Source organism: Beta vulgaris, chromosome 6 (genome assembly GCF_026745355.1).
Source record: "Beta vulgaris subsp. vulgaris cultivar EL10 chromosome 6, EL10.2, whole genome shotgun sequence".
Lineage (NCBI taxonomy): Eukaryota > Viridiplantae > Streptophyta > Magnoliopsida > Caryophyllales > Amaranthaceae > Beta > Beta vulgaris.
Window position 1 is genome coordinate 50,728,842 of NC_079207.1, and position 72,089 is coordinate 50,800,930.

Genomic DNA, 72,089 nt, shown 5'->3' on the forward strand with positions numbered 1-72,089 from the left:
ACTCTATAAGCTTTGCTACTAGAAGAGTATCCTAGAAATACAACTTCATCACTTCTAGCATCAAATTTTCCAAGATTTTGTTTCCCGTTATTATGAACAAAACATTTACATCCAAATGTTCTGAAATATGTAATATTGGGTTTTTACCAAAATATAGCTCATAAGGAGTTTAATTTAACAAAGGTCTCAACATGGCACGATTTATAATATGACAAACAATATTCACAACTTCAACCCAAAAGTTCATAGGTTGACCACTAACTATCAACATAGTTCTAGCCATTTCTTCTAATGTTCTATTCTTCCTTTCAACAACACCATTTTGTTGAGGTGTCCTAGGGGCGGAGAAATTGTGATCCAACGCCATGATCCCTACTAAAGTCATCAAACTTAAAGTTCTTAATTTCTTGCCATGGTCGGATCTAAGGTGTAACAAATTTTGACCATTCAAATTTTGAACTTTCTTTGCAAAGACGAGGAACTCATCATAAGTCTCGTCCTTGCTAGAAAGAAAAATAACCCATGTAAATCTAGAGAAGTCATCTGCAATAACCAACACATATTTCTTACCACTCCTACTCTGAGTCCTCATTGGTCCACACAATATCATATGAATCAACTCTAATGGTCTTGTGGTACTCACCACATTCTTAGACTTAAAGGAGGATCTAACATGCTTTCGTTTAGCACACGCATCACAAACACGATCTATATGAAACTTATTGAAGGTAGACCTAAAACTAGTTCTTTAGATCGAATATTGTCAAGCAAAGAAAAACTAGCATGTCCAAGACGCATATGCCATAAAAGAGGATCATCATCAATAACACTAAGGCATGTAAACTTATTTTTGGGAACAAGGTTAAGATCCACAACATATGTGTTCCCTTTCCTTGTTCCTTCTAAAACGACATCCCTTGTGCTTTTGTTGACGATCAAACATTTTTCACTATTAAATTTGACAAAGTTCCCCTTATCACATAATTGGGAAATACTTAACAAATTATGCTTCAAACCATTAACTAGAAAAACATTATCTATGGAATATGACGATGACTTACCAACTTTTCTCATGGCAACTATGTTGCCTTTCATGTTGTCACCAAAAGTCACACTTGCACCATCACAAGCTGAGAGTGAGAGAAATCTTGGTTTTATCTCTAGTCATATGCTTAGAACAACCACTGTCTGGGTACCATGTGTTGTTCCCCCTCACTCTAGCCTGCAAGACAACTATTGTTAGAGTTAGGAACCCAATCTTTCTTGGGTTCCTTTCCTTCAAGAACAATAGATTTTTTTTCCAAGTTAATTTACTTGTTTCCAAGTTTTCGTTAAAGCGACCAATTCTAATAGGGCATGAGTTCCTATAATGACCAGTGTTCCCACAAAACATACAAACTTTATCACTTGGTAAATCAACTCTCTTTTTAGGTTTTTAAATTTCTTTTTGTGATTAAACCAAGACCTTCAGTTCGTTTGGTTTGAGGGTTCTTAATCCAATTTGGAATAGGTAGGAATTTCTTCTTGTTCTTACTTAAGTTTAGTTCCCCTTCAATTTCCTTGTTTTCTTTTTCCAAAAACAAAACATGATTTTTCAATTTATTTATTTCAGATTTGGAACTTTGTAAGGGAACTGACTTAATGTCAAAGGAAGTCACTTCAGGAACAAACTCCTTTAATTGAGATACTCAAGGCTTAACAAGTAGTTCTCATTTTTAAGATTTTCGAAATCCTCTTTTAATTTAGATTTTTATCAAACAACTAAAAAATCTTGTTCAATATCAGTTCGAATACTTTTAAGCCAAGAATATGTTCCTTTGCAACTACTAAAGCATGTTGACAATGTTTCAACTTAATAGACTCATCTTTGCAATCATTTACATCATCAACAATAATCTCAAATAATTTCTCTTTACTTAAAGAATTAAGACGAGTTTTGATAGTGTCTAAACTTGCCTCAAGAGATTCAATCTCTTCATCAGATTCAGAATTGTCAAGAGCCATGAGACAAAAGTTTGTCGTCTCCTCATTAGATTGAGGTTCATCTTCTTCTTCGGAGTCAGAATCTCCCCATGCAGCAATCATAGCTTTCTTCATATCAGATTGGTATAGCTCTTTGTATCCTTGTTCCTATTTTGCTTCTTCCCTTCCTTTGCCTTTCTTGTTCCCATTGGGGACTACCCTTGATAAATGATCGAAACTGCCACATTTATGACAAACAAGCTTGTTAGAGTATTTCTTATTTTCACCTTTGTAGTCTCCATTCTTCATGTTCCTAAACATCCTTTTGAATTTTCGGACCATGAGAGTGGATTCTTCTTCGTCAGTTTCGAGTCATCACTTTCATCGGCTTTTAAGGCAATCGATTTTTGCTTGGACATATCTCCATTCTCATTGTCCATTTGCAGCTCGTGAGTCATAAGGGAACCAGCAAGTTGTTCCAGATTGAACTTCGTAAAGTCCTTAGTTTCTTATAAGGCAGTAACCTTAGCCATCCATCGATCCCTAGGAAGGCTCTTTAGGACCTTTGGTACCTGTTCCTCAGAAGTAATTACTTTTCCAAGAGATGTTAGCTCATGTTAGCTTATTAATAATATTAGTAAAACGTGTAAACATGTCTTGAATAGATTCTTTTGGTTTCATTTGAAAGAGTTCATATTGATTCATCAAAAGATCTATTTTCGATCTCTGAACCTCACTCGTACCTTCATGAGTGACTTCAAGGAGATCCCAGATTTGTTTTGCGGTTTTGCATCCCATGACACGATTGTGTTCAGGAGGTCCAAGACCACAATGAAGCAAATCTATAGCAAGAGCATTGATTTCCATTTTTTTCAAAATCTTCTTTATCGAGATCAGACATGAATTTAGGAATTACCTCGTTCTTGTCATTATTGATTGTGACTTCAAAATCGCCTACCTCTACGATTCTCCATACCTGGTAATTGTCGGCTTTGATGAAGATCTCCATTCTGTTCTTCCAGTAGGTATAGAACTTACCATTGAACATTGGTGACCTTTGTGTAGAGTATCCTTCTTCCAGTTTCTCTCTAGTATTCATATTTTCCAAGATCTTGAACTCAACAGGGTATCCTGTGTTTTTAGAGTTCCCGCTTTGATACCAATTGTTGTAAAATATGAGCACTATAAGGGAGGGTGAATTTGTAACTGCCCGCATTTCCGAGCTGCTAGCTAATCACACTTAAGATTCACTAATCACAGTCAACACTTAATAAACCTCGAATTATATATTTACTCGCAGCGGAAACATAATCTATAAAACGATCCTGGACCTGTGGGTCAGGGCCCACAACAAATTATCTCCAAAACCAATAACAGATTACATAATACCTCAAACCATATAGCATACTATAAAATACTTTACTCGATTCCCAAACAAAGAATATTTTAAACTTGAATAAATATTTGAATGCCTCTAGCTACAACATGAGAATCATTAATGTAATTACAACTTAACAACCAAACTCTTCCTTTTATATCCATTTCAAGCTTCCAACACGAACCTGCAATTACAAAGGAGAATACAAAACAAAAACAAAAACTAATAAAATGAGCGAAAAACTCAGTAACTTTACTTCAACCCGTCAAAACGGTTTGGTTCGTAGACGTTTTGCCTATTAGAAACTTACTTGATAATTGTTCGGAAAAATAATTCATTATTTAAAATATTCGCCGGCATAGCTTAATCACATTACAGAAATCACTGGCAAGTACAGACAGAAACTTAACTTAATATAACATAACACAATATTCGACCTTATCTGGTCTTAACTCATAACTCATATCTGAATCATTTCCCTCCACATGTACCTTGCCTACTATTCATCTTAGTTCATAAGCTAAGCCAGCTAAAACCATTTCGAAATCATTTCCTCATTATCATAATCAAATCATATCCAAGAAACACAATTATTTTCGAATAATACCAATAACAGAACAAAATCATATTATATATCAATCAATATAATTCCATACCCAACACACGTAAATGCATCTATAACCATGAACACAACTATAAACGATATACAATATTTAAAACACAACATACACGGGCATTTTAAATATAGTTGCTGAACATAAAGGTTACCTCGACCATAAACTAATTCTCAATTAATAACCTCCAAGATCATAGATACTCAATCACCAACTCTGGCTTGAACTCCACAATAATTCACCTCAATAACAATAGCATAATTAACAACAATTCTCAAACTAATCTTATCTTCAATTACCATCCTTCAAATAGATATTAATCAACTTAAACCTTATGAGCTAATTATGATTTTCTAAATGATACCAACAATTCTCAACAACCTAAGCTATTCTAATAAAACCTTTTAAATACAAATCCCTCTTTGAACTTATTCCAATATCATAACTAAGACCATTTGCTCAATCAATCACCAAAATCTCCACTTTGAAATTTTCAATTTGATTAAGCAATTCATACCATGATAAATCATTAGCAAGAAATCACATATTATATCTTAAAATCATAATGGAAATATGATATATACATAATTCTATCTGGGTTTTGATAAATAAAATTAGTTTGACAAGCTTAGCTTAGCTCATAAATTGACTCATGACCTTTTCACATAAAAGAGGATGACAAATTCATTTCATACCTTCACTAGAGCGTGGATGACTGAAATTAGAGTGAAAGGAATGAGGAATGAGCAGTGACGTACAACCCAGAGTAGCAACAAGTGAATGAAAACAATGATATAGCAACCATAGGCAGAAGAACAGAACTGCAGTTGTAGCTAATGAGGAGAACAAGAGGAGATAACGGCAGCACGCAACATAACAGCTCATCCGACTTTTAGAGACCATATCTCTTAGCTCCGAACTCCGGATTGAGTGATTTTTGGGTCTCAATTCAATAACTCAAAAAGATCTACAACTTTGATGAAGAATTAAAGAGAAAATTTGGGTTTCATGTTGGAGAAAATTGCAGTAACATACTGACGGAAACAGAGGAGAGAGAATAATGAGTATTGAGGTTTCAACGTCACCAAGAAATTTCTTTTGGGTTTGTTCCTAAGAAAGAATGAGAAATTTAGCTAATTATAGTTCATAGAGTTTAGAGATTATTGGTTTGAAAATTTGACAACAAAATGAGAATGTGGCAACTGCCACATAAGCCACGAAAGAGATGAGATAAATATTTGTTTTCTTTTCTTTCTTTTTTTATTTTTCAAAAACTTAAAAATACCTCATTCCATAAAACTCCCAATAATGTAAGTACCTTTAAATAATAATTCTCTGGTAATTTCTCATTGATATTAAAGCTTAGTTAGACTAATAAACATACTTGACTTTGCCTAAAACATGCTTTAAAAACATGGGCTATTACAGAATTATAGTGAGAGAATAAGTTATACTTTTTGCGGAATTAAAAGATAGTTAAGGAACACACAATGGGAACACGAGAGATTTTAGCGAGGAAAAACTTCCTAGACCCAATAAGAAGAAACAACCTAGACCACAAGGGATTTTAACTCAAACTTTCCACTATAATAGGCCAATCGACTCTGTTTACAAACCTATTACTTTTCTCTAGAGCCACAACTTAAGTTCCTAAACTCAAGTTCCTAACAACAGTTTCCACAACTATCGTTCCTCTCAAACTTCACTTGAAGTTCCTTTCTCTCGCTTCACTCAAAGCTTCTCACACTTACAAGAGTTCACTCAAACCCTTTACCCAAAAATACAATTTGTAAGACAATGGTAGAGTAAAAACTCGAATAAAGTAAGTATGAATTCTCTTACAGCGCTGACTCTTAAGATAACTAAGGATATTTAGCTAAGTCAGACACACATTGGTGTGACTACCAAAAGTCAGACACAAAAATAATCTAAGGTTTAGGCGCCTATTTATAGAGTATTTAGGCAAGACATAAACTATCCACTACTTAAGTCCATTATCCCATGATGTTCATAACTTAATTAATTAATTAGTTTATATTAAATATTTCTTGAGAAATAAATAACGCACTCACCCCACTACTTAATATAAACATAAGAAGCAGTAAAACATTACGTGATTTGTAAATGCTTGGGGAATAATTAATCTAATTAAATTAATTAAGACTTGGGAAGAAATTAATTAAGCCCACTAACCACTAACTAAAAACGTGTAGCAGTAGTGTGTTTAGGTGTGATTTCTGGTTACTTGGGGAGTAATTAAAATATTTATTTCAATACTTTTTAGGAAAATATCTTTATCAATAAGTTAATTAAAACCGAAAATCATTTTTGTATTTAAAAAGGAAATCTTTTTATAACCCTAAATTATATTTTATTTTGAAAACAAAATCTTTTGGTTTGATTGAAATATAAAAGATAAGATTTAAAAGGTTTGATATTGATCCTAATTAAATCAGAAAATTATTTTAAATCTTTTCCTAACAAACTAATAACAAACTCCCTAAAATAGTGGATCTAGTCAAAATTAACCTAGTACTCCTAACTAACCAGTTGGGCACACACATAATGTTAAGTGCACCACATAAGAAATAGTAGGGATTCCTTAAGACGTTTCTAAGTCTGTTCCTTAACCTTGTTCCTAATTGTGCCAGTGTTTATTCCTTTCATGGGAACAAAACCAAATTATGTTTGAGAATTCAACACAAAATAAATTGAGCATTCACTCAACCTTAACAAGAAGATATTATATACACCCTAATGTATTTTAATCTTCACTTCAAGCTTTATACTTCATCATTCGAACATATTCACTTCGATCTTTGATTAATTCTCCATTTTAATCTTTGATCAAGTATTCTCTTTGCTCGAGAATGAATTACCTAGCAACACCATAAATAAAATACAATATGTCTTTTGTGGTTAAGTCATCCTTAAAACTCAAGGGTCAACAGTTATGTTTTCATGCCTTGAGAATCATACACATGCATTCTATCATGCACATGCGTTCAATCACAACAATACCACATACATACATGTGCAAAAGGTAGGCTAGATTTACAAAAAGTGAAGTGTGGGAAAGAGAAATGGATCAAGAAATCTCTAGAGTAGTTTCAAACAAGATGTCTATCATGTTTGAAGTGAAGGAAGAATTTGACTCAAATTTATCAAAAAGGGTAATATATATTATCCATGATTAGACGATAACTTGCACTTGCAAAATCTTTGAAGAAACAGGTCAGATCACTTTTGATACCTTTTGCATTTGAAAGTTTAACTTTTTGTATGAAAAAACATAACTAATACCTAAAGGTTATTAGTTATTAATTTATTCGCAACAGTTAATTAACATGATGTGAAAGTTATGCTATCGGAATTGTCATGTTTTCATGCCTTGAGAATCATACACATGTATTTTCATCATGCACATGCGTTCAATCACAACAATATCACGTACATACATGTGCAAAAGGTGGACTAGATTTGCAAAAAGTGAAGTGTGGAAAAGAGAAATGGATCGAGAAATCTCTAGAGTAGTTTCAAACAAGGTAGCTCATGGAGATATGAAATCGCAAAAAAGTTCTACAATCTTATTCTCAAAAGTCAAGATAATGAACATACAAGAAAGGTATTGCAAGAAGTTACGTAAATACGCTGCAAGTGTAAACAAAGTCATAACTATAAAGCCAATTGTAGAAGAACAATGCTCTTCAAGTACAATTACATTGGTTATTTATGACTCGAATCGTGCAAAAACGAAGGGGAGGAAGTACAAGGAAGAAAAGCCATCTTGAGAAAACTAATATAAATAAATTCCAAGAACCAAATTAAATTTGGTATAATTACTCCATATGCTAAGTTGTTTTAAGCTCTTCTTCAATTTGTTTTTGTATTTCACATTTTAGATTTGTTAAAAGGTTATTTCTTTGTTTATATTGAAAACTAGAAAAATGCTCAATAGATCTTAAATAATTATAGAACAACACTAGCTAATGTAATGGATATGTTAAAAAAAATGTATATCTATATATAGATTACCAGCTCTATAGTATTCTGATAAAATATTAACTAATTTGCCAAAAATATTATCATGAGAATTTGTTAAATACAGTCCTTTTCGAAAAACATATGTCTCCTGGACTCCAATAGGTCTCACATTAAGACTAACGTGAAACTGTCTTTTCCAAGAATTTGCGTTTTCACTTTGTATATGGTTCACAATCAGATTTAACTCAATTCAAATATTTAAGATTGTTGTGAAATCAATTAAGAAAGTTTCTCCTAGATTCATACTTGCAAGGTTATTTGGTGATAACCAACAAGGTTTTACATTAAGGTTTTAATTTATGGAACGCTGTTTTCGAGAGACTAAGGTTTCTCCTCCATGGTAAACTAGCGATTGCGTATGGTTTAAGCTACTAATTTCTAGCTTATCATGGGTCGAAAGAAGAAAGTTCAGACGCCTAATCCTCCTATAATGCGCCAATCTCAGCTTTTAAATGAAAAGCAAGGATCTTTGATGGTAGAAAAAGATGTCACTGAAAGTCCACAAACTCCACTACAAGGAATTGTTGTAGATGCACTGAAGCAACTTTTTGAACAACAACGAGTAGCTCAACGACAGAAGGCGATGGTTGAGAAGGTGAATGCAGCAATGACGACAGTTGTATCTAATCCGGTTAATATTGATGATGTTGTGACTGTAAAAGGATGAGGATGAACAGGAACAACATGCTGATGTTCCTCCTGCGAAAACATGGTCTTCAATTGTTGCTGGGAGGAAACTCGTAGCTAAAGGTATGTCCCTAAAGTTTGTTGCTCCTAGCATTGATAATGGGCAATCTATTGCTAAAATTGATAAGTCTGAAGTAGAAAAGATGTTGGATGTGTGGGCAAATGCCATAGTTCTGTATGTTATTGGCCAAACACCATCCATAGGTGTTATCATAAGGTTTATTAACATGGAATGGAATCATGTTGGTAAGCCTAAGGTGTTTCTTCATGAAAATGGATATTTTTTGATAAAGTTTGCTTCTATAGAAGACAGGAATGAGAGACTATGTATGTTGGACCCTATTCATATAATAATAGGCCTATGATAGTGAAAGCTTGGACACCTAAATTTAACTAGGATTAATAATGAGAGTAGTGCCATTGTGGGTTAGATTTTCTAATCTGCCTTTGAACTGCTGCGGGCCAGAGACACTGAGTAACATAGGCAATATGATTGGAGTCCTTCTGTTTGCTGATGAATGTACAACTAGGTAAATGAGAGTTTTGTTTGCTAGACTCCTTATTGAAGTTAATGTTACCAAGGAGCTTCCTAAGAGTATTCATATTGAAGATTATTCTGGCAATATCATTACACAGTCAGTTCATTATGACTGGATTCCTTCTTTTTGACAAAAATGTTAGAATGCAGGCCATGACTGTGCTAAGAAAAAGCAACCAGCTAGGAATGAAGCAATCAAGATTACTCAAAAATGGGTGCCTAAACAGCCTCTGTTGTTGATAATCAAGCAAAAGATGTTATTGCTGAAGTGAATATTGGTACAGAACATCCTCCACAGCAACAGGTAGATGCTGAGGTGACAATTGTTCAGCAAGTAGAGAATGACAGTAACTCTCAACAAGTGGGAGTGAGGGATATTGAATGGTCAGTGGTTCCCACTAAGAAAGGCAAAGAACAGCAACCTGCTATTAGTGGCCCATGAACTTTTGTGCATACTGTGGATGAAGGAGGATCAAGCTCCTTCCACATCACTCCAACATGATTGTCAGTGCATGGAATGTGTGAGAGGGTTGAATAGCCCCTCAACCATAGTAGAAGTTAAGAAGTTTTTAAGTCATAATAAAGTGAACCTATTTAGTTTATTAGAGACAAAAGTGAAACTTGATAATAAAGTTAGAATTAGAAGGAACTTTAGAGGGAGTTGGCTTTGGGATGACAACTATGACTACTCCAGTAGGGGTAGAATTTAGGTGTGTTGGAATTCTGATTGTGTGTCTTGGCAAACTATTGAGAAGGCTAATCAATTCATACATGGTGAGCTAACTAACAAGTCTACAACTGGTGTCCTGTTCATTATTTTGTATATGGGCTTCATTCAGTGGAAACTAGAAAGCCTTTATGGGTGAATTTGATTAGACTTAATCACAATCACAAGTGAGTGGTGTGTTCTTGGTGACTTTAATGCAAGGCTTAATGAGGAGTATAGGTTTCAAGGTAGACCTATATCTACTTATGAGACTCAGGGCTTCACACATTGCTTGGACACTAGTGATTTATCAGAGCTTCGGAGCAATGGGCATTTCTTCTCTTGGACTAATAAAAGTCAGGGTGATGCAAAGTAGAATTGACAGATGTTTAGTTAATTCTCACTGGATGGTTACATATACAGGGGTTATAGTGGACTATCTTAATCCTGGTATTTATGATCATAGCTCTATTCTCCTGAATGCTCCCCCTCTATCACTCAGAGAGGAAGGCCATTTAAATTCTTCAATTATATGGTAAATCACGATGATTTTGAATAAATTATTGTTGACTCTTGGATTGATGGTACGCGAAGAATGACTATGCAGCTGATCTGGGAAAACATAAAAACCATCAAAGGGAAGCTTAAAGGAGTGCATAAGCAGTGTTATGCTAATTTGGAGTCTAAAATTGCTCAAATCAGAGAGCAATTGAATGTAATTCAGACCAGCATTACTACTAACACAACTGAAGAGCTTTTTTGTACAAGAAGTTGATTATGTAAGTCAATTGAAGAAGTTCTTGTTCATTAAAGAAAGTGCATACAGGCAAAAATCTAGAATTCAATGGCTCAATCTGGGTGATAGCAATAGCCATTTCTTCTTTCAAGCCATGAAAGACAGATATGCTAGGAATAATATGGATGTTCTTTATAATGAACAAGGGGTTAAGCTCACTACTCCCTTTGACATTCCAGCAAAAGTTATGCAATTCTATATACTAGTTTACTGGGGACTGCTGCTCAGGATCTCCTAGGGGTTGACATTGCTATTGTAAGAGCAGGGGCTCAAGTGCAGCATGTTGATGTTTACCATCTTATACAACCAATCACTCATTGTGAGATTGATTTGGCTCTTCATAACATTGATGATCTTAAGGCTCCAGGGATTGATGGTTTTAACAGCATGTTTTTCAAGAGAAGCTAGCATGTAATCAAGTGGAAGGTGTATAAGGCTATTCGGAAGTTTTTTGAAGAAGGTACTTTACCTTCTCCTGTTAACTGCACTTTGGTAACTTTAGTACCAAAAATTGCTCATCCTAACTCTATTAAAGATTTTAGGCCAATTGCTTGTTGCACTGTGCTATATAAGCTAATTGCTAAAATCTTAACTATGAGATTGCAGACAGTTGTTGGCACTGTAGTGGACTTAGCTCAAGCTAGGTTTATCCCTAATATAACTAACTTTGACAACATCCTGCTTGCTGCTGAGTTAATTAATGGCTACTCGACTAAGCATATTAGCCCTAGATGTATGATTAAAATTGACTTAAGGAAAGCTTATGACTCAGTTGAGTGGCCTTTTCTTTAAGTTATGCTAACTGAACTTGGTTTTCCTCATAAGTTTATGAATTGGATTATGATTTGTGTTACTCAGTTACTTATTCAGTGCTTATTAATGGAGCTCCTACTCCTCCTTTCAATGCTCCAGAACGGCCTTAGGCAGGGAGACCCTCTCTCTCCCTTCCTTTTTACCATTTGTATGGAATATCTCTCTAGATTCTTGGGGCATTTGAAAACAATACCTGACTTTAATTTTCACCCTAGATGTGAAAAAGTGGGTGTTACTCACCTTATGTTTGCAGATGATCTATTGATGTTTGCTAGAGCTGATCAAAGTTCTATTCATCTCATTTATGGTGCTTTCAAAAAGTTCTCAAAGGCTTCAGGTTTGGAAGCAAATTTAGACAAGAGCAATGTCTATTTTGCAAGGGTCCCTCCTGATGACATATGCACTTTACAACAGTGCTTGCAAATGCCTGCTGGCACTCTTCCCTTCAAATACCTGGGAGTTCCTTTGGCTTCCAGGAAATTATTCTATGTAAAAGTTGGACTGCCAAGAAGCTCTCCTATGTAGGGAGAGCTCAACTTGTTAGCACAGTGCTTCAAACTGGTGTCAAATACTCATCCTTCCTAAGAAACTCTTAAGGGAGATTCTGGCTATCTGTAGATATTACCTGTGGACTGGACTTAATACCATGTCTAGGAAAAACCCTATTGCTTGGGATACACTTTGCAGGAGGAAAGCTAGTGGAGGTCTTAATTTTAAGGACCTCATTATGTGGAACAAGGCTGCAAAAGCTACACATTCTTGGGCTTTAGCCAATAAGCAAGACAGATTGTGGATCAGATGGATTCATGCTTACTATGTCAAGCGCAATGATGTGTGGCAGTGGCCCATACCTCAAAGGCTCTCATGGACAATGAAGAAGATCTTAACAACCAGAGAAATTGTCACTGATGTTAACAGCCTACAACAGTATGTCCATAACAGTAAATTTTCAATCAAACATCTCTACTGGCACTTGAAAGGCGATTCTCCAATTATGTCTTGGAGAAGAGTTATTTCCAAAAGCAAAGCTAGCCCAAAAGCTTTGTTTATCACTTGGCTTATGCTTCATGGAAGACTTACTACAAAGGATAGGTTGGCTCAATGGAGGATTGGTGACAATCATAATTGTGTGTTGTGCACTGACAATAGAGAAACTCAATATCATCTATTCTTTGCTTGCAACTACAACAGAGAGGTTATGTTTGCAGCAAACTGGTGTTAACAGATCTAGACACCAGGCTACATAGGTGGAGATAGCTGCAAAAATTCAACAGGAAAACAGGTGCCACTGGACAGCTTTATAACATGATGTTTGTGGAATGTGTGTATTACATTTGGATCCAAAGAAATAGGAAGATCTTTGATAATAAAATTACTCCAGCTTATCAACTGTTTAAGAACATTGTTTTTAGTGTAACTTGTCGTTGTAACCACTCTCTTCATGAGAGACTGGTCCTAAGATAACAATTTTATTCTTAGTAATCTGTGAATGTTAGCTAGTGTCTCTGAGCCTGTTCAGAGATGTTGAGAGGGTTTCTTGTCTTAGTGGTCTTCTCCCCAAACCCTTCCTAAAAGGTTGGGGGGGTTCGTTAACATTTCTAAGCTTGATTCCTATGTTGAGTTAGGTTGTATTTTTAAATTTTTTTTTTTTTTTTTGTTATCAATAACAACTTTGAATTGTAAAAAAAAAAAAAAATTAAGATCATAACATTTTATGATTTTTACATACAAATAGTGACATAATAGTTAAGTTCAAACTTTGTAAATTTCATGCTCAATTAATTTTGATGAAGTTTCAATTAAAAAAAAAAAACATTACTTTCATCCGCAAATGATGGAACAATTCCAGGATTTTCAATAAAAAAAACAAAAATTACAGCAGATTGATTACGAAGGAAAATAGTGTTGGATCTGGCAAAAGGAGGGGAGTCCGAATCTTCTTGAGTTTTAAAGAAACTCTACAAGGTAGAGTTATAATTAAGACATACATTTTAAATCAAGGCCTCATCTTGGTAGAAGGTAAAAAGATTTAGGGGTGAATTTTGATGAAATAAAATAGGAGAGATTTTAGAGAGAAAATATATGAGCCATTAATTTTTTATTCAACGGTTGATATTCCTCAAACTCTACCTTGTAAAGTTATTTTACAACTCTAAAGGATCCAAATACAAAAGGGAGAGGAATACTAACGTCCAATCAGCATCAATTACTAGTGCACTGGACATATTCACTACATACAAATTATATGACTCGAGGTAAAACATATTCCATGATTCATCTTAAGATGGTGACGTTCCAACATAGAATTTCAAAAGGGGTATGGGGATTATATTGATTACCTTAGAGCCCACAACCAAAAGGAATTAGGGCGAAAGGGATGAGGGAAGAAATCTAGAAGTTCTGTCTAAAACACTGCGTAGCACATAAGAGCGTCTTGAACATGAGGCTAACTGCTATCCTAGATGATATTCGGATGAAATAGATGCACATCACTTTTGAAGGCTCAATCATCAGCCTCGACAGTTTCGTTCTCGATGTTAGCTCCTTTGAGGTGCAGGTGTTTCTCCCGCTTCTGAAAATCCGTCAAGCCTTTCCCACTCCCAGTCACACCAACCTTGCCATGTGGATCATCTGGGGACTTGAAAATGCTGTCTTTTTTGCGCCCTGAGAAAAAACCAACCTGGTGGGTGGCATCAAAGTGCACCAAATTAATAGTCTTTAAAACACTATTCACAGGTAAACTGTTGATTATATGTTGCCAAAAATAGACTACATGATTTTTTTTAAAATCGGGTAATTTTGTCTCGAAGGAATCCCATCGTATCCTATTTGGAAGATCATGTAATCACGTAAGATTCTACTGGAAAGAAATAGTTCTAGTACCAGCCAAGAATTTAATCAAATGTAATGAAGCACAACAGAGAAAGACAAGCAAGAGGCAAGCATTCAACTTAGTGTAGATATGCAGAAAGTTAAGGAATTGTCAAATCTCAGAATCAATGTAAGCAGTAGCCTAGATCACAAGCAACCACAACAAACATATAACTTATAAACGGTACCTTTTTTGCGCGGCCTTTTGTAGTTTGAAACTGCTGCCAAGCATTTTGTCTTTTGTTCTGTGTCACCTCTAGTTGCTCAAATCGCACTTTCGACTTAAATGCATGTATCTTCTTACGTTTTGCTGCTTTCTGCACAGATCAGCACAAAAGTTATTATAATCATGGGAGATGATCAATGCAAATGCAATTGAGGAGGTGACACCCCAATCATTACATACATGTAATGCAAGATAAACACCAACACGAGTAAACAGACGGAAAGGAAAGGGTAAGTAGAGTTGCATTCACGACCAAATCTTTCCAACTTTAGAAGAAGTTGATTAGTTAGAAGGGAAAGACAATTGGATCCCTCCATTTCCCATTTCTCAGTCAATATCCAACTACGTAAAATGAGATCCATCATTCTATCTCTCTTCCTCTCACATTAAATCCTCACATCCAACCATATTCAGTGACAAGTCGGCCACTTAGCCTCATACTTGGATGGAATCCTTGAGTGACGTAATAAGCAGTATGTAATTCGATACAACAACATGAATGCGGGTTGCTACCTACTACCAAGCAGGACCAATAAGTTTACTAATTGAAGTCCAAACACTAACAAGATACATTAATAGCGAGGGAGAAAGGCTTGGATAAGAGAGAAAGTTACAGAAAAGAGAGATTATTCTCACGGAAACTTATATAAAACAAATACATATACCTCCTCTGTTTTTGACTCGTTCAACACTTTGATATTTGCACCATTCATATACTAACTTCAAACCGAAAAAAACTTTACTCGTACATAAAACAAATTCTAATATGAAGAAAATATTGTTTGAACTAAACTCATTGTACATTTACAAAATATGAAGTTTCAATTTTTTTTCACAAAAACATAATTAGAGATATTAAGGGTCAAATTTGTTCGTTGACAAGCGTCAAGTCAAAGCATTGCAACTAATGAACAGGAAGTATATTGAACCTACAAGAGTTTTTCATAAAAAAAGAATGAACCTGTAGTTCAAATAAGATGAACCATCCCCTTTGTGTAACATAAGGAGAGAGACTAAAAGTAAATGGTCCCCTCCATTTCTCTCCCCCCTCTCGCTACAGCCTGAAATAGCATGAAACATTCTGGTGTATTAGCATCACTCGGACGAGCGAAATCTATATGCTTTTAAGCTCCAAACTTTCCAGCTATGCCTCATTTGCATATCTAAGGTTTTCAATTTAAACCCTAGATATGAAATACCCTTGGATTTTTTCTAGCACAAATGACCAATCGCATGGGTCTTAACTCTTAAGAAACAAAGAAGGTAGGTTTGCAAAATTAATACATTAGGTCGTGATCATCAGCAATATGGTTTGCATTTGCTTCGTGTTTCAGGACCCACAAGTTGGGTTGGCAAGATCAATACATTGGGTCGAGATCATCAGCAATATGTTTTGCATTTGCTTCGTGTCTCAGGACTCAAAAGTTGGTTTCATTGTTCAAGGTGTCCAACCAACAATCCTGGCAACACCAAACTACTAGATCCTTGACCAAGAGAAGTTGCCGATATTCCATCCCCACCTTCTCTAATGAGGAATACAGCTTATTCCAGCCGACTTGGGCCCATTCCATCCAGCCACCACCCTAAGGATGTTTTTTTCGACGCGAAGTGATTTTCCATGAAAACTATTTTTCAAGAGAAAACAGAATTCTAGATTGATTTTCCTTTGTTTGGCGACACGTAAAGTATGAAAGATAAGTGGGAGGAGCAGGGAATCAAAACTCTCCCGTTCCGTTACAGAACGGCCGTTCTGTAACGGATTTTGGGTTTGTCGTTCCGCGAAATCCCGTTACGGAACGCCATAATAAAATTCACGTACTTCTCGCCGCGTTGTCCGTTCCGAAACGCGAACTCACCGCGTTAGAACGATTTTATCCCCGTTACATCCGTTCTTTTCAAACATTGGCCAATTTTTTTTTATGATTTAATTACATAGTTGAGGAACATGTTATTCTATTAGATTTGATTATATTATGTTCTAATAATGCTTCATAAACTAAAAAAATGCAAATAAGGTTAAAACATATTAATGTGAATTTTAAAAAAAAAAAATCACGCCGCGTCGGCCGCGAAACGTTCTATTTCGCCGTTACAAGCCGTTCCCGCGACAACGCGACCATTCCCGCGAATGCAACCGCGAGCGCATTTTTTTTCCTTGGGGAGGAGAGAGAAGATACAGCTAACTAAATATAGTGGAATAATGGAGAATGTGTGAGATCTTCATGGTATGGTTAAAGAGATAGGAATGAGTGTTTTTTGTCAAATGAGATGGATGGAGCCTTTGATAATGACCAAAAGTGTGGCTTCCCTTGCCTCGCGAGGGAAAGTTATTTTCCCCTCTTTGAAAAGAAAGCTCTAACCCATATATTCCCCTATCAAAGCGATCCAGACCAAACAAAGGCAAGTATGAGACAGCACTTTCCTCTGTTACACCTCCACTGAGGCATGTTTATTCCAGGCGTAAAAGGAGGGGGAAAGAAATCTAGAAGCTTCTGTTTTGGTGAGCTGGCCTATGATTGGCAATCATAGCAACATCAGCTAATTTGTCCTTATTAGTATGTAAGCTTTTTGTCTTTCAGTGAGAATAATTCCGTTGACAGGGATTTTCTAGGGCAGCCTATAGGAGTAAGCCTTTAGATAGGGAATGGAAGGGAAGAGAGAGGCATCCAGAAATTGAGAGTTATCTGAGTAATGTATGGAGAGTTTCCAGCCTCTCGAATTGCTGTGAGAATTATCTGGTTACACTTATCATTAATATTAACCCTCTTCTTCTGCATCTATTTCTTCTTCTTTCTTATTTTTCTTTCTTTCTTTTACTTGCTGAAATCTGAATATAAAGTTGTGATCTTTATTTACCTTGGGTTGTTAATACCAAGTGCAGAACTTCCAAGTTCATAACATCCTCCTGATTAAAACACACCCTAAATGAAATTGTTGTAGCTTAGTACATGTCTTGAGCCCAACCGGATTGCCCCACATTTGGGTACTGTGCATCAGGTCAACCGGCCCAAGCCTCCCATTCAGTTCACATATACTAGACGTGGAAGGAAGCAAAGGAAGAGGCACATCAACGTAAGTTGGTTAGGAGATCTTTTAGCATTTTTCGTTTGGGCGAAAAAAGAAAGGGTACATGAGGGAATTTACTGGAAGTTAGGTATGATGTCATTAAGAGGATATAAATAAAGAGGAGGGAGAAGGTATGCAGAAGATATAATTGTCAAATTTTCTCTTTATCCATATCCGGAGTTGCCAGGCACTCATAGCTCTGGCGTCATAATGCTTGATTGTTGATCTAATTGCTTTAATATACAAGCATCTATCTATCTTCCTGTATCCCATAATCAAATTTCTTTCAATCTCTCTCATATGTTCTTTAACAGTGGGAGCAGGGGTCACCTAGAAGTAAATCTATAGAAGAACACAGCAGCAACTAGCTATGCTACCAGAAAAGAAACTCTCACCACATCTTCAGGGTCTTCAGGATTTACACGAAGTTTTGCTGGTAAACTTCGTGACTGGAAGTCACCAGCTGCTGCTTGAGCAATTTTCCGTTTCAAGGCCTGTTTAGTAGCCTCAGCTTCCTTCTCAGCTTGCAATAACGCATCAACTGCTGCATCATCATCCTGAACTGATCGTACATTGGCAGGATCAACCTGAAAATCAAATCAACAAATCAAGAGGTGTCACTAGCACAACATAGTCCTCCAGGTGCAATTTCCAATATAAATTTCATATTAAATGTTCCGTTTCCCTGTTGATTCACATCAACCCTATCAAGGAGTGCAAGTAACAAAAAGAATTTTCATCAGCACCGTTAACTTATTGGGAATAGAGAATAATGGCAATATACAAATTCATCAAATAATTAAGACAGCAAAAGTAACATACTCCCTTCGTCTGTTTTTAGCTTACTTACTTGACTTTGGGAGAGAACCGAGGAAGTACAAAAGTATGGGAAAGAAATTAGAAGGTGGAGAAGGAAACTGAAAAGTGTGAGAGAAACTAAACAATGAGTTAAAATATTAAAAAGTGAATGACATGGGTGGAAAAGAGGAGAAAATAGATGGGACATGTTATCAAGAGTAGAAATAGCAACAATGTTTAGATTAAAAAGAAACAGACCAAAAGGAAAGTGTGTAGATTAAAAAAAAACATACAGAGTACTAAAGATTGAACCAGGACAGCCAGGCCGAAGCATGCACGACCCGACACAGCAGGGTATTGAATGTACTGGGCCATATACTATGCCTAGGCCATATTGTTGGATGGGAAAGCATGACGCGCATGAACTCCGGCACGGCAAAATATCAATCTACTAAGCATGCGACCTAGCAGGTTGACCCCACAGGCAGTGCCATACCTGGGCCTCAATTTTGTGTATGGCCAGCATAGCACAAGCATGACCCAGCATGCGGTGCCTGCCCAAGCCTTCGACACCCACCACGAGCATAGCCAGGTGCCATCTTTAAGACATACCACAATCAAAAGCAGAATAATAACAATTCTGGGAAAGAGTTTCTCAAAGCAGTATTGACTTCATCTTCTAAATCTAGAGTCCGTTTCTTGTTTTGATTTTTGCTGCACGATCGGAACACAAGATGCCAACTGGCAACAACAAGGTTTGAAGAGGTACAGAAAGCTGGGGAAGAAACTTTAGAAAGAAAAAAATGTGTCATCAAACAGTTCTCGTATTTAAATTTGAGTTTGAGATACTTTTGGAAACAATTTCTCTTTCGAGTTTTGCAGAAGCAGAAAAACAAATATAAACAAGAGGAGATTTTGAAGTAGAGGAAGAATTATAGAGCAAAAGCAGAAAAAGATCAGACAACGCAGACAAGGTCAAGCAGAGTATGTTGTGTCACCAACATACATACTGCGTACAGTCACACATAATGAACTTGGCTTTTTACGGCCTGATTCTAAAAGACAGCAAAACAACATCATGAACAATTAAGAATCAAGAATTATGAGATATATATAGCAAACAGGGAAATACCGCAGAAATCTTCACAGATGGGAGCCTCAAAGTATAAGCTATAGATCTAATTGTGGCCTGTAAGAGTCAACAATTTACCTTCAAATACATCATTAACATTTGTTTAATATCTAATACTCCCTCCGTCCCTAAATAGAGTGCCCATTTTTCTATTTATGTTTGTCCCAAATAGATTTTTCATTTCCTTATTTGGTATGGGTCCACCAATTAAAATACTACTTCCTCCGTTTCTAAATAAGTGCAACATAGAGAAGTGGCACACAGACCAATGTTCCTAGAGAGAGAAAGTTGGGGACCACACTAAAAAAGAGTTTAGGCCACTTAAGTGAATAAAATATCTACCCTAATTATCCAATAATTTTATATACCAACACCTTTCACTTGCCATACACCACAACAACACCACCACTGACCATCGCCACCGCCACCGCCGCCGCCACCACCACCACCAGCAGATAATTTCTTTCCCTCTCTGCCACCTCTGCCCACCGGAAAACACCCCATTTTCCCTCCCCCACTCCCGAAACCAACACCTCCCCTTCGAAACCACCCCCGAAATCACCACCATCTCCTTCGAAACCACCCCCAAAACCACCAACATCCTTTTCGAAACCACCCCCGAAATCACCACCATCCCCTTCGAAACCACCAAAACCACCAACATCCCCTTCGAAAACACCCATAATATTTACTAACCACCACCAGATCTAACACTACCGTCGAAGTGTTGAAATCAAACGCCGAATTTGGGGAAAGGTGAGGGAAGGAGAGGAGTTGGAGGAAAAGAAGGAGAGAGGAGGATAGTTGAAATTTCTAGAAAATAGAAGGCAATACCTGTAGGGTGGTGGTGTCGGTTGTGTGGTGTTGGTTTGGGGGTGGTGTCGGCGGGGTTGTGACGTCGGCCAGGTTGATGCTGGTGGTGTTGATTTAGTGGGTTGAGTTGACAAGAGTGGGAGTGGGTTAAGGAGAGAGAGAGGTGATGGGTTAAGTTGAGGAGAGAGAGGGTGGTGGGGTGGCTGAGATGAGTGAGGGGTTGGGTCACTTGGGTGGGTTGATTAATTAGTTATATTTAGGTTGGTAAATGATAAGTTGATTATGTTGTTGGAGAATTAAGTAATGGCAATTCTGTAAATAAAAAGAAAAAATCTTTCCAATTTAAGCTATGTTGCACTTATTATGACATTTCCTAAAATGGGAAATGTGGCACTTATTTAGAAACGGAGGAAGTATTAGTTTGCTTTCAACTTTTATAATATCACACACTTTACCATATGGCCCACATTCTCTTTCCTTAATAAACAATTCATAAGAATAATAATTATTAAGAAGAAATCATGTGTAGGACCAAATTAGACTTTACATATTATAAGAATCGACTTATGATTGATGGAGAAAGTTTTGCTAATTACTTCAAACGATCTGCAATTATAAGCAGAAGTTCGGAAATAAAAGTTAATGACCTGAAAAAGTATCTATTCACTTAACTTTTGAACTCTAGTATTAAACCAACATGAACTTGATATATTCACGTTCGACAAAGCTCAAAAGCTCGGATGTAACTGGAGTGCCTAGAGCTCAGCCGAGCAACCCCATGGTTGAGTTCAAATTGTTATCACTGTTAGATGTAGGCGCCAGAGGAGCTGTGAGGCCTCATTTTTTTTTCCTCTTTACTATAGGTGGATATTAAAATCAAGATATTATTTAGTTCATTCAACATCAGGAATGCAATATTATTGACTTTTTCCACTTGATGACACAAATTTCCTTGGGCTTATCTCTCTTTTAAAGCTTCGTTATAAATTTAACAGAAAAATTGATATGGATGCAAAGGCACTTGTTATCCATGAACCTATTGACTTGATCATGGAAACTCTAAGGTTTGAAATCAAGAGTAAGAATCAAGTCTTGGCTTGTATGGTGACATGGAGCATGGAAGGAGGTGTGGGATGGAGTGAAGAGGAGTCCTAGTTCTGTTATGATTACTTCTTGCTTGCTACATAGAATCCTAGTTCTGTTAGGATTGGTATGTTATTATATATATCTAGTAGATAGATTTTATATTTATATAGGATAAACATGTGCTTGTACATGTTATCTTTAGGCGTCTAGTTTTACTAATTAGATTAGGATAAATCTTTTATGTTTTCCTAGTTGGTTTGGCATAAGTTGTACCTTATAAATAGGGGCCGTGACTTTCATCAATAATATAGTTTTATTTTGTGTTTTATACATCTTCTTGATTGTTTGCTTGAGAGCTTGTTAATCAAACCATTAATAACTTTTAGGGATTGTTAAGTTTTTAGTGTTAAACATCTTAATTTTAGGAGTGATTTTAAGAGTGTTTAGATTCTTGTATTCAAGTTTCAAGAGTGATCTTGAATCAAGAAATATCCCCTTGTTCGACTATTATCATTGATCTTATTCGAGTTCTTGGAGTTAATTTCTTCAAGATTCTTATTCAACTTGATTATTAAGCTTATTAGTTTAGTAATCATATCAAGTGGTATCAGAGCTTTGAAGCTTATTGATTCGACTATCATGAAGCTTTAAAGGGCATCCATGGTCAACAAAAGCTCAATCATAGACATGCTAAGTGGGTGGAGTTTCTCCAATCATTCACAATTTCTTCAAAATACAAAGAAGGTAAGGCAAATGTGGTGGCAGATGCATTATGTAGACGTTCCTACTTATTGACAATTGTGGATGCACAACTTGGTGGTTACACACTGTGCTACTTGTCAAAAGGCTAAGAGTACCTTTCACAACCCCGGCCCGAATGATGTGGAGGCACTGTGCTAAAATTTGGACTCCCTCTTGTCAATTATGGACTCTAACTTCTCTCACTTTGTAAATGTAATAAATCAGAAATTAACATACACCAACATCAACAAGCAAGAGTTAGAATTTCAAATGAGTAATGAATAAAATTAAATTAAGCAAAATACCATTACCTAAATATCTGAATTTTTAGATTCAAATTTAGAGAGCATAAACATCAATCCTCGTAAGTCCAGGATCATTACAGATAGCACGGGCAAGCTCACTTAAAACGACACTTTAAAATCATTTTGACTCAAAACCCATTTGAAAAACATAATCATTCAATGTCAAAAGGATACCATCAATACTCGATTTGAAAGACCCGTCTAAATCATTCTGAAGCAAAGACACCACATTTTTCAATTTCACAAAATTAATCTTCGAAACTCCTTCCCTACTAACCCTCTCTCTCCCCCCCCCCCCTCCTTTCTAATTGATCATTTGAGCTAAAACCAACTATGTGGGCATCATTATTTTCATCATTCCCATCAAATTCAAGTGTCAATCTAAATTCTTTGGAAGAAAAAACATCATGGGTGTCAACAAAACCCGCACCATTTTCCAGTTCTACCTCTTCATAAGTAGAAAAACTTACTTTTTCTCGTTGATGTGAATTTTGTATCTTCTTAGTACTTCATAGCGTGTAAGCAGTAAGCCTAGTATTACAGATTTCTCATTTTTGGTTGACAGAATAAGTTAAGTGGTTGAGAAAAGTGAGGAGAAAGTGCATCTGTTAAGGAGAAAAGTACAGAGAGAGATAAAAACTAAGGAGAGAAATCTGGGTAGTGTGCAAATAAAGTGTAATGTGCAATCAGTGGCTCTATTATGTGGTATCCTGTATTTTGGGCTGCACTAGTTTAATTTTTTTTTTAAGTTTGAGGTCTTTGTAATTATGAGGCCAGTCCCACTTTGGACCAAGCCGGGCCTGACCTTTCATAAGGGTCTCTATACACCTAGCATGGATTTCATAGTAAGGTTGCCTCGAACTCAAAGAGGGAAGGATGTCATAATGGTGGTTGTATATCGTTTCTCTAAAATGGGTCACTTTGTTCTTATGCACAAGGCTGATGATGCAACACATGTAGCTGACTTATACTTTAGAGAGATCATTAAAGTGGGAGACCAAGGAGCATTGTATCTGATAGGGATTCTAAATTCCTAAGTCACTTTTGGAGGTGTTTGTGGCGCATGGTTGGTACTAAGCTACTCTTTAGTACTAGTCACCATCCTCAAACAAATGGCCAAGCTGAGGTTACCAATCGCACTTTGGGGGCTTTACTAAGAGGTTTGGTGAGTAAGACATAAAAGGATTGGGATATCAAGCTTGCTCATGCAGAATTTGCTTATAATAGAGCACATTCATCTACTACATCTCATTCACCATTCGAGGTAGTATATGGTATTAATCCTTTACTTCCTATTGATTTTGTTGCTATGCCTAAACATGACATACATACGGATGCAAAGAAGAGATTGGAAGCATTCAACAAGACTTTGAGCAAGTGAAGGCTAGGATTGAGAAGATGAACATCCAATACAAGACAAGGGCTAACAAAGGGCGCAAACAACATAGGTTCAAGGCGCAAATTTGTAGGTGGTCTAGAGACCACGTAGAGCATCATGCTCTCTGTGCAAAACGCACACAACAATTTTTAAAACACCTGATTTTTTTCAACCTAAAATATATGTTCTTTACTATTATACTATGTTTTTTTTCAAGTATTTTTTTTTACCTAGAAAATATGTTCTTTAAAAAAAATTATGATTACCTATTTTTTTTTTGTGAATGAAAATTATACAAGTCTTAATATTGAAATTCATGTTCTTTTTTAGTACTCATGTTCTTTTATAGTTGGAGATTAAACACCATACAAATTACAAAAGAACATGTGTATATAATACTCGAGAAACAAAATACTATTATAAATATAAAAATAAGCATGAAAAGAACATTAAGGTATAAAACAAAGAACACCATATTATTGTAAAAGAACATAAGCATATAAGACTTTGTAGCTTTCAATTATTTTGTTTTATTTTTCCACTTCTCTACCTGTCATTTTCATTACTTGTTTTTTTAGTCCTTTGTTGAAGAATGCATATCGAGCATTTTTTTTTGTTTCTGAATTACATATTTACATATGCATATGTTCCGTAATTCTTTTTATGGTGTTTTTTGTTTGATATTTTCATGTTCTTTTTATGTTTATTTTCATTTTGTTGTGATTTTTTTATAATATTTTGTATCTCAAGTCTTATATGCTTATGTTCTTTTATAATTAGTATGATGTTCTTTGTTTGGTACCTTCATGTTCTTTTGTATGTTTTTATTCATTTTTGTGATTTTTAAAAAAATTTTATAATTTTTTTTCTTAAGTCTTATATGCTTATGTTCTTTTACAAAAGGAATTTTTGTGGAGTTATACATTTTTTAAAAAAAAATTTATTTCCTTTTCTTCAAATTGCGTTTGATGTTGAAGGTTATGCGTTTTGGAGTAGGACCACGTAGAGGAAGGTGGTCTCTAGTCCACCATCCACGCTTTGGGTTCAAGGTTGGTGATCTTGTGTGGATACATTTGAGGAAAGAAAGGTTCCTTAGCAAGAGGAAGAATAAGCTCACGCCTCGAGCAGACGATCCATTTGAGGTAATTGGAGTCATTGGGGATAGTGCTTACAAAATAGACTTGCCACATGAGTTTGGGAATGAGAGTGCTACTTTCAATGTGGGTGATCTATCTCCTTACTACGATGATGAGAATTTGAGGGCAAATTCTTTTGTGGAGGGGGAGAATGATATGGATGCAAAGGCACTTGTTATCCATGAACCTATTGACTTGATCATGGAAACTCTAAGGTTTGAAATCAAGAGTAAGAATCAAGTCTTGGCTTGTATGGTGACATGGAGCATGGAAGGAGGCGTGGGATGGAGTGAAGAGGAGTCCTAGTTCTGTTATGATTACTTCTTGCTTGCTACATAGAATCCTAGTTCTGTTAGGATTGGTATGTTATTATATATATCTAGTAGATAGATTTTATATTTATATAGGATAAACATGTGCTTGTACATGTTATCTTTAGGCGTCTAGTTTTACTAATTAGATTAGGATAAATCTTTTATGTTTTCCTAGTTGGTTTGGCATAAGTTGTACCTTATAAATAGGGGCCGTGACTTTCATCAATAATAAAGTTTTATTTTGTGTTTTATACATCTTCTTGATTGTTTGCTTGAGAGCTTGTTAATCAAACCATTGATAAATTTTCAGGATTGCTAAGTTTTTAGTGTTAAACATCTTAATTTTAGGAGTGATTTTAAGAGTGTTTAGATTCTTGTATTCAAGTTTCAAGAGTGATCTTGAATCAAGAAATATCCCCTTGTTCGACTATTATCATTGATCTTATTCGAGTTCTTGGAGTTAATTTCTGCAAGATTCTTATTCAACTTGATTATTAAGCCTATTGGTTTAGTAATCATATCAAAAATATTCGAAGAACAAGCTCCCAAAGTACATTTTAGGGTCAATAAGGCCGGAACAAATTGACCCTATGATACACCACCAACATGTAAAATATTCTCCCTAGTAGCAATTGATGGTTTAAACCATATGTCTGGTAAAGATAATGTCCATCATAGTCTAGATATGCAATCTCCAATATAAATGGCGATTCGGAAAGCAATGAATCCCATAATGATGACAATTGACAGAGATATGTAATAGATTGGCCTAGGGGGAAGGGGCACTTTTGGTAATGTGTGTTAGTTCGTTATGGGTTAACGTGAGGAATAAGGAACTAAGTTAGTTAGAGGAGAAAGTCGGAAGATCCTCTATAAATAGAGAGTAGGGAGAAAGAAGCCATGTTAGAAAATTCTAGTGAGAAATTAGTAGTGTTAGCTTGGGAGAGTATCATTCCTCTCCAAAGAGTGGCTAGGTTGTACTCGATGATTTAATCATCAATTCAATCATATCTTTGCTTGTTTTCCTTAATCATCTTTATCACTTCCATAATCACTATTTTATGCCATTAATCTAGTGTTTATCACAATGGTATCAAAGTCGTACGTTCCTTTGTGGCCCAGCTGCAACGCCAAACTCGACATTTGTAGGAGCTATGGTTCGACGACAAACATTTAAGGACAAAAAGGAAGAGCTCATTATGAGGTTGGACAAGATGTTCAAGAGACATTCTAAATACATGGAAGAAACCATGAATATGTGGAAGGAGGAGGAGATGCGCATAACCTCCATTTTTATATTGGGGAAAAGAAAGAGGTGGAGGAAAGGTGCTCCGAACTCGCGGCCAAAGTAGCACCTCCATACCTACTGTTGAAGTTATTAGCAGTCCAGGAGACAAAAAGTCAGGTGCCCTGGTGATAGGCAAAGATGATGACCACGTGGCGGGGGGAAAGTATGGTGATACGATTGAAACACTACTATAGAGAAAGAAGGTGACTCAACGACGACTGAGGTCAATGGGTCGTATGGTGCTGCACGAGTGAAAGGAGTTAACCACCATCAGTTAGGAGGAAATTTTCGAATCAGACCGGAGAATTATATAAAGGTGAAGAAGACTTCTCCGCCCATAGTAAGCCTGGTTATTTTGGAGGTGGTTTTACGGGCAGTGGTCAAGGATCCTTTGGTGATGAGGTGGATGGTGGAAAATGTGGCTTCGTTGACCACGACAGGAGAAGAAGAGATTATGGAGCCTATGTGGGATCCGGATATGGAGGTGGTCCAGATGGGATCACTTGTAGAGCTTTTGAGCTTTTGGCGGCCTGCTGGAGGTGATCTTGGAAGGAATGACAAAGTTTATGGTGGCATCACCGGTCAATATGTGAAGACAAAACAAAGGTGGTGGAAATTGAGAAGAAAATTGTCGATGGTGGCCACCATGCGTGGTGGAGAAGACAAAACAAAGCAGATTTTTCAGACTTTTCCTTTGCATTACATTAGAGCCTCTGTTACCTTGAGAAAAAAGTGATTCTAGAAGCCCCTACTAGTAAGGGCAACTCAACTCAAAAATTACAGCAAAATCACGTGACATCAACTCTTGAGGGCCAGATTTCAATTTCAAAATCCACTTTCCTTACTCATTTTGATAATGCACTTTTGGTAATGTACATTAGGTTGTTATAGGTTAGCTTGAGGAATAAGGAACAAAGTTAGTTAGAGGAGAGAGTAGGAAAATCCTCTATAGATAGAGGGTAGGGAGAAAGAAAGGCATGTTGAAAATTGTGGTGAGAAATTAGTACGTGTTAGCTTGGGAGAGTCCCATTCCCCTCCAAAGAGTGGCTAGGTTGTAATCGATGATTTAATCTCAATTCAATCATATCTTTGCTACAAGATCACAGCATAAATATTTATAACTAAGAACAGCTCTCAAAGTAAAATCATGATCATACCTCTTCTTTATTTCCCCATTCTGCAAAGCGGACAAAGTAGCCATTTGGAGTGTAAGCCTCGACAATTGCGTCATACCTGAACATTTAACTAATCAAACACAGAACAGAAGGCAGAACAAAGAGCAAAAGCAACTGTATACTACTAAAAACATGATGCCCCAACTTACCACTCTCCATCTTCACTCCAAACTGCTTGAATTTTCGTTCCAACAGGAAATCTATCCTGCTGATCTGAACTGTTCATGGAGTCCTGAAAAAAGAAAAGTTAAAGTTAAGACATCATCAACACCAACAGAAGGTGGGATCTCAAACGAAACATGACTACAGAAATTTGCAGATACAATTAAGAAAAATATATTAAAAAGAACCACAGAGAATATATTGCCAAATATAGAAACGATACAAGTAATACAGAATTGCCAAAAAAGGGAAACAACGCAAGTAAAAAAAACGGAGGAATATTAAGTAATAACTAAGCATTAATATTACTGATCCATGTGCAATTTTGTCATAGATTCCTAAATTATCATTTCTGAAAATGTATTTAATACTTACTGTTAGCCCTTAGGGATGCATACATCTGAATTGTACAATTCCATCCAGAGATATAGAAATTTGGATGAAGATGAAAAGGCAGGAGCCGGTGTTATAAAGAATATTAGAGCACAAAGTATCTTTACAGCCTCTTTATTTATTAAGATATTGTCAGTCATTTACCATGATCATCATGAGGACAATGGGTAAAACAAGATAGAGCATGTTATATAGGAGACAATGACAGAAAAAAGCTAGAGGCCCATCTTAGCTGAACAATCAATGGGGCGCATATTTCAAGACAAAGCCACGCTTAAAGTGTCAGAATTAAAACTTATGAGAGTTTCTTCACCAAGAACAGCCTATCAAAACAGCCTCACGCACTATATATTTTGAGAACTTTCGGGAACTACCATTTCATACTGAGCTATCCTATCTGACATCTGCAGAGTGTCAGATGTACTTGCACTTGTATTGATAGCTGAAACAAAATTCTCATTTTGCTTTGCAGTCTCCAGTAGCTCTTCTGTCAAAGCAATCACCTGCGAAATACAATTTCATCATTAAAGACATGCAAAGATACAATTTAAGCCTAGACAATTGTTAAATTCCAGACTTAGAACATCGAGGTCAACTCCTGAAAGACTGAAATCATGAGGAAGAGTGCAGGGGTGAAACATCCAACACATAGCAGACCTGCACAGAAACCAAGATAGAAGTGATGGGCATCTGGATGAAAGTCCAATTGTCTAAAAATCTCTAGGCATTTCTCTACTCCCATTACAGCTGCCCATAAGCATATGATATGAGCCAAACGTGACCTAAAAACCAATTATACCTTTAAAATAAATATTAAGCAGAAATCCACCGAAGAGCAGCTGCTTTCTGTTGCTTGTTGAGCAGCACAACGATTCCTTAGCAATACATAGTAAAATTTAAAAAACAAAAAGAGGCGAGCGGGAGGGAGGGTTCTAACTTGAAGCCCATACCAATTGACAACTATTAACAGTAAAAAGTTTCATGTTTTCTTACCATTCTTCCATTGGAACCACGTAATCGTCTAACATTAAGCAAATTTTCACAGCTTTTTCTACTTTTTAGTTTTCCCTTTCTTGGGTCTTGTTCATTTCTTTGCCCTTTCTTCTTTTGCTCGCTACTTTTTAATCATGCCTTCCTGATTATCACAATTTACTATATAGTAGGATTTGAAAAGTAATTACATAAAAAACACATCAAAACGAAAAGAGAATAAAGAGGACTAGAAGTCCTCCAAAAATCAAGGAAAAGTAAAATAAGATACTTCCTCCCTTCCCATTTAATTGCAACACTTCCAGATTCACGCTTACTATTGCACAATTTACACTATTAATATCGCAATGTACCATATAGTAGCACTTGATAAGTAATTACAAAACAAATCAAAAAGAAAAGAAAAAGAGGACTAGAAGTCCTTCACAAATCAAGGAAAAGTAAAAAAAAATAAAAATAAAAAAAATACTTCCTCTGCTCCCATTTAATTGCAACACTTCCAATGTCATGCTTACTAATGCACACTTTACATTATTAATATCTTTAATTATGTTTTGGTACAAATAATAAAAATTAGATCTTTTTTCAACAGGTAAATGAAGGTCCTAGTGAAATCCCTATCTCAAGGAGATTATAAAAAATAGATATTAATAAAATACACATTTAGATGAATCCAACAAAATCCCGCATGACTATATTTTTCCATACATATGAAACACAAAAGCTAGTCATATGAGTGACTGTGTGCCAAAACTCGAAGTGTTCGACTAAATGGGAGCGAAGGAAGTATATAATTTCGCATTACAAATCAAGGAACAACCCATGAGCATGAGCCTAGAGAGAAGCTAAATACACTACTGGATCCCATAAGGAAACCAACAACGATTTCCAGCCAGACAACTCTTGTTATTCCACTCAACCCAAAGCACCCACATATAAGCAGAAAAAAGAGCCTGCCACAAAAGGATGGTTTTAGACACCCATATAAACTGAAATCTCTTTCAATAAACACAGACTCATTGTCAAGCAGCAAGATGATCCCTCTTCTCTTCACCTACCTCACACCCAAGGGGAATCTCTCATATGAGCCTCTCCACTCTCCTTATTATACTAGTCATAAGCTTAAAAGGGGGGCAAAATAATATAAAGGCAAAATTGACCAAAGAAACATAAGCCCTTGTCCAAATAGTAGCATAATTTCTAAAAGGCACTCCAACACATTAAGATTTTTCTACTTACAAAAGATTATTGCATATATAAATAACCAATGCATCCGAAATTCTATAACAAGCTAACAATGCTGTGGACTAGTCTCATAATAATATACAAATAGACTACAAGCTTAGAAAACCATATTGAGCTCCTCCATTATGAAATTTAACATTCGAGCAAAGACAATTAATATGAGAAAAATTAATTTAAAGATATTATATAAAGAACATTATAAAATCTTTTATCCTAGCCAACTTTTAGTCCAGCCTCCCAAACAGATACTATTGGCTCTGCTGTTAGCTACGACAGCCGCAGGCCCGTTTCATCCCTAAAACCCCAACAGAAGCATTCATAATAAAGTAAACAAAGATAAAACCGCATAAATAAATAATATTCTTGGGGAAGATGTCAACAGAAGTTTTGGTTATAATCACCTCTTCAAGCTCCTTTTCCATGTCCTTATATTCGGGATTGACTGGGTCATCCTCCAAGAGCAATTTGACCTGAAAATGAAAAAAAAAAAGTAGTTAAAATGCAATTAATACGCCTACAGAAACAATAATAAAATCAACAAGAAGAGATAAAAGAAGCCGCCAAGTAAAACTCAATCCACATGGTCAGAAGTCAGAACTAGTCATTATAAACATGCACTATTCATATAAGAACCCAAAGAGACTCCTTTTTTTCAGCAGTATGCAACCTATCAAACCCTCTCTTAGCCTATTAATCAAAACACAGTGACTCAGTGGCTGCCCGAGTGAAATTGGGATTAAGGTCCTGGGTTTGTAAATGGAGATGGCAACCGATTTTGGGGATCCCACATGTTGCTTGATAGACAATAAAAGAATCATACTGTTGCTTACAGCTTTCATTGTGTCCTTATCTTACCCATATCAGCAAACGGGAGAGAAGCTAGTCTCCCAGAATGTTTCAGGATTAATTGCAGTTTATTTCTATGAAGAAACCATATGAAACTACGAATATTAAAGATTGAACCCACTATTTTTCTCTTCTAGCCACAGGAAGCTCTGTTTAAAAGTTATAAACGGATTGCACAGCTCCTTGATTGGTTATTTAGAAAGTCCAAATCACCACTCCAACTGTCAGTGCCAAATTACATAGCCTTACAAACCTATCTGTATAACAGAAGCTGGGCCCTGGGAAACTTCGTACTAGCAAGAAACAATAGAAAAATTCATAATATAAATAAGTAGGAGTATGGAATAGAGACCCAATATGAAAGAACCAATAAACCATCTCACAAGAGCTCCTTTCCATTTTCCCACCAATTTTACTAATGTCTATGCACTCACTACTTGCAACAAGAAGGTATCTGTCAAAAATGTATAAAACAAGACTAAAATATATGCACAGGGGTGCAAACAAATATTAAAACAAGTGCAAGAACGTCAAAAGATTGGCCATCACAATTAGCTTAAATGAAAATCATCCCCACTGAGTCCTTTCCTCTGTATGACAATCACAAACCAGAAGGTCTATACAAATGGAGGCTCCGTAGTGTATGTAGTTGGTAATGATGATGTTTAGTGCATGAGTCTAAGCATGTGTTGCTATCTGCTTAGAATTCTTGGAAACTAGACGATTGAGGCTAAGTTGAAGGCTTGAAGCATAACAAGAATTGGATTGTGAACTTTGAACGGAGGAGGATCCTAATCAAGATACTCTATAACTAGAAGGGAGAAAAGCACGCAGCACGAGTGTTTAAAGTACTTGCCATCTGTCTTCCAGAGAATGGAAACACTGACCAAGATATTTTGTTCGAGAACACGTCTAAATAGTTTAAACAAAGAGGAGCATCCGCAATTCTATAATGTTGCTCGTCCAACTGTACTCCGGAACAGAATGAAGATAATGTATTGGCAAGAATGTTAGACCATAGAGACGCTATCATATCCCATTTAGGTTGGGCCAGCCTCTTTTTAGGGTGGGCCAGCCTCTTTTTAGGGTGGGCCAGCCTCTTTTTAGGGTTCCCATACTTTGGTATCTATCTTCATGATGATGTCATGCTTGCTTTTGGTACAGAAAAACAAATTTTGATCGAACCTATATTTTTTGCTCAATGAATCATCCATCTAGAAAAAGACGACTATGAAAAAACCTCAATCACAAAGAGACACTAAGCACAGTCGGCTGCAACAAATACTTCTAACAATAGCCTTCAAGAAAATTAAATTCACAGCCTTATCTACGCGATCAAGGAAACATGATACTGGTTCGAATTTGGAGGTTAATTTAGTATTTGTGTAGCCTCCTTAACCTTATATTCGTATTCATATAAAATTGTTCTTTGAAAATTAATAAAAACTTCAATTCATCTCCAAATATACAAGAGCATCAAAGTTCAAACTTCAAATGAATTACCTATATTAAGATAAAGCAGTACATGCAACAAATCTAGAAACAACATAAAACAAATTTCCTCGTCTAATCGAGTAATTAACCATCCGGTAGACAGCAATAAAGCGTAGACCTAATTGTCTGAAATACTAATAACAAAATTGAATAACAATAAACCCTAATTCGCAAAACCTCATGTCAAATTGAACCAAATAATAGTAGGAAAAACGAAATTAGAGGAGATAAGATAAAAATTACTTGTTGAAGCTGTTCTTTGTAGGTAGAAATGCTAGAGGTTAGCTCTTGTATGCTAAGCTCTTCACCGCCTTCCATTTTTGGTTCGTCTTTTTCACAAATTTGAAATTGAAATTGAAATTGAATTGAGAGATGAAGAGAGATAGAAAAAGAGGAAAGGAAAGAATATTGTCGGGAAAGAAGAGGATGACTCACTGACGGTAAATCAATCAAATGAGTAGTCGGAGTGTGTTAAAGCGAGTCCGGCTATTTGCCGAACCGTTAGGTGCCGAAGAAACTTCCCCCTCTTTTTTTTTTATTTTTACTCTCGTTAATTTTTTTATTTTTTCTTTTGGCAACAAGAGCATACATTGATAAAAATATTAAAATATAAGTGAGCCCATTTGCCTAACTTCTATGAGTAGGTTATGGACTTTGGTTATTTGCGGGCTCGCAATACATAGACTATCAAGTTTATCCTTAAACCCACTACTAGACGACATCAGACTAGGACTTAACACATTACTAACATTTGACTTGCTAAAAACATCCAACTTCAGACAAGGACTTGACGCATTAAGAACATCTGAGTTATTGTTAGAAACACAAGAGCTTGAAGCTAGTTTTTTCCTTGATCTTTGGGAAGGATCATCAAGGAACCCAGATTTCCTCTTCATTCCTGCACGCAACTTGCCAATAACATCAAACTTAGGAAGAAAATTGGACCTTATCTTACTAATAGTCTTCAAGGTTCTCCTGGAGTTCCCAAACTGTGATTGGGTTTTGCTACGCTTTCCTCGTCCTTGAGATTCCTTAGAGGCTAATGAAAGACACCCACTAGCTGGAAGACTGGATGAAACAACTGGACTCGTCTGGGCCAGCTGGGGTCTACTAGTTGTTATCTCCTTTCCAATAACACTTGTAGACTTGGCCACCTCGCTTTCCATCAAGAAATCTTCACTTTCCTGGAGAGTTAAGATAGAATTATCAACTTCACCCTCTCTATTAGGGCGACTATGCTCACTCACAGGTCCGCCTTGCATTATGGTTTTCCCCTCGGTGCCCTCCTTTGTGAAATTAGCAACTCGAACACGAACTACCATGTATGACCCCGATGTTGGATTATACAATTGCAATGATTTCCCTTGCCTCGGTGATTGAATAATATTATTGGACAATTGTAATGAGGAGCCCGACCTTCTTCGGTTAATAAACCGATATCTTGGCTCTACCTGATTTGGTTTTTCAGGTTTGGAATCACTCACACTCTCCTTAACACACTCCATTTCAATATCATGATCTTCACCAACAACTTGACCCTTATCTCTTTTAACCTGCAATAAGTTTAGATCCTCTCTAGTTGCCCCTTCCATCAACTTAGAAGAACATTCTCCTTCTTCCTGATGATGCTCCTTCATCTTTTTTCTTGGTGGCAGCGGCGCCACCCCTAATCCAATTGGACGATCCTTCTTCTGCTCAAACAAACTCTTAACTTCATGTAGTTTCTTTGCAATCTCTTTATTTAATGGGTCAATTTTAGAGGCTTGCACTAAATCCCAATAAGCTAAATCACACCTTCTTGTCCTTACCGATGCTTTAGATCTTCTAAATAAGGCCTTCACAATGCACAGGTTGAAGCTTAGAACAACAGAACAAAGAAGACCAACTTGATTGAATTCATTCTTTTTTAGTAAACATGAAGCTAGATTCAGCAAGATATCAGATAATCTTAATCTAAAGTCATTTTTTCTAAATAATCCGTTTATTGTCACCCCTGTCACATTTAATCCCTAAATTTGTAATTCGTAATTTGTAATTAAACATAACGGAATTACAAACGGGTTAATTTGATTAGACTTTGCATGCGTTTGCCGCCATTGAGGAAGGCGATTCATGACATTAAATTTGTAGAAGTTGTTTTTAGCACCCTATGGTCTATTGCCAAAGATTAAAAAAGAAACCTTAAATCAAAACTAATGAACATCCTTTAGAATAGCCAACAAGCACCTTCTTAAATGACGCCAAATAGGGATGGGCATGGGTGCAGAACCCTACACAGACCCTGTTGGACTCGACCCTAATTTAAGGGTCTGGGTCCAAGTTTTTTAGACCCTAAGGATCCGGGTCCAGGTCTGGATCCAAGTGAATTTTTTAGGGTCCGGGTCTTAAAATTTTGGAGCCATACCCTGTAACACCCCGATAATTCTCTCTTTTTAGAAATACCTTTATAATATAAAAATTAGAGAATTACCAAAGCATTATCGCCCTTGTGATAACGTATCGGCTTATTCAGAATTTTACAGCGGAAAAACATATAACTAATCTTTAACCTTTTATTATAAAGAAATAAATAAGTATTTAAAACAACCAAACATTCTAAATGAGTCTACTCAAACAAACTCAATAAATTATGTTCTTATAGATGCAGAAAATATAATAAACTAATTGTTGAACCCTAGTTTTGATGATGACAAAGGAACAAAGATGCAAACTAAGTAGTGAACTAATGAGTTATTTAAGTGTATGATTTTTTAAGGTATCATTAAAAGGAACAAAGAAAATACTAAGTCAAGGAAGAAATCAAGTGAGGATTTTGAAGATTAAGTGAAGATGTCTCTTTTAATTGATACTGGAGAAGCATTGGAGCAAGAAGAATAAAGTAAGGCGTTTTTATTTTCTAGTTCCATTGTAAAGGAACAAGTAATGTTGGTAAGGAACATTGGCAGTTTTATTTGACAATAATAGGTTGTTTCTTTGTAAGGAACAAACAAGTTGGCCCTAAACAAATCAGTTAAAGGAACTTATGAATAAAAGGAACTAGACTTAGGCTCGAAGCATTATAACGGTTCACTAATGGAAGTTGAGTAAATCATGCCTAAATAATAGGTAACCGTTTTTGACTAAGAGAAAATCTGTTTTTATGAAAAATCTTTCTTAAGGAAAAGATTTTGTTTTTCGAAAAAGAGAAGGAAAATATTATTCGGTTTCAAAAAGGATTTTATTTAACAGATAATATTTTCTTAAAAGAATTATTTTTAGTTTTAATATTAAATCTGTTTTAAATTAAAACTGATTTTCGGATAATGCTCAAGTAATTCTTATATTCTAGGAGCAGTAATTAAAACATGTCCACGTCCAAGTAAAGATCATGGGATCATGGGATGTGTTATGGAACGTGTTCCTTTATGGAAGGAACATCATGGGATAATGGTCTTATCATGAACACGATTTTAATTCCCACGTTCTATGTTACTGTCACTATAAATATTAAAGTCTAAGTAAGTTCCAAAGTGTGTCTGACTAAGTAATTAAGTGAGTTTAACATGGTCATAAATGTGGTAGTACAGATCACTTCATCAAGGAATGTCTACTTTGGGAAAATGATAAAACCAAAGAAAGGAACAAGGAACGATTTGCTGAAAGGAACAAAGAATCCAAGGCACCTTTCTCTAAGACAAATGTACGCAAAGCAATGATATCTGCTTGGGGAGATTCAGAGACGGAAGAAGAAGAGGAACAACAAACTAAAGAAACAGCAAACCTTTGCCTCATGGCAAATATTGACGAAAAAGAAGATGAAGAAAAGGTTGAGGTAAGTCAACATGGTCTTGAGTCAGACTTAGATTGTAAAACTAGGCCTGAAATATATGATCTTCTTTATGCAATTCTTGAAATGTATAGAATGAACGTGAAAAGCGTGAACAAACTGAACAAGCCCTTAAGGTTTGCAAAGAACACATAGAATGGCTTAAGAAAATGAGAACAAACGTTGAAACTAGATTCTTTGACTTGTTTGACAAAAACTTAAAAATCAAAGAATACTATGAAAGTGTGAAAAATAAAAATTATCTAATCAATTTAGAAATTTCACACTTGAAGGAGTTTGTCCCTGTTCTAAGTTCCTTTGATATAAGATCAACCCCTTTGAAAGGATACAGATCTGAGATTGAAAATTTGAATAAAGAAAAAATTGTTTCAAAGGAACAGATCCGCAATCTTAAAAAGGAACTGGTTGTCGCAAGAAACAGAGGCAAAACGATGGTTGTTCCTAAGTGGATTGAGAAACCACAGACCAAAAGAAAAGAAGGTCTTGGTTTTGAAAACTACAAGAAAAGGAACAAGACCAAGAAATATGTAGATCTACCTAGTGACAAATTTTATATGTACTGTGGAAAGGTAGGTCATTACACAAATCAATGTTAACTAAAAACTGAGATGATTGGTAAGAATGTGAAGATAAGTAACAAGAAATGGGTTGTCAAATTAAGTCCTAGTCAAGAACAGGAACCCACAAAAGAGGGGTTCCTACAACTAACAACTAGTTGATTTTTGCAGGTTGGAGTGAGGGGGAACAACACATGGTATCTCGATAGTGGTTGTTCCAAGCACATGACAGGAGACAAAACTAAGTTTCTCTCACTCACAACCTATGAAGGTGGAAGTGTAACATTTGGTGAAATAAGAAAGGTAACATAGTTGCCATGGGAAGGTTGGTAAGTCACCATTACACTCCATTGAAAATGTATTTTTAGTTGAAGGTCTAAAACATAATCTATTAAGTATTTCTCAATTCTGTGACAAAGGAAATAAATTTGTAAAAATGCTTGATCATCAACATTAAAACTAAGAAGGTTATCTTGGAAGGAACAAGGAAAGGGAACACATACATTGTGGATCTTGACCTTGTTCCTAAATCAATTTAACTTGTCTTAGTGTTATTGAAGATGATTCACTTCTGGCACAAGCGTCTAGGACATGCTAGCTTTTCATTACTTGAAAAACTTAGATCAAAAGATCTTGTTTTAGGATTACCATCCATAAAATTTCATATTGATCAAGTTTGTGATGCATGTGCACGATTAAGCAAGTAAGATCCGCTTTCAAATCTAAAACGATTGTAAGTACCACTAAACCATTAGAATTAATTCATATGGACTTATGTGGACCTATGAGAATTCAAAGCAGAAGTGGAAAGAGGTATGTCTATTATTGTAGATGACTACTCTAGGTATACTTGGGTTATTTTTCTCTCTAGTAAAGATGAAACTTATGATGAGTTCCTTGTCTTTGCTAAAAGAGTTCAAAACTTAAGTGGTCATAAAATAATGCAATTAGATCAGATCATGGAAAGAATTCGAAAATTATAAATTTGATGACTTAAGCAGAGATAATGGCCTAGATCATAATTTTCTCCCCTAGAACACCACAACAAAATGGTGTTGTAGAAAGGAAAAATAGAACTTTGGAGGAAATGTCTAGAACCATGTTAATTGCTAGTGAACTTCCAAGGAACTTTTGGGCTGAAGCTGTTAATACTGCTTGTCACATAATTAATCGTGCCATGATGAGACCTATCATTAAAAAACTCCTTATGAACTTTACTTTGGAAAGAAACCAAATATCACTATTTAGAACATTTGGTGCAAATTTATGTGCATAATAATGGAAAAGATAATCTTGGAAAATTTGATGCAAGGAGTGATGAAGCAATATTTTAGGATACTCTCACATAGTAAAGCTTATAGAGTATATAACAAAGAACTATGTGTGTTGAAGAAAGTATTCATGTAATCTTTGATGAATCTGACAAATAATCCAAGCATACAGGTTGATGACTATGAGATTGGGTTGGTACGACCAATGAGAAAAATGCAGATTCACAAGAAGAAGAAGAAGTAAAGAGGAAAGGAACGAGGAAATTGAAAAATACATCAATGATGTTCCTGTTCCTCAAGGAGGAAGTGTTCCTGTTCCTCAAATGAAGGAACGAGTCCACCGAGGCTAACAGAGGAACAACTGATCGAGTTCCTCATCTACTCAAGGAACTCATGAGGAACAACATGTTCCTATAAGAGAGTTTCAACCAAAACCTTGGAGACAACAAAAGTCACATCCATGGAACTCATAATCAGGACATATCCAAAGGTACGCAAACTAGATCTCAGTTAAGGAATTTTGTGCATTTCATGCGTTCCTATCAATGATGGAACCAAGAAATCATGAAGAAGCCTTAACTGACTCTGATTGGATTACTGTATGCAAGCTGAATTAAATGAGTTCGAAAGAAACAAGGTATGTCATCTAGTTCCTTTATCTAAACAACAAAAAGTCATTGACTTAAAATGAGTGCTTAAAAACAAACTAGATGAACATGGAACAATTGTAAGGAACAAAGCTAGGCTTGTAGTAAAAGGTTATAATCAACAAGAAGGAATGATTATGAAGAAACCTTTGCTCCTGTAGCTAGATTAGAAGCCATTAGAATTTTAATTGCATTTGCTGCTTACATGGGATTTAAATTATATCAAATGGATGTTAAGTGTGCATTTTAAATGGCTATCTAAAGAAGATGTATATGTTGAACAACCCCTGCTTTGAAAAAATAATCTCCCAAATCATGTCTACAAGCTTGTAAAGCTCTTTATGGGTTAAAACAAGCACCTAGATCATGGTATGAGAGATTATCTAAGTTCCTTTTAGAAAACAATTTTAAAAGAGGAAAGGTTGATAAAACCTTGTTCCTAAAATCAAAGGAACTGACATTTTCTTGTTCAAATATATGTTGATGACATCATATTCGGAGCTACAATGAAACATTGTGCAAAGAATTCTCAAATCTCATGAGTAATGAATTTGAAATGAGTATGATGGTGAGTTAAATTTCTTTCTTGGGTTACAAATCAAACAAACTGAAAAAGAAATAATTGTTCACCAACAAAAATACATAAAGGAACTATTAAAGAAATATGGCCTCGAAAATTCAAAGATAAATCACACTCCTATGGGAACTTCAACTAGATTAGATGAAGACTCCATAGGAACAAGTGTTGATCAAACAAAATATAGAAGAATGATTGGTTCACTTTTGTATCTAACTGCTAGTCGTCCAGACATAGCTTTCAGTGTTGGTTTGTGTGCTAGATTTCAAGCAAATCCAAAGGAGTCTCACCTTACTGCTGTTAAGAGAATTCTTAGATATCTTAAAGGAACAGATGATCTTGGACTCTACTATCCAAGAAGTGATACATTCGAGCTAAAAGGATATGCAGATGCAGATTATGCTGGAGATCTTGTAAATAGGAAAAGCACCTCAGGTATGGACAATTCCTTAGTCATAGTTTAGTTTCTTGGAGTACCAAGAAACAAAACACAGTTGCTTTATCCACTGCTGAAGCAGAATATGTAGCAGCTGCTGCATGTTGCTCTCAAATGCTTTGGATAAAACAACAACTTAGTGACTATGGAATAAACTTTAATTGTGTTCCTATTTATTGTGATAATACAAGTGCTATCAGTATTTCCAAAGATCCAGTGCATCATTCTAGAGTTAAAGCATATACATATCAGACATCACTTTTTAAGAGAAAATGTTGAAAAAGGTTTGATTAAACTTGAGTTTTGTCAAACTGAAATCAGATTGCTGATATACTAACTAAGCCTTTCAAAGAGATAGATATGAAAAATTAAGGCTTGAGTTAGGTTAATAAAAATTAAGTGATTGTTCCTATTCATTCCCCCATGTTTGAATCAATTTGAGTGACTTTGTGTAATTAATGTGTTTAATTGCCTAAGACCATTGCAAATTGGAATGTTAAAACATAAACATGAATTCAAAGAATAAACAACTCACAAATGTCACATAATACTCCCCTTACTGTTCCTAAGGTAAGAAACATGCATGATATGAAAATGTGATATGTAGCATTAGTTGTTCCTATAGCACAAGTTCCTTAGCTTTATTTTCTTTCAAAAATTAAAAATTCATAAAAATCCAAAAATCCGAAAAATCCCAAAAATAAGGAATCAGATTTAATTAAATCTTGATTCTCATTTATCATTTTCGCTTTTTTTCTTTTTCTTTATTTATTTTACGCGTGTAACTCTTCACTTACATGCATCTCCTTCCCTTCTTTAATTCATCTTTCTAAAACCGTGTTCCTTAACTCTTCATCTTCGCCATTAACAAACCTCTTCACACCTCTTCACAACCATAAAACCCCAATCTTACTTCACTTCATGGCAAAAACCTCAAGCAATTCACCTTTTCCAATCTCAAAATCTCCCAACACCTCTAAAATGGAAAACACCCCTTTTCCTACCAAAACCCTAGAAACCGAACAAAATCAAGAAACACCCATTGAAGAGCAAAAATTAGAATCTCCAAGAAGGAGTGTAAGAAGAAGGAAATTGATAGGGGAGGATGCTGAAGAAGAATCCCCGGAACAAACTCAGGGGGAACAAGAAGTCACCCCTGTTCCTTTCAAAGGAATTGCTCCTTCATCATCCAAGAAACGAGTTGAACGAAGTGAGTCAAGGTATGTGTTAGGTTTCTGTGTAGATCTAGAATGGGTCAAAGATGTGCAATTTAATGAATTGATAGACATTCTAAAGGAACAGGGTATGGAATACCTATTTGAATATGCCTTTAACAATGCTCTAGTTCCTTTAGCAATGGATGAATTCTGTGCGAATTTTACCAACACTGATGGCATTTGCACAACTGAAGTAAGATGGAAGAAAAGAAAATTTACTCAAGAAACATTGGCCAAGATTTGGGAAGTTCCTTGCAAAGGAACAGATTTGTATTTTAAAAGGAAAGGAACTGTTTCCTTCCCTAACTTTCCCCAAGACAAAATTGTTGAAACTTTTGGGGGAACTGCTGGTGATAACAAAATAAATCACAACCTACTCTCTCTTGTCCACAAAGTCTTGTTTAATTTAGTTTGGAGAGCACTCATTCCTCGCACTGAAAAGAGGAATGAAGTGGGTCTCTTGGACATGTGTTACATGTTCTGTCTAGACCACCACATACAAATCAACTTTCCCTCTCTTTTCATACAACATCCTACCCATTGTATAGAAAACAACTGTGTAGTTGGTTATGGCGCTTTGATTACATCTCTTCTTCATCATTTTAAGGTCAAGATAACTGGTTGGCCCACTTTAGGAATCAAGCAGGGCAATATTTTGAATGAGAAAACTCTAAGTAGGTTGGATCTCTCTATTCAAGAGGGAGTACTAACTCAAGGGAGAACAGCTCCCGGTTCCTCTAGTAAGAGGAAACTGCTAGTAAGAGGAAACTGCCTAAGGCAGTTGAAGAGGAACTAGAAGATGTGATTTTGGAGGAACCAGTTCCCGTACCTATGGAACCTAAACCAAAGAGGCGCAAACAAGTTGCCAAAAAGCACAAGGACTCTCCATTGGTCCTTTCTGATGTGGAGGAACAGGAACAACACTCTCTTAAGGAACCAACTCCTCCATCCTCGCCAAAACTCCCTGTTCCTATCCCTAATCTCTCTTCCATATCTCCCTCATCTTTTTTTGTTCCTTCCAATTTTGAACAGATTAAAAATTAGTTGACTGGTCCTAATCCCTTCTTCACCACCCCTACAACTCTTCCACCACCACCACCTTTTCTTCCTCCCATTTACACCACCTCACCATCTGTTTCTACTCCAGGAACTGATGGTCCTTCAAACAACCCTGCCCTAGTTCCTCCACCAAAACCTCCTACTGCCTTTGGTTCCAAGGGTGAGGAACAAGTTCCAACGGATGATTGTGGTTGGGTAAATGAAGTTTGTCTTCCTGCACAATATATGATAAAATTTTATAATCACCTTCACTGGACCTTAGATGATAAAACTGACAAAATGCTGGGTCTAATGAAAGTTCTAAGTGATACGATGATTGAGCAACAGAAGAAGATAGAGACAATGGCCCTAGCCCTTGAGAGTTTGACGAAGAAGGTTGGTGACAATCATGGTGAAGTGATGAAGAAACTGGAGGATGTGGTAGAAGAAGAAGTAGTTGAGGAACACCATTCCCCTTCCCTTCCTTAGTTCTTTGTTCCTGTTTGTCTTTCGAGGAACAAGACTGTCAGCTTTGTTTTCTTTTTTCGTTTCTTTCTTTGTCTCTTTTTGTAGTTGAAGGAACAAGTGCTATATAAATATGACTTTTGCTATTTTGTCTTTGTTTGTGCTTATTTGTGCATAATTTCTTCCTTGGAATGGCTAGTATTCTGTGATTGATGTTTGAGCAAGTCTATCTTTTGCAATTCTAACTTAACCATAATTGGTGCTTGCTTATGGTCTTAAGGTCTTCCAACCAATTCATAACATCACGCAAAGCTTGCTCTTTTTGACGATGACAAAGGGGGAAAAGATTTAAGGAACAAACTGTATAGAATGAATAAATTGACTTATATTAAAGGTAAATGAAAAATCAAAAATAGGTAAAGGTAAATGAAAAATCAAAATCAAACATTAAGTAGGTTACTTAATTTTGTTGTATTTTTCATTTTATGCTTTATAGTTTAATCTTTTTCATTCACTTATATTATTTGTTATTTCCTTAGTTTGTACCTTTGTTGTCATCATCAAAAAGGGGGAAATTGTTGAACCCTAGTTTTGATGATGACAAAGGAACAAAGATGCAAACTAAGTAGTGAACTAATGAGTTACTTAAGTGTATGATTTTTTAAGGTATCATTGAAAGGAACAAAGAGAATACTAAGTCAAGGAAGAAATCAAGTGAGGATTTTGAAGACTAAGTGAAGATGTCTCTTTTAATTGATACTGGAGAAGCATTGGAGCAAGAAGAATAAAGCAAGGCATTTTTATTTTCTAGTTCCATTGTAAAGGAACAAGTAATGTTGGTAAGGAACATTGGCAGTTTTATTTGAGAATGATAGTTTGTTTCTTTGTAAGGAACAGACAAGTTGGCACTAAACAAATCAGTTAAATGAACTTATGAATAAAAGGAACTAGACTAAGGCTCGAAGCATTATAACGATTTACTAATGGAAGTTGAGTAAATCATGCCTAAATAATAGGTAACCATTTTTGACTAAGGGCCTGTTCTCCCCAGCTTATTTTCAGTTCAGTTCAATTCAGTTCAGGTCAGATCAGTTCAGTTCAGACCAGTTTAGTTCAGTTCAGCTCTTAAAAATACTTTTACTCTCACATATCACTATTCATTTTAGTTCAGTTCAGTTCAGTTTAATTCAGTTCAGTTCAGATCAGTTCAAATCAATTCAGTTCAGTTCAGTTCAGTCGTTTTATGCCGAAGAGAACATGCCCTAAGAGAAAATATGTTTTTATGAAAAATCTTTCTTAAGGAAAAGATTTTGTTTTTCGAAAAAGAGAAGGAAAATATTATTCGGTTATAAAAAGGTTTATATTTAAAAGATAATATTTTCTTAAAGATTTGATTTTAGTTTTACTATGAAATCTGTTTTAAATTAAAACTGATTTTCGGATAATGCTCAAGTAATTCCTATATTCTAGGAGCAGTGATTAAAACATGTCCACGTCCAAGTAAAGATCATGGGATCATGGGATGTGTTATGGAACGTGTTCCTTTATGGAAGGAACATCATGGGATAATGGTCTTATCATGAACACGATTTTAATTCCCACGTTCTATGTTACTGTCACTATAAATATTGAAGTCTAAGTAAGTTCCAAAGTGTGTCTGACTAAGTAATTAAGTGAGTTTAACTAATTAAGTGTCAGTGCCTTCATTCTCTCATAATAGCCATTTGTTCTTTGCTTACTTACTCTAATTCCACTAACTAATTTCGATCAATTGTATTTTGGTCTTTGGGGTAAGGGGACTTTGAGTGAAGTTCTGTAAGAGAGAAGCTTTGAGTAAAGCTAGTAAGAGTGAGAAAACTTCGAGTGAAGTTGAGAGGAACTGCTGTTAAGGGAACAGTGGCTCAGGAACTTGAGTTTAGGAACTCAAGGTGTGGCTCGAGAATAGAATTAGGTTGTAACAAAGTTGATGTTTGGCCTAATTAGTGAAAGAGTTGAGTTTAAAATCCCTAGTGGTCGAGGTTGTTTCTTCTTGTTGGGCCCAAGAAGTTTTTCCTCGTAAAAATCCCTTGTGTTCCTCTAGCTTGTTTATTTGTTTAAGTTTAAATTTCCGCAAAAAGTTACGTTTATTTCTACACATACAATTCACCCCCCTCTTGTCGTGTTCCTAGGAAAATAACACTAATTACACGTTCTCTCCATTCCAAATTCCCAATGATGCACATCTGCGAACCTGTAATGTCAATGCTATACTGAAACTGCTCACCAAAATGGATCATCACAAGATCAATAAGGCAAAGCCATGATCACTCACACAAACAAAACACGTAATCAGCAAAGCTAAGTACTACATACTAAACATAAGCATTCCTAACATGATACTAATAACAACATGCAGGAATAAATAATAACATAATCATATAACATTCTGCAGACAACTTTTACTGAACTAAACTCTAAACATCTTTTTATTATTCAAATGGAATAGTTATTGGACTGAGTTGTCCCACCAACCATGCCTTCATTAAGAAGACGAAATACGGGAGCTACCACGTATTCCACAATGACCTGCGATATCGAGGAACTTTTTGACATAAAAGAGGAATGGGGATCAATCCATCTCCAAGAAAAAGCCATGGGTTACCACCATGTACTCTAACTCCCAATGTCCAACTCTAGACGTGCACAAGTCTAAAGTCTACAACTATTCTGGTCACACTTTACGTTAATTGCCAATTATTACCTGTTATGACACACATACAAGCAACATAGAGATAATAATCAAATAGTCAGAACTAAACGAACTTCTTTTATCTTAGGATTTAATAAGTGATCACCAATAACAACCCAAACTTATTTTCCTTTAATCCAATCCATCATATTTGTTGAAGCTAGCCAACAATCCAACTTACCTTTACAAAGGCATAATTTATCAACTTACCAAATAAGGCCCACATTTCTCATAAGATAGTGAAAATAATATATAAGGGAACATGTGAATAACATGATTCAATCTCTATAACAAATATAAATTCCTCATGCGAATTAATAAATAAATTCCCCTTCCACATGCTTGCATCAATTATTCCGTACAAACATGAAATTTTTTACTCATAATAAATCTCAAAATCACATGCTTGCCCACATGCATAAAACATGGAACAATCAATAATAACATAAATCAAATCTGAACTTAACAAGTTCCAATACATGATACTAAAATTTTTTCTCCTTAAATCATGATACTAATCACATAGCACATAGGTATGTACGTACCTTGTGTAAACTAGTCGGCAGACCACTTTTAACTCCTTAAAAGTTTTTTACAAAATATTCTCCGCCTTGAAATCAATATAAACTAAAATTAATACTCTTAAATAAATATACAGCAACTCTAAATTATTGAAAATATCCTTTAAATATATTAAAAAACTGATTTTAATATCAAAACTCCAATTACTTTTAATTCTTAGCATAGTACTACCATACCAGTAATTAATATTCTTAAAACTCCATAAATAAAATCATTTCTGAAATTCCAGTAACTTTATAAATCATAAAACCTTCTTTAAACATATGTAACCATGTTTAAAACCATAATCTAAATCAATCTCATAGTATCTAATATGCTACTATGGTTTTCTAGTAATTAAAACCCTAAAAATCCATGCTTTAATGATGAAAACTACAATCTAACCATAATAAACAAATCTGAATTTTAATTCTTATAATATAAAATATATCTGAATCAAGATTACTTATTAAAACAGTAAATTAAAACCAATAATCATGATTAACATTAAAAGAAAGCATAAAAACATAGTCTTTAATGAAATCTTGAGGCAGAAGAAAAGAAAACAACCAACAAGATAAGGAAGGACAAGAAGACGCCCGAAGCAGGGGAACATGGCAGCAGCAGCGGCGGGTATTCCTTGGTGGTTTTGAAGATTTTGTGACGTTTCTTGTTGAACAAGAAACGTTACTTGAACAAGAAGAAAAGATTTGAAAGAGAGAAACGAAAAAGAACGTGAGGAGAAAGAGAGAAAGAAGAATGCCGTCAGATTTGGTGAGAGGAGAGAGAAAAATAAATCTTGTGTGGGGTAAAATAATTGGGTATTAGGATATTTATAAAGGGCTTTCTTTTTGGGCTTAGGAAAAGGAGATAAGGCTTAATGAAAATTGATGATGAATAGGATAACAAATTAGAACTTTAATCATCAATATGACTCCTTTTCCTTATCCTTTTAGGATTTTAGGTTCCTCAAGTCCATAACACTTCTTTTTCAATATAAATTAGTATTTAAAACTTTTATCAAAGCATGCTTGATTAAAATATTTTTAACTTTCTTAAATCCTCGAAGTAATTTCATTTGACTTTTAAAAATAGTCAACCTTTTCAAATAGTCAAATCGTTTTAAAAACTAAATTGTGTTTATATATATATATATATATATATATATATATATATATATATATATATATATATATATACACACTAAAATATATTTATAAAATCCTTTAAAATTATGGGGGATTACAATCTACCCCCCTTAAAAGAAGTTTTGTCCCGAAACTTGACACGAAAACTCACATACTTTCAAAAGTTTGAACTCATTGTTTTCAAAAGTTTAACAAGAGTTGTGCCACTTGTGCACTTTTTCCAATCTTAAAAGACTTGTGTTACTTATGAACACATTTTCTTATGCGGAGAATCTACTTCCTTTGCACTAACGTGTGCAAATTGTCCAACACATAGGCATACATATGCATGAAAATCTCATAAAAATAGACAAAAAGCGCGAATTTATCGCATTCTATCCCCCTTAAAGAAAACGAGTTACGCCCTCGTAACTCACCTCAAGGAATAAGTCTGGATAATTCTTCCTCATATCATCTTCGGCTTCCCACGTTGCCTCTTCAGACTCGTGGTTAGAACAAAGGACTTTCACGATGTGGACATCCTTATTGAGTGTACTACGCACTTTCCTGTCGAGAATCTTGACAGGTCTTTCCTCATATGTGAGGCTACTATCGATCTGAACTCGTTCAGGCTCTAGGACATGACGCTCATCAGGGATGTAGCGCTTAAGTTGGGAAATATGGAATCCATCGTGCATCTTCTCAAACTCCATTGGCAATGCCAATCTATAAGCTACTTCTCCGATGCGCTCTAAAATTTCATATGGGCATACATACTTAGAACTTATCTTGCCCTTTTTCCCAAATCTCATGACGCCCTTAGTGGGTGATACTTTAAAGAACACCTTATCACCTATGGCGAACTCATCCTCGCGTCGTTTCAAGTCAGCATAACTTTTCTGCCTATCTTGTGCAGCTTGAATTCTAGCCTGAATTAGTCTGACATTTTTTACGGTTTCCTCAATGAATTCTGTCCCCAAGACTATATTTTCACTAAAGTCATTCCAGCAAATGGGACTTCTACATTTCTGTCCATATAATGCCTTAAAAGGTGCCATCTTTATGCTCGCATGATGACTATTGTTGTAGGAAAACTCAATCAAATCTAATTGGTCCTCCCAACTACCTTGAAAGTCAATCGCACATGCTCTCAACTTGTCCTCCATAGTTTGGTTAGTCCTCTCAGTCTGACCATCAGTCGCAGGATGAAAGGATATACTCATTTTCAATGTTGTCCCAAGATTTAGTTGGACCTTTTTCGAAAGAAACCTAGAGTCACGGTTAGAAATGATATCTTTTGGAACTCTATGTAGTCTCCCCACATGCTTAATATAAGTCTTAGCGAGCTGCTTATTTTTCCATGTCTCTTTAATAGGTATAAATACGACGGATTTGGTCAATCTATCCACAATAACCCAAATAGTGTCATTTCCACTTCCCGTTTTAGGTAAGGCAGTCACAAAGTCCATAGAAATAGAATCCCATTTCCATCCAGGAACCTCTAAAGATTAAATCTTCCCCATGGGTCTCTTATGATCTATCTTCACCTTCTGACAGGTTAGGCACTTAGACACATACTCAGCTACTTCTCGCTTCATGTTTGGCCACCCATAGATACCCTTAAGGTCTTTATACAATTTATCACCCCCAGGGTGCACAGAATATGGAGTATTATGCCCCTCATCCATAAGGCGTCTCTTAAGGTCATTACACTTTTGTGGTACACACCACCTCCCTCTAAACCTCAGACTCCCATCATCATGAATCTTAAAATCCGCTTCCTTACCTTGCTTCATTTTCTCCTTGATCTTATCTAGGTGCTCATCCCCAACTTGACCCTCTATGATCTCATCGAAAACTGACAAACCCAAAGAAAGAGTACCAAGTCTTGCCTTGCTCTCCCCAAGATTTGAAAAAACTTCTAAGCTCAGCCGTTGCATATCTCTACACAACTCCTCAGGAACTATCAAGGCATTCAAACTATGACTTGATTTTCGACTCAAGGCATCAGCAACCACATTGGCTTTTCCCTCATGATACTGGATGTTTAGATCATAATCCTTAATCAACTCTAGCCATCTTCTTTGCCTCATATTTAGGTCTTTTTGGGTGAAAATGTACTTCAAGCTCTTATTTACAAGTTGCTCCACAATGGTAATGTCTCCAAATTTTCAATGCAAACACTATGATAGCTAACTCTAGATCATGGGTTGGATAATTAGCCTCATAAGGTTTCAATTGACACGATGCATACGCTATTACCTTCCCATTCTGTTGTAACACACATCCTAGACCATTCTTTGAAGCATCACTATATACCTCAAATCCCTCATTCCCATCAAGCAGGGTTAAAACAGGTGCAGAGGTTAAACGATCCTTCAAAATCTGAAAGGCTTCTTCACACTTTTCACTCCACTCTAATTTGGACTCCTTTTTCATCAAGTTGGTCATAGGTCTTGCTATCTTCGAGAAATCTCTCACAAATCTTCTATAATAGCCAGCTAGACCTAAGAAACTTCATATATCTGACACGCTCTTTGGAGTTGGCCACTCACTCACCGCTTGAATCTTAGCAGGATCTACTGAGACTTCTTCCTTAGACACATAGTGACCTAAAAACGCTACTTTCTCCATACGAAACTCACACTTTGAGAACTTGGCATATAGTTGGTTCTTCGTTAATGTCTCCAAAATAATCCTCAAGTGCTCATCATGCTCAGCTTCATTCCTCGAATATATTAGAATGTCATCAATGAAAACTATCACAAACTTATCTAGAAACTCATGCAAGATCCTATTCATTAAGTCCATAAATATAGCAGGAGCATTGGTTAACCCAAATGGCATTACAGTGAACTCATATGACCATAACGCTTCTAAAGGCAGTCTTAGGTACATCCTTATAGCTACCCTCAATTGATGATATCCGAACAGTAAGTCAATTTTGAGAACACCTCGCTCCATTCAACTAGTCGAATAGGTCATCTATTCTAGGCAAAGGATATTTGTTTTTGATGGTTACATTATCCAACTCACTATAATCAATACATAGCCTCATGCTTCCATCCTTTTTCTTCACAAATAACATAGGAGCTCCCCAAGGTGATGCACTAGGCCTAATATAACCTTTATCCAATAGTTCTTGCAATTGCATCTTCAACTCACTCATCTCGGGAGGTGCCATTCTATAGGGTGCCTTGGATATAGGTGCAGTTCCAGGAACTAAGTCTATGGTGAACTCAAAAGCTCTAGCAGTTGGCATACCTGAAATCTCACTCGAAAACACATCCATAAACTCGTTCACTATTGGTACATCCTCAAGTTTTAATTCAACTTCCTTATTCACATCCTGCACGCTACAGAAGAATAGCAGACACCCCTTTCTTATCAATTTCCTCACTTGCATAGTAGAGATAACTCCAAACTTCTTTGGTTTCCCAAAACGTCTATAGGAGGTCAATTTTCCCAAAGGGTTTCTCAACACTACTTTCTGAACCTCACAGTCAATATTACCCTTGTAAAGACTTAACCAATTCATTCCAAGAATTACATCTAGATCTCCCAAATTGAATTCTATTAAGTTAGGCGGAAAGACACAACCTCCTATCTTCAAAGGCAGATCTCTAAACAACTTGGACTTATGACTCTCTAGTAGGAATACTAATAGACAAGTCAATTGCTTCATAATCTACTAACCCCAGACTTTTTAGGACGGATGATGATATAAAAGAATAAGTCGCCCCCGAATCAAATAACGTTTTAACAAGGACTGAGTTAATAGAAAAATTACTAGTAACTACGTCGGTAGATTTCTCAGCTTCCTTCCGACTCATCACGTACATCTTTCCCGTAGGCTTACTCTGGTTTAGGATCTCACTTGCAGGCTTACTATAATTCCCCTGATTATGCTGCTGACCTCCAGGCTTAGGACCTTGGTTTCTTGACTGGTTGGACCTTGATCATCTAACCTGGTTACCATTCCCTTGACTCTTCTGGTCTTTGCCATACTTAGAATAGCACTCGAACTCCCTATGACCCTTCTTCTGGTAGTAGTTGCAAATCACTAGGTCTCCTTACAGTCTCTCCCAAGATGATTTTTGTTACACTTTCTACAATGGTAAAATCTATCAGGTCTACCCTGATTACGGTTATCCTGGTTGTTTCTCCCTTAGAAATTCCCATTGTCATTTAGGTTTCTCTTGAAGTTCCCTTGGTTTCCCCCAGCATTGAAATTTTTCCTCTTTTCACCTACCACCCCATTTTTCTTATCTCCCTACTGTAAACCATAAATATGAGATGCTCTCCCATACACAACATCTAGGGACGTAAAGGTCTCACCTCCTAATCCCAATTGTATCTCTTCAGTTAAACCTTGCTCAAACCTCCGGGGCTTAAGCTCCTCAGTGGCTACAACCTCAGGTGCAAATCTAGACAGGGCTATGAATTTGCTGTAGTACTCAAAGATGGTCATATTACCCATCCTAAGGTTAATGAATTCTTGGGCTTTTTGCTTCCTCATAAAGGCAGGGTAAAACTTCCCTCTCAAGGCAATCACAAACGCTTCCTAATTGAATCCTTCAACACCACTCAGCCTAGCCCCCATTCTCCCTCCACCATAGATCAACCTCATCCTTCAGATACAACACAGCCTGACCCACTCTCATATCACTAAGGTAGTTAACAACCTCAAACAGTTTCTCGAATTCCCTAATCCAATTCTCTAAGAAGGTCGGGTCAGATTACCCCTTATAGTAGGGTGGCTTAACTTTCGCTAGTCTTTCAAACATTTCCCCAGCAGTCTTAGGACGCTCAGCTCTCTCCTGAGTCAATTTCTCCGCCAAGAGGCGAATAGCAGCAGCTAGGTCGGTATTGTTAGTCATTCTTCTCCGGGACCTGAAAGTAATATAACTCTACTTAAGGTTCTAGCATAACTTATATGTTCATCCAATAAGGCAAATTTGATTTGATCATTAAAGATCGCATCAACAAACAATTTTTCAACTAGTTTCAAGTTCACATGAATTGTTCTCTACTAAGCACATAACCATTCATGTAACATATATTCACAACAACATGGAAGTAGGAACAAGCAAGCAAAAATATGAACACAAAATGAAAAAAAATTAAATAATAAAATTGTTCCCATCACGTGCCCAGAATAAAATCTTTACTCACTCATATAAATTAACTAGTAGCTTTTATTCTTCCATAAGGGGTATTTGATAAAAAGGAAAGTTACTATAATATTATATTTTCCTAAAAACAGTGATTCTATAAAACTACTCTATCACTGTTGGTCAATATCCAACATTATTATTATCATACTAATATGCTATATAGTGTTGACCAGAGACATATAATAAATCTAAGATACTACATTGTTAGTCTTATCCTTAGCTTCCTGGTACTGTTCAGGCGTGAATGTCTCATCATCAATTTCTTCTTCCCAATCTTCATTGTAGTCGATATACTTTTTCTGTCGCTTGGATCTTCGAATAGGTCGGGTATCATCATCTTCCTCAGGTCAGTATCAGTTTCGTACCTGAAACAAGCATGATAGATATCCTCTCTAGTGTTGCCTCTAGCATGGTCAAGTTCTATAATAACTTCGTCATCACTAGGTATTCCTTTTCTCATAATACTACGCATGGTCCATTCTAAGTCAGTGTATTCCCTATCATCAATGGGTGCAACGTCTTCATCAACTTCATCGTTACTCAGGACAATGAGGTTAAAATAGCTTCCTAATCTGGCAGACATGTTTAGGAAACTACAACACAAATAGATCATAATATTTTAGTACTCTCTGTAACGTATTCCCAACAATAATCAATAAGGAGTAAGTACCACATCATAGGCATGAAAGCATAACACTTAGCAGGGAAGAAAATATAAACAGCTAGCAGGGAAGAAAAATAATCATGCATCCTTTGCAGGGAAGAAAAATAATAATGCATCATTAGCAGGGAAGAAATATAATAATGCATCATTAGCAGGGAAGAAAAATAATAATGCGTCATTAGCAGGGAAGAAAAATAATAATGCATCATTAGCAGGGAAGAAAAATGTAATGATGCAGATTTAACTATTCAATGCAGGCATATAATATTTTGATCCTATATGCTATGCCCTTCCTATACTACCCATTCTCACAATGCAATAATATAAACTTTAAAGGCATGAGAATATAATGCAGACACTTTTTATAAACTAATAATACTCAAGTGTCTTTAAAAATTTCGACTACCTAACGTAATTAGGACAATGTAAAAAAAAATCCGGACTATCTAAAAAAAACATTTCGAACCATTATAGAATTCGAACAAAATTTTTTCGACTCTTTAAAATAAAAGTCGGCTTTTTCTTTTTTTCTAAATAAAATAAATTTCGGGCGTTAAAACAAAAATTTTGGACTCCTTTTTTTTTAAAACAAAAATTTCGGTCCTCTTAACTATATACATATATATAATAATATATATTCCTATAAGTTTTCGAAAAGAATATGTAGGAGAAATTCTAAGAGTTTCTTCAAATAACTAGTAAGTTAGTTAGTTGATTAGGCGTCTATAAGTTTAAAAATAACCTAAAGCTCTCAGATACCACTTTGTAATACCCTGATAATTCTCTCTTTTTAGAAATACCTTTATAATATAAAGCTTAGAGAATTACCAAAGCATTATCGCCCGTGTGATAACGTATCGGCTTATTCAGAAATAAATAAGTATTTCAAACAACCAAACATTATTCTAAATGAGTCTACTCAAACAAACTCTATAACCTATGTTCTTATAAATGCAGAAAATAAAATAAACTAGTTACACGTTTTCTCCATTACAGATTCCCAATGATGCACATCTGCGAACCTGTAATGTCAATGCTATACTGAATCTGCTCACCAAAATGGATCATCACAAGATCAATAAGGCAAAGCCATGATCACACACACAAACAAAACACGTAATCAGCAAAGCTAAGTACTACATACTAAACATAAGCGTTCCTAATATGATACTAATAACAACATGCATGAATAAATAATAACATAATCATATAACATTATGCAGACAACTTTTACTGAACTAAACTCAAAACATCTTTTTATTATTCAAATGGAATAGTTATTGGACCGAGTTGTCCCACCAACCATGCCTTCATTAAGAAGACGAATACGAGAGCTACCACATATTCCAGAATGACCTGCGATATCGAGGAACTTTTTGACATAAAAGAGGAATGGGAATCAATCCATCTCCAAGAAAAAGCCATGGGCTACCACCATGTACTCCAACTCCCAATGTCCAACTCTAGACGTGCACAAGTCTAAAGTCTACAACTATTCTCGTCACACTTTACGTTAATTACCAATTATTACTTGTTATGACACACATACAAGCAACATAGAGATAATAATCAAATAGTCACAACTGAACTTCTTTTATCTTAGGATTTAGTAAGTGATCACAACTTATAACCCAAACTTATTTTCCTTTAATCCAATCCATCATATTTGTTGAAGCTAGCCAACAATCCAACTTACCTTTACAAAGGCATAATTTATCAACTTACCAAATAAGGCCCACATTTCTCATAAGATAGTGAAAATAATATATAAGGGAACATGTGAATAACATGATTCAATCTCTATAACAAATATAAATTCTTCATGCGAATTAATAAATAAATTCCCCTTCCACATGCTTGCATCAATTATTCCGTACAAACATGAAATTTGTTACTCATAATAAATCTCAAAATCACATGCTTGCACACAGGCATAAAACATGTAACAATCAATAATACCAGAAATCATATATGAACTTAACAAGTTCCTATACATGATACTAAAATTCTTTCTCCTTAAATCATGATACTAATCACATAGCACGCAGGTATGTACGTACCTTGTGTAAACTAGTCGGCATACCACTTTTTAACTCCTTAAAACCTCCCTTATTTACTTGCCTTCCAAAGTCTGGTTTACTTCATTAACTACTAGCAACCAAAATCCTTACCTCCATTAAAACCTCAGCTACCTCGCTTAATTTCTGTCATTTTGCTTTAAATTCCTCACTATCAATCCTAATAAAAATACAAACTCAACAAATTACCATGGCACAAATAACCCTCGCAATCCCAATATTAAATACCCAGAGGATGGGTATCCTCATCGAACGTCCAATTACCAACTTTACTCACCATTTATGAACTGGGCACATGCTGTAGTTGGCATGTTTTTCGATAATTCCTCGCCGAATTCCCTCGCCGAATTCTAGCTTTGTTTATAATATAGTCAATAATCATTGGGATTCGCGTGAACCCATCCGAGTGTATCGCACGGGGCCTTACTTTATTCTGGAATGTCAAGATCCTTCTGATAGAGATGCAATTCTGCACTATAATACTAACTTTATAGATGGGAAGCCAATAACGTTTAGACCATGTTCTGCTACATAAAATCCCGACAAGCATAAATTTCAACATGGGCCGAATCTAGGTCCGAGTTCATGACTTCCCATGGGGCTACCTCAACACTGACTGGACCGTGCGAATATTAAGTCACGTGGGATTAATCGAAGCAATTGAAAATCATGGCTCAGGCTTACCACAACAACCCTATTTACGAGCTAAACTTAACCCGAATACCACCTCATATGGTTGGACCTTAATTTGACCCTTATTTATACCCTCACCTTTACCTGTATGATCATGGAGAATCCGAAAGCTCGCAAGAGGATTATTTTGATGCTACCCCTGATTTTCAGGTTCTTGTCCTTGGTCCCCATCACCAGTACTACTTAGACGAAAATTCACAAAACCACACAAACCCACCGCTGAACTTTTCTAATGCTTCGTTACAAAACCAAACTCCTATAAGATGGGAGGAGAATATTACACCATCGCCAGGCCGGCGTTTTGGGCTGGGCCCAGAGTCGCGAGGATCCTTAGTTGTTCCACATCAAGGCCATACTTCACCAAACAACAATTCCATAAAATTTGATTTAAACCTTCCTCCAAATATCTCTGCACCAGGCCCAAATGTTAAAATGAACCCACTACCAATCAGGGCACTTCTAATCCGCGTTCTGTCCTCCAACAATTTGGAATATCCCAGTGGGCTAGCTGATCAACCCAATTAGCGCGAAACTTATGTGGATCTTTCGGTAATAATAGGCCAGCTAGCCCAAACCCTCCATTCATATAACAAACTCATGATCAAAGAAACACTCTTGAAGATCTGGTAGCCAAAGGATGGCCAATTGTACCTCCTGGGCCACAAGAGGCTGGGCCGAGTACTGGGTTGATCGAGCACATGAGCAGGCCCTCAATGATTTGCATGGTTACCTAGATATTGGACTACATCCACAAACTCGTCCTCTCTCTAACTCCAGCAATGAACCAGATGAGCTTCGTAACATTTCGCATATTATTAATAGTCGATTTCGCATATCTCCTCCACCCTTTGCAGATTTTCTTAATTCCCTGTTGCAGGAACATCAAAGTATTTATGGAGAGGAGAATTATGATGGAAGGTCGAAGGAGCGTTATTCACCAACGTCTCCTCTTGATATTCTGCAGAATACTGATGATCTTGATTCATCTTCAGCAAATAATGCCCAAAACAGTCAACACGAGGTAAACTTGAGAAGCATAGTGTTAGGCCTACCTTTTTCAGCATCTATGTTCATGGGAAAAAGACGACGAGATGATCCATGTTCCAAGAGTCAGTCGCTAGACACATATTTCAGATTTGGAGGTGACGAGTTCCAAGCTCGAATCAAACGCCAGAAAAGAAGAATGGAGGAGTGGGACACAAGGGTGGTTCCACTATTCCCAGGGGTCCAAATGAAATGCCCATGAGGAGCAAAGCTATCACAGATGTGGATATGACCATGACACACTACTAGAAATAGAGTACTTTCTCAACACAATTGTTCAACACTTTAGTGAAGTGTTGGAGACAATTGTTAAGGCATGGATTTTCAACACTTTATTGTGTTACAATATCTATCAACACATGTCAACATAAATCGCCTATTTTCTTTTTTTTTTGAAAAAAAAGATAATAGTCATTAACCGCGCGTATTAGGCGGTAACCACCTTATTAACTACTACGTAGTGACCTGGAGTATACTGAAGTTCTTCTATGTTGAAGGAGAGTTTCTGGGAAAAGAAACCCTAAACTAATCCAATCTTCAATTATACAAGGTCGTCGGTGCAACAGGGATTCAAACTGAATTGCATTACATACTCCATTAATTCAATCTGTAATTCCTCAAAGGTCGGTGCAACCCCGGGAATTCAAACTGAATTGCTACATACTCGATTGATTCAATCTGCAATTACTCAAAGGTCGGTGCTTTTGAGCAAATTATTTATGTTTTTGTTGTTTATGAAACCAAAAAAATCCAGATTAATCTAGATTATCATTGAATCAGTTCCAACTTCCGACGAAGTCGTAAATTCTCTAAATTTTTTATCATATTTTGTCCACGCTAAAACTAAGAGTAATATTTAGGGATTTTCTTGAAATTCAATGGATTTTCTGTGATTTTATGCTAATTTTGCTGTATAGGTTGGAAGTCACTCGATTTGTTATTTCGCCTTGAGCTATTTCGTTTAAATTACTAAAAAAGGAGTTCAAAGCTTCCCCAATTTCGTTTATATGCATAATAAATTTGGGATTGAGTTCTTGAAAATTCCAGGAATTAATATGCCTTTTATGCAATTATTAATTTGTGGTATATTTGTATCTTACTGAAGTATATTCGTGGCTTGGGGTAGTGTTGCACTTTCACTTTGGAAGTACTGTTTCTTTTGCTTGAGACAAGATACGTTTGGTGTCTTCTTCAGTGACTGTAATTTATTTTGAATGATGTGGAACATATGTAGGACTTGGAAGCCTGCAAGTAGAACAAAGTCTTTCACCCCGAGTTGTATATTTCCCGACAAAGAAAATATGTATAAGAAGAAATTCAGAAATACTTGCGCAGCTATATGACCTTAATTCAAGAGATTTTATGATTTCTTATTGAAAAGGTCAAATTCTTATGGTCCAACTGTCATCAATATCATGCTATATATACTGACAATTATACATGTGCAATCATCACCTTTATACCTGTTCATGATCCTTTCCCCTTCGTTTTTATCCTTCTTTTAGCATCATTATAACAATGAGTTAATAGTTACCTGAATTATCCATCTTTCACTCACCCTGATTGTTATTTTGGGAGAAATTTAATAGGAGTATAGGTTCATCCATACTCTAGGAGGTGGAATGTGTTATTCCTGTTGTGTTTGTTACAATAATTAAACCCTGTTCCTGTATGCAATTGAATTTACGGTAAGCTTGTTTCTACAATTGTTATATTTGTGGTATTAACTTGTTGTCTTGAGCTGATGTTTGTATTATCACTTCTACATGTTTGTTTCTTACGATTGTCTCCACGGTAGCTGATTTCTGAAGAATCAGCTATCGACGATACATCTTACCGCAGAGGTTGTATGCTCTAACTCTGAAATGAAAGGACAACATGAACCTTACTCAACCCGATGATTCTCGTTGGCCCCTACTCATTCCCCTCAAATTTTGCGAGATATTCTGCCGCTGTATATCTATATTGCCTTCAGTGGAAAAAGCTTAACGATGTGACTTTAAATTTTCCGGTTTGTGCACTTTTAAGTTTTAACTATGTTCACTTTAAGTTGATAGTGTTACAATTCTTTCATTGTTTTCTGGAATCTTGTGACGATAATGTAAGTTAGGTGTTTCTGGCCCTCATAGATATTTCATGATCTTTCTTCTAGGCGTTTTAATGTATATCAACGAGTGGGTATAACACTTGACCAAAGGTACCATGTTTTGCATCAAAATCAGAATTATTGATATAATCAATCAACATCCCTACCACTTGCCTCCAATATAGACTTGTACACACACAAAATTTGTGAAGTATATTATAAGTTGATCTGGATATCCTTGTCATGTGAGCCTTCAGATTGAAATAGTTCGCCTTCAAAGCATTTTTTATCGTTGGTTCTCTTCAAGTACTATATCTAATATAATGACTTACTACAAGGTAACTAATTACTTATAGGAAGATGAGCATGGAGAAGAAATGAGCTTGATTGAACTTTGGGAAGCAACTCATAAAAGGAAGGATGGAACCTATCTTGAAGGCACGGGCACTTAAGACTTTTTGGTACTTGGTCTAAGACATTAGTCTATCTTTGCATTCTATTTTTCTATCATTAGATTCACATATTTTATTCCCTAAAAAATTGTGCAGGCAAAGGCAAAGGTTGATTCATTAAATCTTTCTAATCCTTCTATGCCACATTATCTAAGATTACTTATGTCATTCTTTGTTTTTTTTCAAGGTTCAAGATGATGGTGAAGGAAAAGAAGCCAAGGATCCATTAAATTAGTACAGCTCGTGAAGCTATTAATGATTTGAAAAGGCTTTGTAAAAGATATATTACTTTTGTTCTGGTTTTTTTTTGTAAGGTTTGAAGAAGTTGATAGTAGACATTACCAAATTGACTTATTTTATTTGTTATCGAACAGAATATTTTTAGTGTGTATTCAATCATTAGTTAATTAAGACATATATTAATATTATTATATATTGGCTGTCATTTCTACCTAAATATTTTTTTATTAGAAAATCGCTTATAATATATTATATTTGATCATATCCAATTAAATAGTGGTTATTATTATTGTTACTGATTATAAACTCATGTATTCTATTGTTCGTAGATGTTTTTTCTAGGCTAAAATCTCGACACTTTTTCGTGTTAAGAGTTCTTTTGGCTCCAAAAATTTATTTGTGGAGGTAAAACAATCTTGACGCTGGAATGTGTCTAGAGCATATTTCGAGATGCAGCAAAGCGTTGAGAAATGCAACACAAAACAGCCTCACAAGTCATAAGCATATTTCGAGACGCAGAAAAGCGTTGAGAAACTCAACACAAAACAGCGTCACAAGTCATAACTGGACGCGGCTCTGCGTTGAGAATCTCAACGCATTAAAGTGTCAAGAATTCTCCACGCGAAAAATCTCAACGCTTTTGCATGCGTTGAGAATCAATTTCTCAACACATTTTTGCGTCCACAATCTTGAGGAAAAGCGTTGAGAAAACACTCTTTTTCTAGTATTGACATTTGGGGTTATACCAAAAGGTAACATCACATTACACAAAGGAACTAAATGGTCAGCAGCTACGTCGCCTCCACAACAGATTTCTCAATGGAATAGAAAGAAGAACAAATCAGTCTCACGAACTGCTCATGATATGGCACAAGCACACGTTACGACGAATGAATTTGAGAATGTGGTTAATGAAATGGTACTCCAGCTGAGTTTGGCAGTAGGTAAAGCACAGGAAAGTAACATTAGGGAAGTGGTTGACCCTCATCAACCACCAAAGTCATCATGAATGTCCTTGCATGGAATTGTTGAGGACTAAATGACCTAAGTAGTCCGACAATTCCATACCTCAGATGGCTCATTTTGAGTTATCATCCGACTTTTTTGTTTCCGTAGGAGACTAAAACTAATGTAAATGAAGTAGCTAATGTACTTAGATCAACTTGTCCCTCTTCGTTTTGTGGGGTGGATGCTGTAGATACATGGGGTGGCCTAGCGGTTTTTGGTTGGGGGACATTTGCTTTGGATGTAGTTGATCAATCTAGGAGCTTTGTTTTCTGTAAAATAACTGCTCTTAATGGGAATATCTGGCATTGCCTTTTCTTGTATGGTGAATCTCAATTTGAACACAGGCCAGCATTATGGGCAGAATTGGCCCAACTCTTGCAACACTACACAAATTATTTAATCATCGGTGATATCAACCAGGTGGATGCATATTCGGATAAAATAGGGGGTGCTTCGCTAATTTGGGGATGGGAGGACTTTACATCATGGAAACACAACCTTCAGTTAAGAGATATACCTTTCTATGGTCCTCGCTATACTTAGACAAATAATAGGAGTGATTCATAACTTATAATGGAATGACTGGATAGAGCTTACGCCTCTTAGGAATGGCTGGACGAATTCCCGTTGACCATCCTTCAAAACTTCCCTATCATTCAATCTGGCCATGCTCCTATTTGGCTCCAAACTGCATCTCGGTCAACTAAACCTGTTCGACCGTATCAGATCGAAAATTGGTGTTTGAGACACCAAGAGGTAACAACCATTATTCACGAAATCTGGATGATACATATTGTGGGCTCGGCCATGTATTGTATGACTAGAAAACTGGATTTAATTTGTAAGCGGCTCAAAGCTTGGTGCCTGGATAGAAGATCTTTTTGGGGTATCAATTGGAGAAAGGTGTTTAGTGAATTACAACATCAAGGTAACCAAGTGCAGACAATTAATCAAAAAGTCTCGTTAGTCCTCAATCATCGTTCAATAATGAATGAAGCGACTTTAGCATTAACCTACTGGCAACAAAGGATCAAAGATTGGCATCTGCAGCTAGGGGATATTCCCTCAAAATTTTTATTCAATAGACTACGATAAAAGAAGCAGCGCAATTTCGTCTACATGCTACGAAACCCGGATGGAGAGTGGGTCGATAGCAACGACGATATTGGCCATGATCCAAACGTATTTTAGAAATCTTTACCAAGCATCAAACGACAATCTCACGGACAATAGTCAAAGTGGGGAAGAGATCGACTTAGTGCTTCGGGAGCTTAACTTGCCTCGTATTTCATCTCGCGACTCGCAGAGATTGATTTCCCCAATAACGGACCAGGAAATCAAACACGCGATCTTCGCCATCGCTCATGGGAAATCACCAGGGCTGGACGGTGTCCCGGCGGAATTCTATCAAATCCACTAGGACTATATCGAGCCCTTAGTCATTCAAGCAATTAAACGTTTTTTCTCTACTAGGAATATCTTGAGAGAATGGAATAAAACATTGTTGGTCTTAATCCCGAAAGTTACACCCCCGGTATAGGTAACTCAGTTTCGTCCAATAAGCCTCTGTAACGTTGTTTATAAGTGTATTGCAAAATTTATGGTTAACAGGATGATGCCCCTTCTACCAGGACTAATAGATGAATACCAAAATGCTTTTGTATCGGGGCGGCATATGGATGATAACATCTTGATTTCTCAAGAGCTGACTCATATAATTAATAAACAACGCTCGGGTACCCGCCACCTGGCAGCATTGAAATAAGATATGAATAAAGCTTATGACCGAGTTAGATGGGATTTCATCCTAAAGGTTCTGGCGGCTTATGGGTTCCCCACTTATTGGTTACATCTCATTCAACAATGTATTGAAATAGTTTCGTATAGGGTTCTGGTGAATGCGGTGGCGACGCCATCCTTTACCCCACAATGTGGATTGAGGCAGGGAGATCCACTGTCGCCATATCTATTTCTCTTTTGCGTGGATATTCTCTCTCGAATGACGACGTTGGCCACAGATATAAGACTATTTCAGGGTATAAGGATTGGAAAACAAGGGTCGACAATATCCCACCTCTTTTTTGCAGATGATGCCCTATTCTTCTTTCGGGCATCTGAAGAAGCATGTAATGCAGTTAACACAATAGTAACAAGATTTTGTGATGTCTCGGGACAGATGATTAATCGACATAAATCATTTGTAAAGTTCAGCCCGAATATTAGTTCGGAACAACGACTCACCTATAGAACTGCTCTTCAGATGACAGACAAACCATCGCTCGGTACGTATCTGGGATCATCAATTGACATTCAGGGTCCCAAGGTTCAGCACTTCACACCTCTACTAGACATAATCTCAAACAAGATAACTAACTAGAACCACAGTCTTCTTTCGTAGTCGACGAAGCTTATAATCATCAATTCTATTTTGGTAGCTTCCGTTGTGAACCACTTGTCCATTTTTTCCGATTCCAGTAACTATAACCAATAAGTTGGATGCGATGCTGGCACGCTTCTTCTAGAAAAACAATCTCCAGAAAGGTATTCACTGGAAAAAGAAAGGAGGTGTTACATCAACCGCGTGGTCATGGTGGTCTTGGAATCCGTAATATTGGTTGCTTTAATAAAGCACTACTTATGAAAAAAGGTGTGGCGCATTATCCATCACCCTTAATTGTTGCTCGCTAAGGTGTTTCAATCACACCACCAACTGAAATCCTGGATCCGAACATCTTAGTACAATATGTCTTTGGGGCGTCGCGGCCTCATTAAGGCTAGTCAAACTTTGCAGGGTTATTGTGCATGGAAAGTATGGAATGGTACCTTTATCAGAGCTGCCACACAAGCTTGGGTTAATGGTAAAATTCCAATTTGTCGGGATGGGATTACACTCCGTGAAGCGGCAAACATTACAGTTGCAGATCTTATTTTGCCAAATAACCAGGGGTGGAATTCCCGACAGATTCATAAAATGTTCACCCCAAATGATGCTAGACTCATTCAGGGGACTGAACTACCATCTTGATCTACTGAAATTGATACTATTGGCCTTTGGCCCGATCCGAGAATTACTCTACGAAGTCCAGGTATGGGTTATTGTTACAACACCGGCAAAGAGAAATCAGCAGCATGACAATTCCAGAGACATCGAATTTCTTTCGTCAACTCTAGGGATTGAACATCATGCCAAAGTGGAAAATATTTGTATGGAAAATATGGCACAACTCTTTGGCCACATCTTCTAATCTCCACCAGCGAGGGGTTTCGACTACTAACCAAATGTCCAACTTGTTTGCATGACAACGAGGATGACCAACACATCTTCAGGAACTGCCCCCTTGCTATTGAGGCTTTGGAAGGAAATGATCTCCAAATCCATTCCCATCATCAACCGGAGTTATCGCTTGCACAATGGCTAGAGTTTTGGTTTGGAAAATATCTTAAGGAAGATGGCTATGGAGGTTTACGTCTACCATTGTTTATCGGTAGTCTGTGGGCTATCTGGAAGACAAGGAACGCGCAAATATTCCGCCAGGTGAGGGCCACAACAGAGGTTTTAAGGACCTATATAAGAGAAGGCGAACAACATCCTTCACGCTTCACCGCGAATGACTCTCCGACGATAATCCCTCCTACAGCATGGGAAACCTTTTTGTTGTCAAGGATCGTTTTGTATGCGGCTTCAGCTCTAAAAACAGAAGCAACGGCATGTCTCTCGGCTATCAGATGGGCTCGCACAACAAATTTTTCAAAAATTATCATTATCACGGACTCAGTGGACCTGGTCCAATTCTTAAGAAATCAAACGAAGGCAGATATAACTATTCACCATACACTAAAGGATATTCGGGAAGAAGCGGGCACTTTTCAATGGTGTCGCATTTTGAAGGTCCATCGGGATCAAGTCCAGGAGGCTCATACGATAGCATTAAGTAGTAGGAACAATAGGTTTACTAACGTTTAAATTCCTTTGTACGTTGATTAGATGTCAAAAAAAAAAAGTTTCCTATAGAATATTCTCCGCCTGGAAATCAATATAAACTAAAATCAATACTCTTAAATAAAAATACAGCCACTCTAAAATATTTAAAATCCCCTTTAAATATATTCAAAAGCTGATTTTAATATCAAAACTCCAATTACTATTAATTCCTAGCATAGTACTACCATATTAGTAATTAAAATTCTTAAAACTCCATAAATAAAATCCTTTCTGAAATTCCAGCAACTTTAAAAATCATAAAACCTTCTTTAAACATATGTAAACATGTTTAAAATCATAATCTAAATCAATCTCATAGTATCTAATATGCTACTATGGTTTTCAAGTAATTAAAACCCTAAAAATCCATGCTTTAATGATTAAAACTACAATCTAACCATAATAAACAAATCTGAATTTTAATTATTATAATATAAAATATATATGAATCAAGATTACTTATTAAAACAGTAAAGAAAAGAAAATAACCAACAAGGGGAGCTAGAATCACCCTCTGTTAGTCTTGGACGAACACTTAAGCAACTACAAGACGGGGAGGTGAATTGTAGTTGAAGAGATTTTCAAACTTTTTGCGGAAATAAAAGAATGAATAAGTAAGAAAGAAATAATTGCATGAATTAAGAAAGAACTAGGAACACGGGATTTTTACAAGGAAAACTTCCTAGGCCCAATAGGAAGAAAAACCTTGACCACGAGGGATTTTGACTCAATTCTCTTTAATCACTTTTAGGCCAAAAGACCCGCTTTTGTACAACCTAAACTCGGACCAACTCTGTTCCTCTGGGAACTGGTTCCCAGTCAGCCTGTTCCCCCTGAACAGTTGACTTCTCCGATCCCTTGACTTCACTCGAAGTCTTTTCTCTTTCTCTCTTCTCTTTCTCTTTCTCTTTTTCTCTCAAAATGATTACAGTTAGATGCTCTCAACCCAATCTATAATACATCAATGTCTAAGAAGAAGAAAAATCGAGTAAACTTTCACTAAGAATATTACATAAAATACTGAAAGTCTTGCTAAAAGATCTGTTACAAATAATTATTTGTAGAGACCTATCTACTCGAATTCTTCTCCACGATCTTCTCCAATACTTCTCCATGTTCTTCTCCATGAACACACGTAGCCTTAGCCATTTCTCCATAATCTGTCCGTTGTAACTTTTCCGTTGGCAGTTGGTTTAGTTGGGCTTCAACGATCTCAGCCACTTCTCCATGATCACACGCCTCACAAATAGCTAGGTTGTTGTGGTTCCTAAATTCTAGGAACTACCTCAACGTTCACTTTGTTAGCGCGCGTGCTTAGGTTAACGTTTGGCGGCTCCTTGTTTGTAGGATAAACAACAATGCTGCGCACACATTTAACTAAACAAAATTTTATGGAATCTTAATATATTTCATTTGTTACAACCATAATATAAATCGGATAACACAAATAAATTATAAATAATTTTAAACTTCATTAAACACCTAATCAAATCTTCATAAAGTATTTATCATTTTATTTGTGAAACCTAAAGATAATTATATGAATTAAAACTAGACTAATAAAATAAATAAAACAAAAACAAACTAGAGAAATAGAACAAAGACATAAACAAATTACTTCTAACAAGGAAACTAAAAACCGAATTAAACTAATAATATGTAAACTTTAATTATATGTCATTATCAAAATAGTGAAATAACACCCTCGTTATTATCATTTTAACCCATCTCAATGTCCCTCCCAGATGAACTAGCCTCTAGGATTACTTGTTCAATCTCCTCTTCTTGGACACTACAAGGAGAAGAATGTTTGGGCGCTGGCCAGGCACTCTGAGTCTCACGCTCCCCGCCCTCGTGAACTCGTCCTGTTGACGTCTCCATCTTAGAACTAAAGGTCGGGAGTACAATCCCACCTCTAAGACGGGCAGTTGCTTGACGCGCGCCAGATTACCTTGCACAGGTAAAGACTTGGTCGTCTGACTTTGTCATAGGAATCCATAAAAAAAGATATGCATGACCAGCCAGAATAGGCCCAACCGTAGAACGTGCCGATGAAGAAAAGCTATCGGTTCTAACGTCAAGGCAAACTCTTGAACGGCCAGGATTATTGAACGAAGAAGAGAAATTCATTTTTATTGATTTTTAAGAAAAAATAAAGAATAAAGGAGAACAAAGAAGAAAAAGGGATGCCTAACGAGCGACTCGGACGCTCGGTGGAGAAACCGGAAGTTGGACAACGCACTCTCTCTAGAAATTCAGAAATAAGCCAGGGTCTCTCTCTCTCTCTCTAGAAAAATTCTCTCAAGGTGTGAAATGATTTCAGAAAGGACAAAAGCACATATATATAGGGGGTGAAAACCCTTCTACACCGGTTAAAAGTAACTGTTAATTTCAAAACCGGTTAAAGATGACCGGTAAAACATTCAAAATGGCACATTTTTGCCTCTTTTTGAAAATGAGGTAACTTCCTTATATAAAAGGGTATTAACCGTCTTGGGCCAACAGTAAAATCCCCTTTTAGGGACAAATGTTGTAGCCTAAACAAATCAACGGCTCCTCAGGAGACACGTGGATTAGCTAGAGGGTCCACGTGTCCCCCCCCCCCCCCAAAGGAGTAAAAAAGAGGCTAAAACTCTGAGTTTTACAGAGAAAGGGTAAAAGTCCACCTTTTGGCCTGAAAGAATATTCAAGACCCAAATTCCAAAAAAACAGTTGCATATAGTTGTTTGTTGTTTACCATCCAATCATTGCTTGCCACGTGTCAATGTTAGATTGCTTGGGCAATCAAGCGCCCCGATTTCAGGGTGACCTCAAATGACAGCATTCAAGACCCCAAAACGATAAATAGCCCCTAAAAATCAGGAGACAGGTAACTTTTTTGAATAGTGTGCCCATACTCTGTGATAATACTCTCTCGCTTTCTCTCTCTATCTCTACTTTTCCTTCTCAATCCTGATACCTGACTTAAGCTTCGGAAGGGGAACCACTACTCAAAACCTACCAGGTTGGTCCCTTCTTTTGCAGGTTTGGGAACGAAGCTCAGGTTCGAGTTAAGAGATTCAGACATCGTGATACAAGTCTCCATTGAAGAACGGTTTGAAAAATAGGTGGTTACTTGCCGGTTAAGTACCCCATAATAATAATAATAATAATAATAATAATAATAATAATAATAATAATAATAATAATAATAATAATAATAATAATAATAATAATAATAATAATAATAATAATAATAATAATAATAATAATAGTAATAATAATAATAATAATAATAATAACAACAACAACAACAACAACAACAATATTATTATTATTAGTTTTCTTTTTGAAAAAGGACACATTAGTATATTAATTTACAATTAAACATAAAAGAACACATATAGCAGGTAAAAAAAAAAGTATTGTTCATGGTAAAGAGAACATATTGTTCATGTCCAAGGTCCATTTATAATAATAATTTAGGTAGTAATGACAAGAACATATAATGATATTAAAAAAAAAAAAAGAACATATACTGAAAGAGCATACAAAATATATTTAAAGAACACATTCTAAAAATAAAGGATAGATGTTATTTTTTATATTGATGACATGTTTGGTTTTAACTAACAATGTTTTCTTTGTTATATCATTAAATTGGTCTTTTATATTATAAATAAACCTATTAATATAAATAGTTATATAATCTTGAAAAAAATTGTTAAATATTCTTTTTATATCGTTGTCTTGTTTTATATAAACTTTGTTTTATCGATTTTTTCACCAAATACCCCTGATAAAAAAATTTATTCACCAAATACCCCAACTTTTTTCAGAATTCACCATATACCCCTGACTTTAAAAAAAATTCACCGGATACCCTTACTATTAAAGGACGTTAGTGCTTCGTTAGCTTGTATTTACAAGTTTGCCATAAGTCAACCTAATTAGCCATAAGTCAACCTCATTAACCTAATTAAACCTAGCTAAACCATAAACTCTCCCTAACCCAACCCCAACCCCCAACCCTACCCCCCAAACCCTAGACCCACCAACCCCACCACCCAACCCCAACCCATTTCCCTCCCCGACAACCCCCGTAGACCCCGTTTCCCGGCAGCCCCTCTCCCTTCGCCTCCCGCGTGCCTCCCCTCCCCCTCCCTCACTCTCGCCGGCGAAAAGAAGAGCTTCGAAAAGACCCGTTCCATTTTCGCCGGAATCTGGGTGAAAAATGCAAATAGGATTCCAGGAATTTTGAAAAGACCGTTCGAATAGAATCTTTAGATTCCCTGCGTTCCATTTTCACCGGCGAGAGTGAGGGAGGGGGAGGGGAGGCGCGAGGAACGGGGAAGGGAAGGCGTGAGGGACGGGGAAGGGGAGGCGCGAGAGAAGGGGAGGGGGGAGGCGCGAGGGAGGCGAGGGGAGAGGGGCTGCCGGGAAACAGGGTCTGCGGGGTTGCCAGGGGGTGGGGCGGGGTTTCGGTGGTGGGGCTGGTGGGTCTAGGGTTTGGGGGGGTTGGGGTTGGGTTAAAGATAGTTTAGGGTTTAGTTAGGTTGACTTAGGTTTATTTAGGATTTTTTATGGTTAATTAGTTAATAAGTTAACGGAGTATTGACATCCGTTAGTCAAAAGAGTATTTTGGGTAATTTTTTAAAAGATTTGGGGTATATGGTGATTTTTTTCAAAAGTTAGAGGTATATGGTGAATTTTGAAAAAAGTTGGGGTATTTGGTGAATAAATTTTTTTGTCAGGGGTATTTGGGGAAAAACCGTTGTTTTATTATATAAGTTGAAATTCCTAGTAAGGAAAATTTTGAACGTGATAGCAACACCATTAGGTTATGGCATGCTACTCATGTTTTATATAAACTAGTAACATATACTTTATATTATTCTGCCAAAATTGTTAAAAAGAAATAAACATCATATACTATTATCATGTACATTACATGTAGAACATCAAAAAGAACATCAGATATCATAATTGTTAATTAGAACAAATATAAAAAAGAACACACACAAATGTCAAAAGAACATTCTTCTTCTAGAACACAAGTAGCTTCAAATAGTAATATCAATGACATTGATAATAATAGCATAAGTACAACAACGGCAATAATAATAATCTTTTTGAAAATGTACTCGTAAATAGTAATATTATTAGTAATAATAATCGTATAAAGTAATATTAATAATAATAGTAATAGAAAAAGTAAGAATAATAATAATAATAATAATAATATAATAAATAATAATAATAAATAATAATAATAATAATAATAATAATAATAATAATAATAATAATAATAACAATAGCAATAATAGAATTAGTAATGATATAACCATAATACTGATCATAATAATCATATAATAATAACAATAAGTATTTTTTTACAAGAATAATACAAACTTTTGGCCATTCTCTCACAATAATGCAAACTTTTGATTATTTTTTAATAATACAAACTTTACATCAAACATACTCTAGTAGGGAAATACCGGTCATTAACTTGTTGTAGGAGTTAAACAAGCTGACGTGGCACTCCCTTGGACTCATGTCTCTATTTGATTGGTTGATTTTTAAAATTTTATTTAATGGTTATATCACCAAATACCCCTTCAAAAAAATTTATTCACCAAATACCCCACTTTTTTTCAAAATTCACCAAATACCCCTAACCTTTAAAAAATTTCACCATATACTCTTTTATTGACGGACGTTAATCCTCCGTTAGCGTTTATTTACATGTTTCCCCTAAGTCAACCTAATTCGCTCTAAGTCAAGCTAATTAACCCTAACTAACCCTAACCCCCTCTGTCCCCTAACCCACCAGCCCCCCAATCCCCAATAATCCCAGACCCCCAGCCACAGCGCCCCCCCAACAACCCCAGCCACTAGCCCCCAGCACCACTAGCCCCCCTCCACCTGCAGCTGCGCCTCCCCCTCCTCCCCACCACCCCTAGTCTGAATCTCTCTCCTCCCCCACCCCTTCGAACTCATAAGGCCCCCACCCCCGCCGAAAATCGCGAATCCGAGCCGCCCCACCCCTTCGTACTCAGTCACAATATTTCAGATCTTCGACAATGGCAGTTTCGAAAATGCAGGAAGTGTTGGAAAGGGATGAGGGGTTGCGGGATGCCGACGAGAGTGAGGGAGGAGGACAAGTGCATTGCCAAGAGTTGGGGGGGGGGGATGTGTGGTGGAGGGGGTGCTAGTGATGGAGGCGCAAGGGAAGATGAGGGGGAAGCGCGAGAGAAGGAGGGGGAGGGGGAGGCGCGAGGGAGGTCGAGGGGAGGGGGGCTGCCGGGAAAGGGGGTCTGCATGGGGGCTGTCGGGGAGGGGGAGGGAGTGGGGCTGGTGGGGCTGGGGTTGGGGGAATAGGATTTGGTTAAGGAGATTTTAGGGTTTAGTTAGGTTTAATGAGGTTTATTTAGGGTTTTTTGAGGTTAATTAGTTAACGGAGCATTAACATTCGTTAGTCAAAAGGGCATTTTGGGTAATTTTTTGAAGGTTAGGGGTATCTGGTGAATTTTTTTGAAGGTAAGGGGTATCTAGTGGATTTTGAAAAAAGTGGGGGTATTTGGTGAATAAATTTTTTTTGTCAGGGGTATTTGATGATATAACCGTTTATTTAAATTTCGAAAAAAAAAAACAATTTTCATTTTTTTTCCTTTCTTCTCCTGCTTCCCCCTCCATTCTCTTTCTCACTCCTTCACCCCACCCCCACCCCTACTCCCACCCCCCAACCCTGCCTGCATACCAATTCCCACTTTTCGCCCCTCCACCACCCCCGAAACCACACCGCACCCCTCCTAGCCCCACCTCTAGCCCCATCCCAAAACCATTCTACACCCCTCCCTGAACCATTTCTCTCTCTTCCTCCTCCCCCACTCCCAAACCACTTCGGCCCCTTCGACGACCACCCCCACCCTTGGCCCCTCCCCATCCTACGAAACCCCGAAACCACTCCCCATCCTCTCCCCCACCCATAAACCATTCCGCACTCCCTCCGTGAAACGTTGGAACGGTGAGCGGAAGAGAGGACATCAGAGTAGCGAACGATGGTATATTAAGGGTGAGAGAGGATTTGTTCGTGCATGAAAGGTGGTTGTTTTTAGGTGGAGGAGTAGGATTTTGTGTGGTTTCGGGTGGGGTGAGGTTGTTTTGATTGGTGCTTTTGGGCGGGGTGAGGGCGATTTAAGGTGGTGGTAGGGTTGTTTTTTGGTTTTGGTGGGT

General features: G+C 36.5%; 1 protein-coding gene across 4 annotated transcripts; it reads right to left on the reverse strand.

Moving 5' to 3' along the window:
• Window positions 1-13,603: 13,603 nt before the first annotated feature.
• Window positions 13,604-33,539, reverse strand: LOC104897016 (uncharacterized). Of its 4 annotated transcripts, XM_048645938.2 has the most exons (10): window positions 33,241-33,292; window positions 31,059-31,127; window positions 29,416-29,557; window positions 29,222-29,297; window positions 28,797-28,925; window positions 28,017-28,099; window positions 27,850-27,925; window positions 18,097-18,288; window positions 14,598-14,726; window positions 13,604-14,218 (listed from the first exon to the last, which is right to left on the reverse strand). In XM_048645938.2, exons 3-10 carry the CDS (start codon window positions 29,448-29,450, stop codon window positions 14,042-14,044), a joined length of 897 nt encoding a protein of 298 aa, XP_048501895.1. In that variant the 5' UTR covers window positions 29,451-29,557; window positions 31,059-31,127; window positions 33,241-33,292; the 3' UTR covers window positions 13,604-14,041. The 4 variants fall into 4 exon arrangements, with proteins under 4 accessions (XP_048501895.1, XP_057251944.1, XP_010682128.1 ...); XM_057395961.1 differs by lacking the exon at window positions 29,416-29,557 and having other exon boundaries at window positions 33,241-33,539; XM_010683826.4 differs by lacking the exons at window positions 29,222-29,297; window positions 29,416-29,557 and having other exon boundaries at window positions 33,241-33,537.
• Between the last annotated feature and the right edge of the window lie 38,550 nt (window positions 33,540-72,089).

Coding starts and splice junctions, on each gene's coding strand:
- LOC104897016 (XM_010683826.4), bottom strand. CDS start 33,315: ATGGAAGGCGGTGAAGAGCTTAGCATACAAGAGCTAACCTCTAGCATT. Junction 31,128..33,240: donor ACAAAGAACAGCTTCAACAA/GTAATTTTTATC, acceptor TTTCATTTTCAG/GTCAAATTGCTCTTGGAGGA. Junction 14,727..18,096: donor CTGAAGACCCTGAAGATGTG/GTGAGAGTTTCT, acceptor TGATCTGTGCAG/AAAGCAGCAAAACGTAAGAA.